General features: G+C 41.3%; 1 protein-coding gene across 1 annotated transcript; it reads left to right on the top strand.

Moving 5' to 3' along the window:
• Positions 1–13,263: 13,263 nt before the first annotated feature.
• Positions 13,264–33,637, top strand: LOC147618043 (uncharacterized protein At1g03900-like). Its single transcript, XM_086775279.1, has 3 exons — positions 13,264–14,057; positions 32,726–33,043; positions 33,127–33,637. Exons 1-3 carry the CDS (start codon positions 13,584–13,586, stop codon positions 33,199–33,201), a joined length of 867 nt encoding a protein of 288 aa, XP_086631405.1. The 5' UTR covers positions 13,264–13,583; the 3' UTR covers positions 33,202–33,637.
• Positions 33,638–60,948: the final 27,311 nt, after the last annotated feature.

The following is a 60,948-nucleotide window of genomic DNA, read 5'->3' as shown; positions in this document are numbered from 1 at the left end:
CGTCGATTTGAGGTAATCTTGAGCTGATTTATGGGCTCCATCCAAAGCTACTTAACATGTACAGACACCCCATGGTAAAAGCCCCTTCAATCTCTTCTTCCTCCAACTCAATTTGAGCCTCTAAATTTGAAACCTATTAATCACTTGTTTAAGCCTCTAATTATCATTACTAAGGTGTGATTAGCAAAATTTAGGTTTACAATGCAAGTTGTAAGAGAAAACACTATTGAGTAGTACTCAATAAGACCCCTTATTAAGCACGGAGAATGTAGAGATTGTCACTAAGTTCAATAGGGATGGTTTTTTTACATGGTAAAGCAAGACCATGTACTTACTTCTATGTACATGGTTTTTTTACATGGTAAAGCAAGAACATGTACTTACTTCTATGTAAGGGCCTTTGGCATCTAACCGAGGATGAACAAGTGGAGGTTAAGCCACTTCAAAACAACAAAGCATTAGTCATTATTACTCAAAACCATAGTGATGATGTGATGAGTCACATTGTTGGCAGCAAAGGATGCCAAATTGGCATGGCGGGAGCAACTTAACAAGATTTTTGACACCGACTCAAAGAGCGCAAAGATCAACCTTCTCATGCAGTTTTACAAGCTTGACAAGAAGGATACCAAAACCATGGCACAACACTCAAAGTTATTAAGCAACAACTTAGTGTTTTGAAGAAGATAAACCTATTATTGCATTGCTAAAGAGTGTTGACAAAGAACCATATGAATCACTGTTTTTGCTACACTAAAAAATGTGCCCAACACTAAAATTAAAGACATTGAATCATCTTTTCTTGAACATGAATTAAAATTCAAGGATAAAGAACTATTCAAATCACATTCAAGTGAGCAAGCACTCTATGAAAAAGGGTGGGAGATTTCAAAGGATAAATTAAACAACGTCTCAACTTCCAAGATGCTATCATTGTGGAAAACTTGGTCACACAAAGAATATATATCACAATAAAGATAAACCAAAGCTTGTTTGTGATTACTGTGGAAAAATTGGTCACCTAGAAGAAGATTGCTATCACAAAAAGAAGCATGTAAACTACATCGAGGTCAAAGATGCGCTCCAACAGAGCAGAAGACACATTCTTCTAGAGAAAGAACCATTGTATTCTTCACCCCTTGTTGTCTTTACAAAAAGTGTGATGTAACTAGCCTCTTAAGGAATATGATGCACTCAAGCTAAAATACATAGCCAAAGTAGCTATAGTGCCAAAGTAGCACAAGGGCCAAAGTAGCCTAGCACAAGGGGAGAGAGAGAGGAAGAGTAAAAGCCTAAAAATTATACCCAATCTAGCATCAAGGGGGGTGTTGTGATGAGTGATGCTAGAGTGCCGTCACCTAGTCAAAGTTATCCCACATGAGCTCTCAAAGCCTTGTTGTACCTCCCTCGTATAAAAGAGGTGTTATGGCTCACCCGAACCCTCCTTGAAACACATCCAATAAGAGATTACCTGGTGAACCACAACTGTCGTGAGGATCTTTCCAATGGTCGAGCTCGTAACCCTTGAGGTCTCCAATCTCTACAACTCCTTGATGAGAAGCAATTCCACCGCGTCTCCCGTGAGCGTTGTCACACTGCCACATTGCACTACAGGTCCTCGTCACTCCTCTCACCTCACTTCACTCACACACACTCACTAGCATGCATTAGGGAGAGAGATTAGCAAGAGCAAGACTCAATTGCACAATGGGAGAGTATGTTGTATTATGAGAGATATTCACTTATATACATGGCCATAAGTGTTTACACTCACTTAAACTATGGCCGGCCGGGAATTTTAGGCTCATAAGAGGCCTAATGCTATTACAATAACTACTCTCATAATATATCCATGAAGTACATCACTTAGGACTTCATCCTATCTTGCTACCACACGTGCTTGAAGCGGGAATCACCATAAATACTCCGTGACACCATCACGGGCGCCCGTCCAAGTTGTAGCTTTGGACACTATGGCTTCATATCTTGAATGTATGACCATTTGGTGTATCTACCAGTGACTCCTTAATGTAAGATAATGGCGGTAGCTCTTGTTAATCCTAGAATTGGATTAACATTCCCCCCTTCCTAATGGTGATCACGTCCGTGATCATGTTGAAGACCTTTGTGTGGGGAGAATGAACAAGCTTTGGCGATGGCGTTGATGTTTAAGTGACGTTCAATACTCTTTGTTCCTCTAGAAGGAATAAGAAAAGCTAGTTAATTAACGACTAAGTTAGTGGTGTATTGGGAATTCCTAACGGGGTGGGGAGTGGGGTTTTGTGCGAATGATTGAATTTTTTTTATTTGTGTGAGCCCTTTTTTTTTGCTCAATTTGTTTTTGGCAAACAATCATTGGCAAGGTTACATGTGATTTTTGTTAGTGGGGACACTAAGAGATATTAATAATGGGAGAGAAGAGAGAGAAGGATCTGGAGGAATGTAGACTTAATCAGAACGAGATGGTAATTCTCAATTCATCATTTGATTCATTGAAGCGACATTCATCATTTGAAGTAATTGGCCTGTGATGATGTCCCTTTGTGTGGCAGGATTCTTGTCAAATATTGTTGAGTAGGACCTGATCCTGTCTTCTTCTGTCTATGTGCTTTTTATGTTTTTATGCATATGTAAGTGCTCTTATGAAGCGGATTTACATGAAGTAAAAGAATTGAGTCATATAGACTCTTATTGAACTGCCCTGTGTTGAAGTAGCCACTTGTTGGTGAGGATTGAAAGAATTACGTTGACTTGCAAGGCTAATATAGATATCTTCACTAAGGATTGAAGATTATTGATTTGTGAAGATGGTGGCGTCTTTTGGAGAGGTTTGTAATTTGAAGGAAAATTTCGGTGATGGGTTGTATCATTGTCCAGGCTTTCGCCAACCATGGCCCCCCCCATCTAGGTGTTCGATTTTGGCAACCATATGATGGAATTACCATCGTAGTATCCTTGTTGTTGAAGTACATGCACAGGCACCCATCTAAACATTGTAATTTGGTGGCCGATGTGCTTGGTGTTGAGGCTTTTCTCTTTGTGCAAGCTTAGGGGACTTTGTGATGCGCTTGGGGACCCAAACTTTGGAATTTCTTTGGTAGTACCCTTGTGCTTGCAGCAGTGTTTTTGGTACCCACACTTGTTGCATTGGTGGAGTTCTTTGAGGAACTTGCATAGGCTTTTGTGGACGGTGTTGTGGAGTACTTTTCTTTTTCCTGGGCTTTCGAGTGATGCGTTGAGGAATAGGTTTTAACTGTCGAGGTACCCAAATTTGATTGGCATCTTCATAGTAGCCTTGAGCTATAAGTAGCTACTTCTCCACCCACATTTTGATACTATTTAAGATACCTTGATTGTGGTTGTCGTGGTGGAGTTTTCTTTTGGGTTGATGTGGAAGGTTTCCCTCCTTGACTTAAGTTGACGCTGAGGCTTGTGGGTTTGAGACTCTTGGGCAGTGTTGATGATAATGAGGCTAGAGTCTCTTGTGGAATGGTTATCAACGAGGCCTTTGAGCATGTGGTTGTCTCCTTTGGTGAGGTTTGTCGATGAAGATGCATAGGCTCCGGGGTCTTTCATTTGATTTCCTTGTTAGAGATAGATTGTTTGGCTCTGGGAACTACTTCAGGAATAGCTGCTGATTGCGAGGTTTTGGCATCGAATTTCGTAGGTGAGGATGGGGTTAAAGGAGTAGATGCTTTATCGGAGTCGGTTGTTGACGCAGATGGTAGATCATTGTGTATAGGGACTTTTGTGGAAGAGGCTTGTATCCTTTTGTGTTCAGCATCATAGATATCCATTAAAGTTGGATCCTTTTCCTTGCAGTATGGTATTGTTAACTTTTTGTAGTTGACCATCATGATGACTCTATCGTTAGTAAAGCACAGTGGTGCTTGGGCATAGTAACAGTCCATTTATGCCCCAAGATCAAATCTACTTCCAACACATACTCGACCACAAAAAACTTGCAAGTGAGGGGGTTAGTTTCAATATACATTGTATGTTCAAAGTACCCCAAACATGGCATGTTCAAGTCTTGTGTAAAGTGTATTCTTTCAGGATGTGCCATGACACCCAAGTGTCTATTGCCAGGATGTTCTGACTAGCTCGATGGCTAATCAATGCGCATTTGCGCTGCATGTAGAGAAATCCAACCATACCATGATAGAATCTTCCAAAGGAACCATGGGTGTTTCGGTTATTGTTTTAGCTTTAGATCCTGTTTTTGTTTCATATTCCCACTCACTTTCATCCTCTGTTTGGGTCTCAACTTTTTCAAGAGTACCCAATGTGTACACTGGCACACTTGGCTCTCTGACAATTCTTAATGAGGTCTATTTGGAAACTTGCGAATCCTCACAATCCTGTATTATGGAGTTCTTTATGTCTTGGTATAACTCAGGTTGAGCCATCAAAGGTGCAAGTGTTGATGTGATGCTGGCTTTATCATGAGAGAAGAGCATTCCTCCAAATGAGGTTTTGAGAGACTGTTTTAATCTCGTAAGGGAATTATTGAATTCCTCACGTGCTCTCAAGCATGTAATTCATACAATCTGTTTCAAATGACTCTTCTGTAAAGAGTATGTCTTCCTCTTGAAAGGGGAAGCGGTACTCCTTTGTGCTTTGTATCTTGGTTACTCTTTTAGGATTGGCATTATGAGGCTCAATCACAACCGGTGACCCTGTATGACATTCAACCAAGCTAAGCATGCTCTCCTGATCTTGCTTTTTGCGTTCCGCATATGTCATGTGATCATTATTATCCATTTGGGGTGGTTGGGTGGGTTCTAGTTTCTTGATTGGTCTATGTGGTGCACTGAGCAAAGAGTAAGAACTTGTTTCATCTTCTCTTAGTGATGTACTAGAACTTGTTTCATTCTTTGACTTTCTTTGGTTTGTCAGTTTTTCATTATGTTTACCCATGCAACGAGATCGAATTTTCTTTTGGGTTTTTGTATCCTGTGTCATATATCATGTGTCGCATATATGGGTGCTAAGGTTTGTGTGGTGGTCTTTGAGGTGGATGCTTCTGCATCATGTATAGCTTTTGGCTCTTTCGTGTTTATGTCCTCTACAGGCTCCCTTTCCCTGTCTTTTAATTCGACCTTGGTTTTGATAGTTTGTTGTTGTTTGTTTTTCTTGGTTTTAGAAGGTTTTATTTTCTCTTTTAGGTTTTGTTTTGAAGCATGTTCTTCTACCCATGTTGAGGTATTGTCTTTTGTGTTCCTTTTAACTGTTTCTCGTGCCTTGCCTTGTAAGTGTGTAAGCACATTCAAGGGCATCGTGGACAATTGCCCATTTTGTACACTTAAGATGTTAAGAGTTGTATTTTGTGAGAAGTTCCATTGAAACAACTCATCTTGGGAAATCTTGGAACATGTGATCAATGCCACATCATTCACACATTGGTCGCTCGCGGCAAGGTGTCAGTGACTATGGGCATGGAAGTATTCCAAACTATGCAGTTTACAACCTTGTGAGGTCCACGACATTAAAAACACTAAAGTGTTTGATTAACTGCCTCTTGAGCAGTTTCTACCCTTTGGACTGTTTCTGTTTGGTGCACGGGAGATGAAGGTTTTGAGTCCATTGTGGATGAAGCAGGACATTTTTTAGTATCTTAGTCAAAGGTTTTACAATATATGCAGTATAGAAGAACAGGTGCCTTGTATGCACAATGAGGATTGGGATGGTCGTAGTGATTGCATTCAACACAAGGCATCTCATTCCTCACTTTTAGAGGCATTAAGGATGTCTAGGTTTGAAGATTTTTATCCTCTCTTAGAGATGTTGGCTGTAAGGTTTCAAGCAAGGCTATATAAAATTTTGGGAATGTCAATTCCGAGATTGATCTTTCTTTTGCCATTGCTTCACTTGGTTTAGATGAGGAACACCTCGTAGCATGCTCATCTTCTAGCATGTTGTCATCTAAACGTATTGCTTCTTTGCAACATTGATCGAATGTTTCCAAATTGGATATAATGATCAAGTTGTGTAAGCTATTATTCTTTAAGCCCATCATGAAACATCTCCTCAATTGAACATCGTTTAATTTTTCCCATGACTCACAACGTGAGTCCAAGAGTTTTATCCTAAGTACAAAATCTCTAATGGATTCATTTGGTTGACACTCAATTGAATAGAGTTTTGTTACTGCACTCCACCGATCACCTTGTCTGGAAAAGCCATGTATAAAGGCTGATTTCAAGGTTTTGAAGTTGGTCCTTGATCGCCGGTATCAATGCGATGAACCATCGACTAGCTTTTCCCTTTAAACATAAGTTCAACGCATGTACCTTAGTGGGGCAGTTGGGATTTCCAAAGGCTTCATATCTTTGTTCAACGCATGTACCTTAGTGGGGCAGTTGGGATTTCCAAAGGCTTCACATCTTTGTTCAAACATTTGAATGAATTGAACAGGGTCTGTTGTTCAAACATTTGAATGAATTGAACAGGGTCTGTTGTTCCGTCATCTTTGTTCAAACATTTGAATGAATTGAACAGGGTCTGTTGTTCCGTCATATTTGCCCATAATTTTGGAAATTTGTACGACCGTATTTTTGTATGAGTCAGTGAGGTCGTATGTGAGTGCTCTTGTTGGAAGAGACTCAGTGAGTCCTTGGGCCACCCCCCTTCCTAGACTAGTCAGTATGTCCAAGGTGTAGGCATTTAGGAAGGGGTTGGTATTATAGGATTTGCGGGAATGTTAGAGAAGGGACCAAAGCCCGGTGGAATCAAAGTAACAGGGGGTGTAAAACCCGATGACACACTTGTTATATGTATGGCCAATGGCATTGGGAGGTGAATTTGTGGCATAGATCTCAATGGCTCAAAGATGTCATTCATTGGGTTCAATGCTTGTGTGATCCCTGGCAATCCCTCTATTGTGGCCATGTCAAATTGCCTAAATGCTCCTTAATGAGCAATTACAGTTTTTTTATAAAGGCTTTTTATACTTTCCCATAGCCCGTTACAGACTCAAGAGGCTTGGCGTACTCTTCGCTGGATCAAACGGGTGTCCATTTGCCCTTATTAACTTAGGTGCTATACGCACGTGAATCTGAGATATTTTTCTGAAAAAAGCATATACTAGGAACTTCCCAGATGGAAGACGAGGTCCTAAAACCTATTTTCCATCATTGTCTCAAGACAGAAAAATTTTATGAGAAATTTTTCCCTGTTTCACAGCATGTTTTTAAGAGTTTCAAAAAGAATTTTGTGAAAAAGTCTTTACAAGGGAGTTATAGTATCTTTGGAGTACTACAACTTTGTTTCCCTGAGTCGTTCGTGATTTTGTCGTTTAGACCCTCTAAAAGTAGCTCTAAAAGTAGCTCTAATATGGCTCGTCATCGTTTTCACACTAATTTTTACGATTTTTCGTGGTTTTTGGGCTGTTTTTTGTCTTGATTTTTGGGTCGAATTTTGAGGCTGCTGGTCGGAGTCCAAAATGGTCGATTTTGACTTCGGACACCCAAATCCAAAGTCGAAGAGCTCAATGTCAGCTTTCCAATGAGCCCTAGAGCGCCTTCATTGGATATACGGTTTAGTAGATATGGGTCTCCAAACAGGAGGTATTTTCTAGAGTTTTTTTTGGGCCAACGGACCCCTTTTCACATCGACGGACATCACGAGTTTTATAAATTTTAATTTTTTACTTAAATTTTATATTTTATATTTTTTTCGTGAACTCTAGTTCCTTGAAATTGTAGAATATTAAATTCATTTTTTTTCATGTCTGACTTTTCACGACCTGAACTTTCACGGTTCACGGCCTGAACTTTCATGGCTCACGGCCTGAACTTTCACGGCTCACACCCTGAACTTTCACGGTTCACGGCCTAAACTTTCACGGAATTTATTTATTATTATTATTATTTATTTTGGAGTTTAGTGAAAAATACGAATTTTTCTTTTTTGGGGGAGGAATATTTTTTGAATTTAAAATGAAAGGGGTATGGGCATTTTTCCAAAAAGGTAAGTGAGAATCAAAAAAGTCAACTTTTTAATGACACCCCTTACACCCCTCACATAAATGACCCCCAAAATGGACAATTTTGACAACTCATGAGCATCTACTCATTGAATGCTCATTAGCCATAATGAGTTATGAGTGATTAAGGATTAATTCAAGATCAATCCTTTCACTGATCCCTCTTTTACACTAATCATATCCCACTAATCCCTAATTAATTCACACAATTGAGCACATCATTGGATAGCAAGGGAATGCTAATCTTTGTGCATCAACAATTGCGTACATTAATCTAAAATAGGAGAATAATTAGACTCTTAATTATGGTCTCCTCTTTTAAGGTAAAACTAAGCAAAAAGAGTCAAATTTCTCCAATTGATGAAAAATTGATGTGATTAGGTATTTTGATGCATCTAGATACTCTCAAAACACTCAAAAACTCCAATTTTGACTACTCGTATGATCAATTTTGACCCCAATTAACACATTTAGATCCCAATTAACACATTTTCTAATTTTTGGGCCTTTTGGACAAGATTAATCACCCTTAATGACAAAAACCAGTCCATTAAGAGAAATTAATCACCCTTAATGACAAAAACCAGTCCATTAAGAGAAATTAATCAAATTCAAGGATTTTTTGATGGTTTTAAGAATTTTTTTGAAAGATTAAGCTAATCCTAATGCTTGCTAACACTCTAATGCAAACAATTTCAACAAAAAACACACAATTAAACTAAAATTAAGATTTATGTTTAAACTAAAGAGAGCTAACATTCACTAAGAAATGCATTCTCTTGCATTGTTTGATGCAATGGATGCAAACTAAGCCTAATACAAACTATGTGCAAGTCCTAAGAACATGAAAAACCATAAAAACAACAACGAAATCAACAAATTAATCTAAAAATTAAACAAAAAGCATTCTTTTCAAAAAACAAAAAAGAGAGCTATTCTACACCAAATCTCACACAAATCACCATCAAATCCACATCTTTTTCATGGGAAACCATTAATCAAGATAATGGGCAATGGGTTATGCGTAGATTAGAGACAAAACGATGGAAAAAGCCAAGGGATGGCTCCTCGACAGCGATGCCAAAAATGTTTTGGCTCACCCTAACCCTCCTTGAAACACATACAAAAAGAGATTACCTGGTGAACTGCAAACTGTCAAGCTTTACAACTCCTTAAGAAACAATTCCACCGTGCCTCCCGACACGACGAGCGGTCACACCACCACGCCGCACTACGGGTCCTCGTCCCTCCTCTCAGTTCACTTCACTCACACACACTCACTAGCATGCATTAGGGAGAGAGATTAGCAAGAGGATTAGCAAGATCAAGACTCAAATGCACAATGGGAGAGTATGTTGTATTATGAGAGAAATTCACTTATATACATGGCCATAAGTGTTCACACTCACTTAAACTATGGCCGACCGGGAACTTTAGGCTCATAAGAGGCCTAATGCTATTACAATGACTACTCTCATAATATATCTATGAAGTACGTCACTTAGGACTTCATCCTATCTTACTACCACACGCTCTTGAAGCGGGAATCACCATAAATACTCCGTGGTGACACCATTTACGGGCGCCCGTCCAAGTTGTAGCTTTGGACACTATGGCTTCATATCTTGAATGCATGACCCTTTGGTGTATCTACTGTGACTCCTCGATGTAAGATAATGGCGGTAGCTCTTGTTAATCCTAGAATTAGATTAACAAGGGGTCACTTTCAAGCAATGAAATCAAGCAAGCCCTCAAGCCTCTTAATTTCAAGCAATGAAATCAAGCAAGCTCTCAAGCCTCTTTATGAGTATAAGTCTTAATCTTCTAACCTAATTGTGCTTGAGTCTAAAGTTTGATTAGTTTAGTTTATTCATCATTATGATTGTTCTTAGGTATCATCCACCCTAGCTTAGCTTAGCACTAATCACATGTACTTAGTATATGATTAATTCATCATTATGAGTGTTCTTAGGTATCATCCACCCTAGCTTAGCTTAGCACTAATCACATGTACTTCCCATCACCATCTCCTTGGGAGCTTGGATCCTTAAGTTCTAACAATGACAATGTAAGAGAGCTGCCACAACACACACCAAATTTTCGTTAGATGGGGGAACCTTTAAATAGGTTGAGGTATATCATCATTAGCCCATGGATTAGCTTAATCCTCACCTATGCATGCCTTAAATCATGTCTCTTGATTATTATAGGTATACCTCCCCTTAATTATCCTAGGTCTACCTTCCCTTGTCATTCAATGTTGATTGAATAAGCCTCCCCTTGATTATTCTAGGTCTACCTCCCCTTTATTATTCTAGGTCTACCTTCCCTTGATTTGAGTCTCATTCAATGTTCAACATTCAATGTTCATTGAAGAATTTTATGCACTCCTCACCTAAACATGCACCCTAAATCATCTCCCTTGATTCTAGCTCTACCTCCCCTTGATTAGGGCACGACACCTTACAAATAGCCATCTTGGCAACAAAATCTTAATCAAACTTTTGGAGGTTAATATAGAGATGGAATGAGTTATTATATTAAAAAAACTACTTGAAAGAGACTAATAATGTTGAGTGCATTGGAATATAAGAAGATCAAAACTAAAATCAGTTACCACAAGTATACCACTCACTGCGGAATAACCTAATTGTTGAGAATATTTCACTAAAAAGATACTAACTTTTGAGTTAACAAGTCTTATAAATTCATTTAATAGATATAGACTTGCATTGTAAATAATACTTAAGAACATTTTTTGCATTTTTATGCTCTCTTTCTATGAAATCCTTCCACACTAAGAGTTTCTCATGATAAATCTTGTGGATAGGATGCAAATGGTTAATAGTATCTCATTTAATAAAAAAAATGGTTGGACCTATCCACAATTCTCAACAAAGTATGTAAAAGAAGTGCATATAGAAAAAGTTCTAAAGAGGAATTTCATGAAGAAAACATCCTAAAGTGTTATCCTTAAGCAAAAAGAGACTTGGAATGCCCTCTGATCCTTTCATCACATCAAGCTCACCTTTGGGTCCTTTTCTTGATTGATCATTTAGGATGCAGCTCTCGTTAAGATAAGTGAGCCCCTTAGCATTTATGAAAGTTGTGTTAGGTACATTAAAAGTGAAAGAGATTTATTTGACAAGTCTACTTTTTAAGGGATTAAAATCACCATGTATGAACACCAAGTGATCATTATTGGATTCAATAAGAATGTGAGAAACTTCTTGCCAACTCAAATATATAATAATTTACAGTGCTTTGGCTTAATCAATGCATACAATTGTGCACCAAAAGTACCATGGGCATGCCATTGTATTAATGAAAGCAACTTATGATCATAGTGTTTCAACCTAATCGATGCATATAATTGTGCACTAAAAGTACCATGGGCATAATGTCATTGTGCTAAAGAAAGTAATTTATGAATCATATGTTCACACATTTTGATAAATATATGCTAAGGATCATAGAAATGTACTATTAAAGCTCCAACTTTTTTATATGTGTTTGAGTTACATAAATGCTTAACTTTAAGAGGTTTCTTATTATTTGAATGATTGTTATTCAAACTAAACAAAAACAAGTACCACCATTGTCCAACCACTAGACAGGATTATCATTTTTTTGGAGCAATGAAAGGCAATAGTGGAAAAGTGGTCATCTTTTTTATTTTATTCGTTTTGGAAGAGAGAGAGAGAGAGAGAGAGAGAGAGAGAGAGAGAGAGAGAGAGAGAGAGAGAGAGAGAGAGAGAGAGAGAGAGAGAGTTGTCTGTCTGACCAAGGAGTCCTCCATTCTTCAGCATCTTCATTTGAACGGATGTGGTAAATTACCAGCAAAATCATATTTAAGCATGGAAATTATTACTAAAACACACATCAATATAGAAGGGTAGCCTCAAATTGCATATGTGAATGCTATGTGTATTTAATAATTCATACTACCTCCTCACACATGAAATTTTGCGACATGAAGAAGATGGATGGGTGAGCTTTACCATGGGCTTGCGAGAAATGGAATTTTAATCTAGCATGGTAGCTGATAGCAAAGGGACCCTCTTTCTCATGTGTTTACATACACTCCTCTCCTCTTCTTTCATCCATGTGGACAATTGATACCTTCAACCCCCTCCCCCCACATTTGTGCATCAGTTACGCACAAATACATGTGATGTATATATGTACATAATTACTCTTATTTATTTTCTTACAATGTGAGTGCATGGGCACGCACACACCCCAACGCACACACACACACACACACACACAACAACAACAACAACAACAACAACGATGACGACGATGACAGATTGGACACTCTTTTGCATGCATGCATGCATGCGTGCGTGTTCACCCACCCACCCACACACTTATGTTACTTGCATGCATGCATGCTCATCCACCCACACACTTATGTTACTTGCATGCATGCATGCTCACCCATCCACACACTTATGTTACTTGCATGTATGTTTATGACAATATATAATTACATGTTTCTAATATGACATGTACTAACAATGGTTGACATAACATGATGGGCTCATTTTTGTTTCATGTCTTTCTCCCTCTAAAATGATTTTTGGACAAACAAGAAGACTAATTAATGGATAAGCAAGGAAGTTGGATCACTACACTTCTTTAAAGGGGAAAGTTTAAGGAATAACGGAGGGGTGATTATGGTTTGTTGACCTCTCTCTCTCTAGCTATGATGTTCAACAATTTCATCATCATCATCATCATCATCATTATTTCTCCCTCTATTCAATTGAGCAAGAAGGTGAAGAGGCCTTACTAAGTGGTGATGGGGAGAGGATAAAGGGGGAAAACTAAGGAAGTTTGATCACTATGCTTTTTGTCTTGCCTTGTGGTCGGCTTTTGGATTACTTCATTAAATCTATAGTTGAATTCTATGGGAAAGATAAGTGCCAATTCTTTAAGAAGGTAAAAAATAAAAGAACCCCTTCTGTATACACATTTTTACATAAGAAATATAAATGATAATGAAATTGTGTAACATCATACTCAAACGAGAGAGAGAGAGAGAGACAGTTCAATGTATCATCGCGATCATGTTTATGCGACTAATTCCTCCCGCTCCTTCTATGTCTCTCTCTAAAATAAGAGGTTTCCTGTTAAATAGTGGGGTGGGAAAAAGCATGGATGATGGGTTCGTGACCTTTGCTCTCACAACAGAGGGAGCATCAGCACTAATGGACCACCTTGAATGAACGTGGGAACAACTCCATCTATATAGAGGTTGTGACTCGTGACCCGTTTTGGGGAGGGCATAGACCTAACATTTATGCCGTGGGCCTTGGGTTGGAGAGGGTGGTGGGCGGAGGAGGTGACAGGTAGATCTGCCTTCCTCATAACAGAGCGTGGCCGAAGAAGACTCATCACCATAGTCGCAAACGTGTAAGCTTTTTGCTCTTTCTTTGCAGCTTTCCCTGCTCTTCCTCGCCACAGCTAGCTTTTCCTGTCTTTTCCCGCCATAGATAGCTTCCTCTCTGCCAGTTTTTCCTGCTTTTTCTCGCCATCGCCACTCTGATCTGTTGTGTGATACTTCTCGGCATCCCGGCGCCGTTCAACGATGTCCTATGACGATGAAGAGTCGCTCGAGCATACGCTGCTGGTGGTGCGGGAGGTGTCTGTGTACAAGATCCCGCCCAGGAGCACGAGCGGGGGTTACAAGTGCGGGGAGTGGCTGCAGTCGGACAAAATCTGGACCGGCAGGCTGCGGGTGGTGTCGGTGGGGGAGCTGTGCGAGATCCGCCTAGAGGACGCCAACACAGGGGAGCTGTTCGCGGCCTGCCATGTCCACCCGGGCAAGCGCGACATTAGTGTGGAACCGGCCACAGACTCCTCGCGCTACTTTGTCCTGCGCATCGACGATGGGCGGGGAAAGCACGCCTTCATCGGGTTAGGGTTCACAGAGCGCAACGAGGCCTTTGATTTCAATGTCGCTCTCTCAGATCACGAGAAGCACGCCCTCCACAAGGACAACGAGGACGCCCAAGAGCACGCCGACCATGAATCTCTCCCTTCTCTTGACCTCCGTCTCAAGGTATGCCCCCATTCACCGTCAGCTTGATATTTCCTACCCTAGAGTCAAAATGCCTCCTTTTGGTGCTTCCTTTTTGGGTTGGATTTTTAACTTGGATCTCATCATAGGGATTACACTGGCCACCATGTTACACCTAAATCTGATAGGAATTGAATAAGGTTTAAATGAACGAAAAGAGACCCCCTGCGCACTTGCATGCATGCACGCATGTGCACACCTGCTCCCTACAAAAAAACAACCATTATAAAGCAATTTCTTCAGAGATCAATATTGACAGGGCGTTGTGCATGATAGGTGCTGTGTTTGGATCTGATGTGGCATGCCATCTAATTGTTTGCCCCTGCTGTTGCCGCCAGCCAGCACTGTCGCTGTCTAAACGCCGCCACTTGCTGGAAAGCACAGCGCTGCCCCCTGCGTGGCTGCGCCACCTGAAGCGCTGCCCCCTGCCTGGCTGCATTGCTCCCTGCCTGGCTGCACCACCTAGAGTGCTGCCTGTGCCACCTGGTTGCACCACCTGAAGTGCTGATCTGGCTGACTGGAACACTGCTTGCCTGGCCACCGCCATTGCCTACTGGTCAGCACCGCCTACCTGTGGGCTGACCGTACCGCTGTGCACCGCTACTGCATGCCGTACTGCCGCTGCTGGATACCTGTACTGCACAGCCATGTGGACTAACCTCGGTTCATACGCCTCTGTACAAGTCTATTGAGGGTTGTTTCTATTCCGGTTTGGGCAACAGAATCTACAGCTGGTCAACATATACTTCGTCATTTACACGCATCTCTTGTGTACCTCGTGTACAAGCTTGGGGTTTGTTGGATCTGAACTTGGCCTTGGACTTGGATTTGGATTTGGATTTTGATATGGTACTAGCCCGGTGAGAGATTCTTGTGGGTCATCCTTGTCATGTGCTTGGCATTAGGATCTTGTGCCTCGACATCAGCATCGACTCCGACTTGGGTTTCTACATTGGCATATTTGTTTGCTTTTGTATTCATTGATGTATTGATCTTGGCTTGCTAAGCCCGTGGATTGTTTCTGAATAAATTCCTGAAAGGGGGCGGGGTGTGTTCCTCGCTCAACGTGTGTGTAGTGTGCAAAGTTCCCTAAACCCTTCTCTCTCTTGGATACGTGGAGGAATCTGTCACGGCACACCCCACTGGGCTTACACCTTATCTTTCCAAAATTTGTACTTGTGGCTCCGATAGCAAGACTACTGTAAAGATGACATGCTGAATGAAGACCCCAAATATCCCTTTTACAGGGCCAGGGTAGGCTGGTCGGCCTTGTCTGATGGCTGTACGGCTAGTCTTGGGCTGCTCGACCCGTTGCCCTATTGCCGGTGTACTTGTGTGCCATTGTGCTGCTGTCCAGCTTGCAGGTTGACCTGTGAAGGTGTGACATTCCCTCCATTAAGATTGCAGTTGTCCTGGTATCCAAATGGGTGCAAAAGCTCCAATCAAATCTCCTTCAAGGTATTGATTGCATAATAATAAGAAATGGCCGTTTCCTAGCCCGGAAACGTTGTTTCCCGAGAGTTGTCGTTTTCGTTTCTGTTTCTTCGTTTCCTATTCTCCAATAAAAAATCACCCATTGATTGTCTCATCTAGTGCTCGCTTAGTGATTTTCTACAACTTTTGCTCACTATTTATTTCAAATTATGATGGTGTACTTCTCAAACTTTTCCCTAGTTATTATTATTGTTTTATATTATGTATCATATGTCCACCGTTTCTTACTTGTTTTCGTTTCCTAGTTTTGAGCCGTTAGAGGCCAGTGTCGGAATGGGCAACGGAAACGAGACAAAACACCTGTGAGAACAGGAATGTAGAACTATAGGAGAGAGACAACTGTATAAACTCTACTATATACAAGAGATCCAGTACAAAATGGTGTGGGGAGATGACATGCAATATATACTAACAGGGGCAGCTAGTCGGCTAGTAGTAACTAGGCCGATAGTCCAGAAAGGGCCCATGACAGTCGGTCAGTATAAAAAAGCAGTTGGCCCCAGCACATGATCAAGTCGGCCATCGGCCAATAGAATATCAGTCGGCCAGTGACATAACAAGTCGACCAGCAAAAACAGCCCCCCCCACAACCAAGAAAAAATAGGGAAAATATGGACAATGAGAAAAAAAAAGAGAAACTCCTAACCGGGCGTGCACACCCACAACAGAGGCTGTCACTCCCTACTGAGTAATATGGTATAGACAGGAGATGACTGCCAACACCCCCCTCTCAGCTCTTGGATGTGGAACTAACCCTAGTGAGCTGGAGGGGTGCTGACAGAGCATTTGTTGAGGTAGAGGCTTTGTGAAGAGGTCTGTCGCATTGTCCTTCGTTGAACAATAGATAAGCAAGATGTCGCCAGCGAAAATCTTCTCACGAACAAAGTGATATTGTATCTTTATATGCTTAGTCCGGGCATGAAAGACCGGGTTCCGAGCAATAGCTATATAACTCTGGTTGTCGCACTGGAGGACTGTAAGTTCCTTTTGTGGAAACCCAATCTCACCAAGTAACCTCCGCAGCCACACCACCTTGCAAGCAGCACCCAAGGCAATAGTTGGCTACATAGTTGTCAGGTACGAAAAGTTCGATTCGGTACGGTACGTTCAAATACGGTCTTGGAACGCATGGCTAAATTTTGAAAATAAAAATACAATGGAGGTATGGTCCACTTAAAAAATACTTAAAAATATAAATAATAAATATATATTGTTATACACACATACACATAGATGCAAAACTTAGAGAAGTTACAACTTACCCAAAACATAGAAATTTAGGAAGAGGGAGAGAGAGGGAGAGGGAGGGGGAGGCTTGAGGAAGAGAGAGATGCTTGAGAGAGCCTAGAAGGGAGAGAGGCTTGAGCCTTGAAGGAAAGCTCGAGGGAGAGGATTGATCTTGAGCAATGAGCATTTGCGAGGGGAGGGTTGAGCATTGAGCACTTGTGAGGATGGGGTTGGGGGAGGGGCTATTATATAGGATGCATGATGCATCATGCACATTGCAAGCAAAGGGCCAAAGGCTTAAGCCTTAAACAGTCCCCAAATTGCCCAAGAAACGGTGAGAAAAATGGTCAAAAAATGCCCCAAAAAAATAGCCCCAAAAAAGGGCCAAAAACGGTCAAAAAAACGATTGAAAAAAATGGTTGCCTGGATTCGACCGAACCAGAATCGAATTGCTTGAATCGAATTCAACCGTTCGTATCGAATTGGACCGCCTGAGCGGTGCGCGAACCAGGCGCCGTTGTGGTTGGCTCTCTTGCTGCTCCAAGAAATAGCTCCTAAGCCAAGGGTAAAGCCGTAGTCTGATGTAGATCTCCCCGTGTTTGGATCTCCTCCCCAATTAGAGTTACTCCAATCTCAGAGACTGACTCGGTTCTTCGTTTCCCTCCAGTGTCATAGAAGAGTCCAAACCTTGTAGATACCGCAAGATCCACAATATTGTGTCCCAATGAGTCTTCAAAGGTGTCTGCATAAATGAGCGCAACAGCCCCATTGGAAAACTCAAGTCCAATCTGGTGTTCAGCAACCAAATCAATGAACCCACAAGCTTTCGATACAAGGAGGCATCAACCTGCTCACAAGGATCATGTACTGTAAGTTTAGTATTTGGGTCCATCGGAGATGAAATAGGCTTGCAGTTCTCCATCCCAAAGGCCTCTAGAAACTCATGAACATACTGTTGCTGAGAAACAAAGAACCCTTTCTAGGTATGCCAAATCTCCAATCCCAAAAGAAATGGAGTAAGCCTAAGTCCGTCATCTCAAACTCCTTTGACAAGGCAGACTTCGTCATAGCTATGTGCTCCACATGACTGCCAGTGAGAATAAGATCATCCACATAGAGGATAATTAAGGTGACCATACCGCGTTCTCGTTGCGGTTCAGAAAACACACCCAGGCCTCCACCATGTCGGGAGAGAAATCGTATAAAAAAGAAAGCCAACATGAAGTTATGGAGGCACAAAGCTTTCAAAGCGATACACCAAAAGAAAGTACGCTTCTGCCAAGCACATAAGAGCTCTTGAGAATAATGATGGAGCAAATAAATTCACTGAAGATGCAACTTACCGTAGAAAAAGAGAAGCCCAAGGAAGGCCTCTTTAGATCCAGCACAAATGTTCTTCGGTTTGGAGGAGCAAAGAAGAAAAGACGACGAAAGACGTGAAGAAGCAAGAAGAAAAGCAAAAGAAGAAAAAATAAAGATGAACAGAGACATGCGGAGGAACAAAGGGATAAGGAAGCCCCACACAAATATGAGGAAGACTAGCGCCGTCGAGAAGCTGCCGATCGAGAGTTTTAGCAAAGACTCAACTGTGGGAGACTATGCGAATCCAGTATAAGCAAACAATGGCATAGATTCTAGCATCCCTCCCTAATATGGTTCATAATACCTCATCCTTCATTGCCCCTACCACCACCGTCATCCAAACTGTCATGTGCACAGTGTGTATCTACCGTGTGCTACAGGCACGCAAGACTAGTTTCGAGGCTTGGGGAAGCTTGGAGCTAGGCAAGCTGATTGATGAGCTGAGTTAGGGATAGACTAATGGACGGGCACCAAGTATGGACGGGCGGGCGTCCAAGTGTGGACGCCCGATGATCGGCCAAGAGCCTATAAAAGGGTGGCCAAGGTTAGTTATTGGGATATAGAGAGTCTCGCGAGTTTGTGAGAGCTCTATGGTCTTGGAGCCTGGATCTAGTGCAGACGTGCACCTGCTTTATGCAGCCGAGGCCGGCAGCAATCTCAAGGCCCACAAGGGCAGCTTCGTGGCGGTATGGGACGTTGCGAGGAGGAGATTGGTCGGTATGTCAACCTAGTTAGCTTAGCTCGTGGCTCGGTGGGGACAGCCAAGATTGTGGGCTTGCCCTGGCTGACATGGTTGGGAGGTGAGTCAGGCCTGCATCCCCTTGTTGTTTGTTTATTCGTTGGTTAGCAGGTTTCGAGTCTCGTACCAAGAACGATCACGAGGAGATCCGTGGGGATTTGACACAAACTTTATTAGGTATGATGGTAAGTGCGATCATGTTGTTGTTACTTAGTTTATTCATCAATTTGAAGCACGTTTTTCATTAGCTAAAATTAGATCCACAAGGCAAAGTTCGTGTAGCAGCACCCCAACTGATTAGGAAAGCTGTTATTTGGTGGTAGCATTGGTCACAACTTCACACAAACCCCATCACAGGCTAATTCCAATTTGATTGGGCTACTTTTGTGGTTGACCTCAAGGCTCATTTTCTTCCACCACAATATATGACCAATCTTGAGGATGAGTTTTACCAACTCACTCAGGATGGTTCCCTTGTTTTGACCTATTCCAACAAGGTCATTACCATGGCCCAACAGTTGGGCATATCAGAAGAAGATAAGCTCAAGCAGTTCATTAGAGGTTTAGACACAAACATTAGGTTACCTAGTTAGGAATTTTAAGGCTTAGACTTACGCATGGGCACAGACCCTTAGAATCAAGAACTGATGCTGAACGGAGGTAAGCACTGTCTAGTCGTAAGTCCCAGCAGCAATCATCTACCTAGGAGTTATCTACTTAGGATAAGGATTCAATGCCACCAATGGTATTTGATGATAAGTAGAGGGTGAGGTTGAGGGACAGACAAAGGCTCTCATCCGTGTCTATGGCACTGCAAGGGGAAAACAATTCATTGTCCTCTTTGACATGGGTAGTTCTGAGGATGCCATCTCTCCATAGTTGGCAAACAAGATGAGCTGTGCTCTCCATCCGTGTCTATGGCACTGCAAGGGGACAACAGTTCATTGTCCTCTTTGACATATTCAGTTCTGAGGATGCCATCTCTCCATAGTTGGCAAACAAGATGAGCTGTATCTTGGTTCCTTATCATTTAGACGTGGACGGGTTTACACTTGGTCTACGTACACACCTCTCTCATAAAGCTCAGCAGTTTGAGTTTTAGGTTCAAAAGGCAACATTCCAGCGGGATTTCATAGTTTCCCCTCTTTTAGGGTGTTACATGATCCTCGGGATCGAGTGTTTTAGACAGTATACACCCATTCTTGATTGACGGTAGGACACTTTCACTATCGTTGAAGGTTTTCTTAAGTCTTGTAACATGCGGAAGCTTCGTAGTCGAATCGGTAACTTCAATGCTCAGAATTCAGCAATCTTTCATGACGAATATAACGCATAAAACTGAACTAGATGTAATGCCAAGAAGAGTGAGTTTGGAGTACTAAAAATCCATTACTTGGGATACATCATCAATTCATCAGGTATTAGCCTTGATCGTGAAAAGGTACATGCCATTCTTAGTTGAGATATTCCCCAGACAACCTAAGAAATCCACTCATTTGTGGGTCTTTGTTAGGCCTACAATACACATATGGACAAGTTTTCTGACCTTGCAGCACCTTTCACTTTCTTGCTCAAGGGCGTGAACACTGAAGACTCTTCGGCAGAGAGTGTCCGTCACGGGCAAGGCCTTAGAGGCATTTCAGACAATGAAGAAAGTTGCCTTTGAGTCACCAGTTTTGAAGTTGGCATCATGGGATGATTTTTTCAAGGTGATTACCAATGTTAGTAACCTAGCCATTGAAGTTGTTTTACAGAAGATGGTAGGCCAGTGGCTTACTATAGCCGCAAGTTAATTAACGTCGAAAAGAATTATTTGGTGTATGGCAAAGAGCTTTGGGGGTGATGACCGTGCTTAAACATTGGAAGCACTTCCTTTACGGAAGAGGATCACTAGGCACTTAAATGGTTGCAAACCATGCCGAGTGCCCAATGGAGTGACAGGCAGTCCATATGAATATTGCATGTACTTGGAATTCGTAGAAGTTTATCTTGCTGGCATTATCATCTCCAGATTAGGCATATATGTGCATATTTCATGCTGTATCTGGCTAGATTTATGAGGCCATGCATTCATCTTATTTTAGATATTTTTTGCTATTTTTGTCTATTTTTTAGACATTATTTTAGTATTTTTTGCATAGTCGGCCAGCCCATTGTTTTTATGCTGGCCGACCAGCTCTTGTCCAACCTATATATAGGTGGCTTGGGTTTGCATCATTAGCACTTCATTTTTCAGCCATTGCTGTTTGTTGTATGCACCTACGGGCAGCCCTCGTGCTCTACTTCAGCAAATAACAAGTTTTCTACTTCAGTTCTTTTGCACATGTGCTTCTTTGCAAGATCTATTTGCTGTTTTTCTGATTTACAGCCATTCTTTCATGGTATCAGAGCCCAGTTTTGCAAAGGGACCTGCGTTTTCTACATCTACTGCTGTAGGCAAAGATCCACTGCATCTATATCTACAAAGGAGCTGCGTTTTCTGCTGTGGAGCTGCGTTTTCTGTTGTGAACCTGCATTTTCCACAAAGGTGCTGCGTTTTCAGCCTGAGATCTGCGTTTTCAGATCTCAACCCCGTATTTTGGTGCTACAACAGGGTTTTAACCGAGGGGAGTCATTTCTTACCTCTCCTTTTGGTTTCCCACCCTCCCATCCCTTCTTCTCCTTCCTTTCTCTTAGCTGCACTCAGCTTTCGAGGAGGAGTTTGCTGATTTTCTGATCAGCTTTGTTGAAGAGGAGGATTTTGTTGCGTTATCGGAGATATGGCTTCTGGTCATAGTCATTCTTCTCACTCAGGGATTCTCTTTTCTTCTCCCCGATCCCAAGCCCCAAATTCAAAGGGATCTTCTTCCCAGCTTCGTGTTTCTCTACCTTATTCCCAGACTCCTGCTTCTTTTCCTTCCATATTCCCCACCACCACCACTTCTCTTGTTTCTCCTATCCCACAAACCCCCATCCCAACCCCTTTCCATGTGCCATCCTATTCACCCCCTCAAGTGAGTGATTCCATGAAGCTGACTGCTACCAACTACCATACTTGGTCGTTTTATACGCAATTGCTTCTTGAAGGAGCAGGTGTGTGGCTCTCTGTCACCACTCCTCACTTGGTGGATGCCGCGTTTCGTGGAGTTCTGGATGCACGGGCCCGTCTCATCATCATCCATTGTATGACACCATCTATCCAGGCACAATTCATATCTTCTCGGAGTGATGCCAGTCAGATGTGGAATGAGATTCAGAGGAGGTTCGGGAGAGTATTTTTCGTGAAGATTGCTAAGTTGGAGGCGGATCTTGAGAAGATTACCATCAGTGACTCAGATAATATCATTGATAAGATTGGGGAATTCACAAGAATCAAGAGGTAGCTTGAGGACTATGGGAGCTTGATCAACAACCCGACCCATAAACTGCTTGTTAAGCTGCCATCATCCTTTGACTCTTTCAAAGATCACATCTGTAGACATATGCTCACTTATGGTAGTGCTATGTGTGAACAGGGCTTAACCAAGGGCACTTTTTCCCGTGTGGTTTTTTCCCTTGGATATCAAGTGTGAAAGGACACACTACCTATAATATTTTGTACTTCTATATTATATGGATGTGACACACATGCAAGAGTTGACTTGCATTTTGTGGATACCACACTTTTGGCTCTCTTTCTCTCTCTCTCTCTCTCTCTCTCTCTCTCTCTCATTTCTGTGTGTGAGCTTCTCTATCCTGCACCTAACCCTAACGTGTAGGTTTGTGTGTGTGAGTGTGTGAGTCCAACACCAACAATTGGTATCAGAGCTGGGAGCTGGCCCTGGAATTCTGCCCCTGGAAAAGCTGCAGCAAACTGTGAGTTTCCGTCCAAGATTGCGAAGTTCCGTCACCTGTAAAATTCCGTCCATCGCCTGGGAACTTCTGTTGCTGCTGCTTCCGTCCGCTAGTTCCGACCGACGGCTCTGTCGCTATTGCTTCCGATCACCAACAGCCGGCGGCTCTAGTGGAGAGCCCACCACCGCCGCTCAGCCCGCAGGTGGCACCTCCCTGTCCAGTCGGCGGCGATAGTGCAGCCAGAACCACCGCCGCCGCCCAGGAGCGCCTCCCATCCGCCATCGTCCGTCGCTGCTCCGTTCCGGCCGCCCATCCGCCGTCGTCCGTCACTGCTCCCTTTCGGCCGCCCAGAGCTGCCGTTGTCACTGCTCCCTTCCGGCCGCCCAGAGCCGGTTTTCGCCTCCAGCACCCAGACATCCGCACGTACCCAGCAGACGACTCTCGCCGGCGCCCTACACATCCATACTACTCCTCCACGTGCAGGTACTTGTGCTCCAGGAAACTTAAATATTCAAATTAAGTAGACAAATTAAAGGGGGAAAAGCTTTGCAGGCACTCTACACCATATTCTCGCCAGGAAAATTTGCAAACTGCAGGTGGTGCAGGGTTCAGGCAATTTGCAGGGTTCAGGCAATTTGGGGGATTTCTCAATTTGAGGCCAAATTGAAAAAATTGGACATGTTGCTTTTCTTGCAATTTGGGGGTTTTCCAAATTAAGGTCAAAATCAGCAAATTGAGCCTCTTTCAGTTGCAGAAATTTGGGGCTTTTGTGAAAATTGGCCAATTAAATTTACATTGGAGCAATTGGAGTGCATAAAAATTGGGGCTTTTCAGATTGGAGTATGTAATTGGACATTACAACTGTGATTTGTCGCGTATGTATACACATTGTGTGTAATTGGACAATTTGGTGCAGGTTTACACTTGCTTCGGTTTGCAGGCATACATTTGCACAGGACATTTGGTTGCCTGGCAGTGCACATTGGTGTTTGGTTTGCTTGCAGGTATATTTTGTTGACATGGCACAAAATGCTACAGATGTATTTGGTGTGCTCACCCAGGAGGACAAGTTGGATGGATCTAACTACTCCCTTTGGAGTTTCATGATCCGTAATTTGTTGGTAGCCAAAGGGCTTTGGGACATCGTGTGTGGTGATGACACACGCCCACTTACCATACAGCCAGCTACGCCTCAAAGGGGAGGTGCTCAAAGAGCTCCTGATGTAGAACCTGCTCCCACATAAGAGCAGAAGAGATGGGACTCTAGAGATGCACAGGCCATGTCATTGATAGCCCTTTCAGTGAAAAGGACTATTATTTTGCACATTCGTTCTTGCAAGACATCGAAGCTTGCATGGGACACATTGGAAGCAATGTATCAGGTACGCAATGAGACAAGAGTTGCCTACTTGAAGAGGCAATTGGATCTTCTTTCTATGGATGAGGGTGACTCCATGGCAGATCATCTCACCAAAGTGAAAGATTTGCAGGAACAATTGCTCAACATTGATGAGGTTATCCCAGACAGAGAGAGGGTCACCAGCCAAGGTTATGTGAATAGTCCAGCTGAAAGCACATTGTATCTGAAGAAAACCGATGCCGATATTCTCATAGTCATCTTGTATGTAGATGACATGCTCATTACAGGTACTAGCAAAGCTCAAATTTCAGATTTCAAAACTGATTTGAAAGCTGAATTTGATATGTCAGATTTGGGGCCTTTACACTACTATCTCGGCATACAGTTTATGCATACAGATGATGGCATTGTTATGCAGTAAACTAAGTACATAAAAAGTTTGCTAAAAAGGTTTCACATGGATGAATGTAAGTCCATTTCTACTCCAGTAGAACCAGGTGTACGGCTTACTATGCATGATACTGGAGAGCCTTTTGAGGCTGGCATTTACAGCCAGGCAGTGGGATGTCTCATTTACTTGTGTAACACGAGGCCAGACATATCTTTTGGGGTGTCTTTGTTGAGCAAATTCATACACAGCCCAGGCACAAAGCATTGGCAAGCAGTCAAACGCATTTTTCGTTATCTTAAGGGTATCCTGGATCTTGGTTTGTTTTATCCCGGGGGGGCAGCTTGCAGTTCTATGCATACAGTGATTCAGATTGGGCTGGTGATTATGATACCAGGCAACCACCAGTGGGAATTGTTTTTTTCTTGGCAGTTCATGCATATCTTGGTTGAGTAAAAAGCAACCCATTGTTGCCACATCTACTTGTGAGGTTGAGTACATGGCAGTCTTCACAGCCACAGTAGATTGTGTATGGTTGAGGAGACTATTGGTTGATCTTCGTGAGTGTCAGCAGACACCCACCACCATTCTCACTGATAGCCAGAGTGCTATGGCCGTGGCATGAAATCCAGTATTTCATGCACGTACCAAGCACATTGAGATTCATTATCACTATGTTAGAGAGAGGCTACATGCAGGGGAGATCAGTTTATCTTACTGCTGTACACAGGATAATGTTGCAGATCTATTCACAAAGGCTTTACCTCGAGAAAAGTTTGAAGCTTTCCGCAAAGCTTTGGGCGTACTCTCATACAGAGAGTGATCTGCTACCTTGTACAGGTTCACACTTCCACTACAGGAGGTATTTGTAGGCATATGCTCACTTATGGTAGTGCTATGTGTGAACAGGGCTCAACCAAGGGCACTTTTTCCTATGTGGTTTTTCCCCTTGGATATCAAGTGTGAAAGGACACACTACCTATAATATTTTGTACTTCTATATTATATGGATGTGACACACATGCAAGAGTTGACTTGCATTTTGTGGATACCACACTTTTGGCTCTCTCTCTCTCTCTCTCATTTCTGCGTGTGAGCTTCTCTATCTTGCACCTAACCCTAATGTGCAGGTTTGTGCGTGTGAGTGTGTGAGTCCAACACCAACAACATCTACTTCCGTGAGCCTCTACCCTCTTTTGAGGAAGTTGTGACTTACTTACATGACAAATGTTTATTGAGAGGCAAAGGGAAGATAGATTTTGCTTTTGTTGCCCAAAGTAAGGGCAAGTTCAAAGGAGGCAAAGGAGGCCGCAACAACAAAAGCGAGAAGGGCAAAAGCAAGGGTTCTAAGGAATCCAAAGGTTCCAAAGAAGAGGAGTGTGCCTATTGTGGTAGGCCTGGCCATACGGAGGCTCGGTGTTTTGCAAAGCGTAATGATTCCAAAGCCGCCAAAGCCAAGTACAAAGCCAAGGACACCTCCAAAGATGTTGACAAAGATTCCAAGGACAAAGGCAAGGATAAGGTTCCAGAGGAGGGCAATGCCAAAGTGGCATACATGGTAGTTACAGATTCTCCCGTTTCTTCACAGGATTCCTTCCTTGTGGTCACAGAGATCACTTCTGATGCAAATGAAGGCAATGAAGGTGTTAGGGTTAGGGTTTGGAGATGCTGCAAATAAGCGTGGAGAGCAACAGAGAGGGAGAACACGACTTCAGTATTATGCTTGATTGAAAAGTGAAGTACAATAGCCACATAATAGTGACCCTAAAGATATGTGTTCACATGTCCGGCCATAAAATGTGTCGGGTGGACCAAAACACCTATAAACTGAATATAAGTGAAACTAGGCTAAATTGGGGGAAAAAACCTCCACTAACTGAAGTAAAAAGTGCCCCAGTAATCTACTGATGATCACTAGCACTCCTCTGGGTGCATACACAGCATAACACCCAACAAACCCCCCTGGAGTGGTATGTGATCACTGTACATCATCCACCAAAAGGAAACAAATTCAAAGCACTGCGGAATGCTTCAAATTTCGGACGTGGTAATGCCTTGGTGAAGATGTCTGCCACATTCTGATCTGTAGGACAGTAGATCAGACTGATATCTCCTGCCTGGAGTCTCTCCCGAACAAAATGATAGTGAATCTCAATGTGTTTCGTGCGAGCATGAAACATAGGATTCCTGGCCACAGCAATGGCACTCTGACTATCAGTATAGATAGGTGTAGGCTCCTCCACTGAAATATCCATATCAGTCATGAGACGACGCAGCCAAACACACTCAACAGTAGTAGTGTAGGCTGCTCTGTACTCTGCCTCACAAGACGAAGTGGCCACTGTGGTCTGTTTCTTGCTTAGCCAAGAAATGCATGAAGAGCCAAGAAAGAAACAATTTCCCCCCTCAGGATAAAGCAATCCAAGAGACAAGGTACCCTGCAAATAACGGAATACACGCTTCACAGCTTGCCAATGTGACAACCGCGGGCTGTGCATGAATCTGCTCAACTGAGAGACTGCATACTGAATATCTGGCCTTGTATTACACAAGTAAATGAGGCACCCAACAGCCTGAGCATATGTAGTGGCATCAAAGGAAATACTGTCATCTTGTAGTGACAGTTTCATCCCAGGCTCCATAGGAGTACTAATAGGTTTGCAATCTTGAAATTTAAACTTCTCCAGAAGTTTAGCAACATACCGTGATTGCAACAACCCAATGCCTTTGTTATCCTGCACAAACTGTATGCCCAAATAGTAATGTACAAGCCCCAAGTCAGACATGTCAAATGTCTGTTGCAGTATCTCCTTAAAAGCTGCAATTTTGTCATCATTTGATCCCATGAGCAAGAGATCATCCACATAAAGACTGATGACCAGCAGATCCGTCTCTTCTTTCTTTACATACAGAGTGGCTTCTGATGGACTGTTCACAAATCCCTGAGTGAGTAGAAAAGCATCTATTTTTGCATACCAAGCTCGTGGAGCTTGTTTCAAACCATACAAGGCCTTTTTCAGCCTGCATACTTTCCCTTCATGACCATGTTCTGCAAAACCCATGGGCTGAAATACATAAACTTCCTCCTCGAGGTCCCCATGTAGGAATGCAGTCTTTATGTCCAACTGGTGAACAACCCAACCACGATGTGCAGCCAATGCAATGACACACCTAAGTGTCGACATACGGGATGTAGTGTGAAGGATGTATTTTGGGAAAAATGCACAGGTTTTCCTTCCCACGTGATCAGGCTCTAAGAGCAACTGCAAAGTTGCAACTTATACACAGTGATCTTTGTGGTCCCATGCAGACGAAGTCATTAGGTGGTTGCTTCTATTTTGCAACATTTATTGATGACTTCTCTCGTATATGCTGGGTCTATCCTTTGACATAGAAATCACAGGTATATGATGCATTTTTGGCCTTTGTAGCACTTGCTGAGACAGAGTCAGGATGCACTCTCCGTTCTGATCGAGGGGGGGAATATATGTCACATATGTTGAATTCCTTTCTTGGGAGTAGAGGTATAAAACATCAGTATACTACTCCTTACACTCCACAGCAGAATGGGGTTGCAGAAAGGAAGAATCGGTCACTCATGGAGATGGCCAGATGTATGCTAAAGGCAAAGAGGCTACCACATATCTTTTGGGTGGAAGCTGTCATGTGTGCTTGTCATATTTTGAATCGATGTCCCACAAAGGCATTGGTTTCTATTACTCCTTTTGAGGCTTGGCATGGCCGCAAGCCTTCTGTATCGCATTTTCGTATCTTTGGGTGTCTTGCATATGCACACATACCCAAAGAGTTGAGGAGGAAGCTGGATGATAAAGCCACAAAATGCATTTTTGTTGGGTATAGCCGTGAGAGCAAGGGCTATCGGTTATATGACCCACTATCCAGGAAGATATTCACTAGTCGGGATGTGATTTTTGATGAAAAATCAAAAATATCCATGGCTGGTTATGAGGTAAATCAGGCTTAAAATGATGTGTTTGAAGGTCTACTACCTATGGAGTTTCATTCCACAGTTGGTGATCCAACTCATGAGGGTACAGGACAGCCAGCAAATGATGTAGGTGGTGCAGAAATTCAGCAGCAAAATGAGCCAGAAGCTGAACCAAATATGGGGCAGCAGGCACCACAGGTCAGACATATACCTAGATGGTATTTGAGGACATTACACGACAGCCATTTAGAGGGTCCTCTTGCTGGTCGTACTCGTAGGGAGACAAGGACCAATGAGCATGCACACATCATGGATTTGAATCTGGTTATGGCAGCCAGTTTACAGGATGATGATGAGCCTGATTCATTTGTGGATGCACGAGATAATGTGCATTGGAACAAAGCCATGCAGGACGAGCTTGATTCTATTAAAAGGAATCAAACATGGGATTTGGTTGATCTGCCCAAAGGCAAGAAAGCAATTGGTACTAAATGGGTCTATAAGTTGAAAAGACATGCAGATGGATCCATTGACAGGTACAAAGCCCGTCTAGTTGCAAAGGGCTATGCACAGAAGAAGGGCATTGATCCATGAGAGGTAGATCTGTAAACATGTTATGTCGCTGCATAAGCATAAGACTACCAAAATTTACATGCCCCATGCGAGCATGCCATAACTCCGCATCAACCATAGCTGGAGTAAGAGTGAATGCATTATAAGCAGACTGATCCACTGGCTGAAATGCATCCAACTGATAAAGTCCATGACATAATGTACCAGTAAGCATCAAGGTCAAGGCATTAGCTTTGTCTCTGACCATGCATTTATCATCATCAAAGTGGACTTGCATACCACAATGTGCTAAAGAAGAAATGGACAACAAATTCTTCTTTATCCCTGGTACATATAAGGCATCTGTAAGGCGGAGAATGGAGCCATCAATGGCTGTGAGCTGAATCTCCCCAATGCCACGAACTGGATATGAAGCATTGTTGGCACACTGAACAGTTTTGCCAACAGGGACAGGGCCAACATGACTAAACAAATCCCTGCGAGATGTGATATGCTTTGAGGCACCACTATCAAAATACCAAGTACATGCATGCTCTGTCAAACTGAGTGCCTGTGAAGACCAAGAGGCATCATAGCTGCATGTATAAAAACAGTAATCCCTGTCCTCAACAAAAGAAGCAGTCTCTGGAGGAGCTTTAGAAGCATCATTAACAGGCATCCTAGCTTCCTTTGTCTTCTCTTTGGCAATCCTCTTCCTACATTCAGTGATGTAGTGACCTGGCTTCTTACAGTAATGACATTTGCCCTTCTTCTTGGGCTGTCCATCACCTTTCTTGGTATCCTGTGAAGAACCACCATCACCTGAATTTTGATTTGAACTCTTTGGCTGAGTTTTTCCTTTCCCCTTTTGACCTGTAGTAAATGCTTGTTCAGCATTTGTGTTCATATTCATATTCTTCCTCATTTGCTCCTCTTGTAGTAAGAGAGCAACAAGTTCCTGATACTTGAGGGGTTCAACAGCATTCCTCATGCTGAGGTTCAAAGAGGTATGAAAAGCCAAGTAAGATCTTGGCAAAGAGTGCAAGATGGTGGACACAAGCTGTGTCTCAGGAATAATCTCATCCACATTGATGAGTTGCTCTCTCAAATCCTGGAGCTTGTTTAAGTGGCTAGACATATCATCTCCTTCATTCATTTTCTGATTTTCCAGCTCTCTTTTCAAAAATGAGATCCTAGTCTCATTACGAGCAGCATACATCTGCTCCAAAGTCACCCATGCATTCTGTGAAGAGCCAGCTGAACGAATATGAGGTATAATGGACCTCTGTACTGACAATGCAATGAGTGACAAAGCTTGTGCATCCCTGGCATCCCATGTCTTTTGAGCATTTGTTCTTTGAACAGGCAATGGCTGCCCTGGAGCCTGTACCTGTTGTCCTCGTCCACGAGCACCCCCTTGGGGAGGAGTCTCTGGAGCCAATGGACCTGGACGTGGTTCATCACCACTAACAAAATCCCAAAGATCTTTTGCCACAAGCACATTTTTCAGCACAAAACTCCACAAGGAGTAGTTCGTGCCATCCAATTTGTCTTCCTTAGACAAATACGTGAATACATCATTTTGCTGTTGATTAGCCAATATGCCTACGCACAATGTTGTACCTGTTTATCAAAAAACCCAATAGCAAAAACCCTGAAAACAACTGTACTCCACTGAATACAGTTCACTCAAGTATGCCTGCATTCTCAATCCTCTGAATGTGCAGCTCAATGCACCAATGACTGAGTAGAGCAGCAAATGGCGTACACAATGCCAAAATGCCCCAAAAATGCCCAAATTTACTGCACCCAAACTATGCAAAAAGACCTGTATAGTTCTTTGCTAGAAAGTCTGCCTGTATTTGCCTGTAGATTTTCACAGAGAAAATAAAAATGCCCAATATTCAAATATGTAATGCTTACCACTACTGTGCTGAGCAGTAGTAGAGTCAACTGTACTGTGCAGGTACACAGCAGCTACAGTCGAGGTGCTGCACGGAAGCAGGTACAGAAGCAGGGCGAGCAGATACAGTTCGGAAGCAGGTACTGAAAACTGGTACTGAACAGGTACGGAACACCAAATGCTGCTGGTCGCCTGTACTGACAGCTGTACAGCTTGTCTGCGCAGGTGTGTACAGAAGCGCTGACTGTGTACGGAGCAGGCAGTGCTGTACGGTGCTGGGCGAGCAGGTACACGTCAGCTGCTGTTGACTGTATGCAGGTACAGTACGGGTACTGAAGGCGGCGCTGACTTGTACGGAAGCACAGATGTACGGAGCAGTACTGTCCTGCGCAGGTGTGTACGCACTGGTGCAGGTACACTGTACGGAGCTGTGCGACTGTACCTTCAGTTGATGGAAACAGGTGATAACATGTACGGAGCAGTGCAGTATGAAAGGTAGTGATACCAAGTACGGGCAGGGCAAGGGCAGACCAACGAAGCTCTGATACCAAATGAAGGCAATGAAGGTGTTAGGGTTAGGGTTTGGAGATGCTGCAAACAAGCGTGGAGAGCAACAGAGAGGGAGAACACGACTTCAGTATTATGCTTGATTGAAAAGTGAAGTACAATAGCCACATAATAGTGACCCTAAAGATATGTGTTCACATGTCCGGCCATAAAATGTGCTGGGTGGACCAAAACACCTATAAACTGAATATAAGTGAAACTAGGCTAAACTGGGGGAAAAAACCTCCACTAACTGAAGTAAAAAGTGCCCCAGTAATCTACTGATGATCACTAGCACTCCTCTGGGTGCATACACAGCATAAAACCCAACAGAGGTGAGTGGCACACATGAAGAAATTGAGTGGATTGGTGATAGCGGCGCTTCGGCACATATGACCAAACTGGGTTTAAAGTTCAGTTTTTTGATCACTATTGCTCATTTTATGACGGTTGAGATGTAGATTCTATTGTCATGTCTGCTACATTGTGCAATGTGGATATGCATGATAGGATACAAGAGTCCCATGATGTTGTGGTTGACTCTACCCCTACAGTTCTACGTGACACTGAGTTGTGGCATGCCCGGTTTGGTCACCTAAATTTCCCCTTTCTTATGCGGTTGCAAAAGCATAACATGGTGGTTCATGAGTTGCCTCCTTTGCAGCTCCGTGTTAAGCATGTATGCAAGGGGGGTTTACTTGGGAAGATGCATTGGCATTCTTTTTCCAAGGATGGCACAGCTTGTGCATAGTGATGTTTGTGGCCCGATGCAGGCTCCATACAAAATGCCTTTCTCAAAGTGGGTGTGTTTCTCGTGGTGTGTGGACCTTAGCATCTTTCTCATGGTGTTTCATGATATTGGAAACGAATGGAGAAGTAGAACCTTGGGGTTTGTGATGAATTTAATAAATTAATTTCACTGAGCCAAGTGAGGCACTTGAATTTCTCCATGTGACACTTTCAGGAGTTTTTTTCTTTTAAAAACGGTGAGTTGGATCCTAGTTGTGAAGAGGAGGTTGAGTTTTCAGTGGGTGCCTAGAGGCAATTCGGTCTGCTATCTTGGCTGTAGTGTGTGAGCATTCGATACTTTTCCTCAGAGCAGCAGATTACCGCCCCTTTTTGTGTTTATTTAGGGTGGCTGATAAAAAAGTCAAAGCAATGCAAGTTTAGCTCATTTGTCTCTTGTGCTTGTAGATTTCTTATGTAATCCATAACGTAGACTTTTTGTGCAGCCTTGCCCTTTGTACTCATAGAGTGCTATCGTTGGAAAATGATCTTTTCTGCCTTTACAAGTAGGATACTTGGCTAATTTTGCAGGAAGGTGAGACTATTAGGATAAATGTGAAGACAAAGCCAGCTTCCAATTCAGGGATGATGTCACATGCAAGTGGGGGAAGTAACGTGGCAAGTACTGGGGGAATGAAAGCATCACTAGCCCCGCCTCCAGGTGGTGGTCGGCTTCGTTCACCCCTCCCTCCTCCCCCTAATGATACGAGGCATCTTCGAGTCACTAGGACAACACCTTGCACACGGGTTTCTGGAGCAGCTGTACCTCATGCCATCATGACACAGGAGGCTTCAAGAGAGAGCGGTAGACCAACCAGTGATCCTTTTGCTGATCTTTCCCAGCTAGAGGTAATGTGCTGTCATTATGTGTAGGTCGGATGCTTGATGTCAACATATTCTGCTATTACTTACTTGGACCCATTGTATGGCAGACTAGTCTTCCATCGTCATTAAAGTCGGGGACAACCTCAAACAAGAGCAGCCATGCAGGTTGGGCAGCTTTTTGAGCTTGCCAAATCTCCATCAGAACGACATTTCTATGGAGTTATGATAATGAGGGAGGAGTGGGCTCTTATCTCTATTGAAGTGATATAATTTGAAGGGTGGCCTTTTTGTAGCTGTAAGCCCAAGGCAAGTCTATGCTTGGAAGACCTTTGATGAATAGAATGTGATTGAACTCTAGTGCCAATGAGAACTCTTTTGTACCTAAGAGGTCTGCAAGATTTCAGCCTTGGAAAAGCAAGGCTTTGTTTTCTTTCCTTTTCCATCCAGCGTAATGAAGTATGCATTGTGGGGCTGTTGCCATGGTCTCGGATTTTAATTTTTTCAACTGCTTTACTTGAAAATGCTGTTGATTCTATAGTTGTAAAGTATGTTCGCGACGATAAGGGGGGAGCTATAATCTATTCAACTTTTTGGCCTTGCTTCTGGCTGCCACTATGATCTCTATGTCTTATATTTAAATTTGAATTCATAGTACCTAGATAAAGTAGCTTGAAGGCAAGGAGGTTCTATGAGAGGAATGTTGACACAAACCAGACAGTCCAAATCCTTTTTTAGGTTTCTTTTATTTGAAGATATGATAACTAACATATATAACTAATGAATTTCACATCAAAAATATCTGTGGATTAGGTTAGAAGGACAACGTTGCATGCCCATGATGAATCTTTGAGCGCATAATTCGTGTGCACACACACTTACAGATTGAATTTAGAGGTTCAAAGAAAGTAGGTATGGTTAATTAACTGGTTTAATCCATTATTAAGTAGGGAATATTCTTGGAGGAGACCAAGGTACCTTTTAAAACAAGTTGCAAATACCTTTTCTTTTTGGTGTGCCCTGCCTTGGTATTTGTGATGTTTGTATTTTGTTTGTTTGTTTATCAAGTATAGCATTGAGTGATCACTATAATACTGATAAGTTGTTTCTGTAAGAGCTGTTTGGTTTTATTAGATTGTCCGCACGTAGGGAGCTCTAAGTACATGATGTGTGTTCAATTATAGTTAACAAAGTGATTGTGTTTGATTGTGGTGGTTTATATGCTGTAATTATAGCTAAGTATTTTGTGTTTCGTAGTGTAAAGTTTGTTGAGGTTTATTTTATTCCTTGATTTGTTTGGGTTTTATAGTTTTGTAAGTTAATAGTGAGGTTTCCATGGCTATTGTAAAAATTTATGGATTTAAACAGAGATTTGTTGCATTATTTGTTTTAGTTTCATGTAGTCCTAAATATGTTGGATTGCATGAGGTATTTTGTGTTGACTACTTGGTGATCTTGTATTTAGACAATGGATTACTATTGATTTTGTGATATCTAGAACATATTTTGAAGGAGGCAGTAATCTAGTATTTTTGATATTACAATGTTGTCTACTTTGAGATTGACAGTTTTTTGATTTTTTGATTTTTTGATTTTTTGAAATTTTTTTTGGGAGGGGGGGGGTGGGTGTGTTCATCTGGTAGTTTAAAGTTTGTTGCAAATTCTTTTGGGAAATAATCAGTAGTTGTTTAGTGTCACTTTTGTTGAATGGAACAAATATCAAAATGTTCTCTATAATAATTCTCAAGATCGTTTTGTTTATTGTAATGTACACAATGAATGATTGTTGCTTTTCATTTTTTTTTCTTGAGGTAATTGAGAAATTAGATGCATACATTGTAGAATTGATTGAAATGTTATGTATATTGATTCTAAATCTAAGATTTACGTTTCAAATGAAAAACTCTAGCCTCAATTGGAGATATATTTATAAATTTAAATTGGAGAAATTTAATTATTGAAGTGTCATTTTTTTCTTTGGTATTTAAGAAGTTTAATTATTGAAGTGTTAATTTTTTTTATGTAAGCATATGGATCCATAATGTATTGCATATCAAATATATTGACCTTGAAATACTAAACTTTATTTTAGGGTTAAATTATTAATGTATATGTGTGCGTGTGTAATTTCTCTTTTAAGAAATACTATAGGCTTGTCTAATGAACTATCTATAGTTTTAGTATGTATTTATCTTTTGACATTGATGAGTAATCGAGTCAATCATTTAAAGAAGTAGCATATTGCAAATGTATATATTTTAATTTTTCTTTCATTCTCTTACATTTGTCCTTAGTCCCCTCGCCCCCCCCCCCCCCCCCCCCCAAAAAAAAAACAACAAATAATTGGTTAATGGCACTAATATCAATGTTTTGTCTAGTGGGGCTTATTCTTGAGTATTGTTTTACCTTGTTTAAAAAGGGTGAAAAATAATTGTAGTTTGAGCATTATAATATTGTGAGCTAGATCTTTTCTTATTAAAAAATTCATTGCTTTGTATTGAGTAATGAAAAAAGTTGGGGGACCAAGTCTTGCATCATTACAAATACATTTAAAAAAAAAAAGTTTAGTTAAAAGTTAGACGTTGTCTTCATTTGAATTTTCAATTACATATTAGCTCTTATTACATCTCTTTGCATGGCACCTAATCCTAATTCAACCCAAATTAAATATATATGTATATTTGGTAGGATATTGTATTTTCTCATTATTTAAATTATTAAAAATAAAGGATTGTTGCCCCAACAAGGGAAGACTAGTTTACATTGATTTTTGCAGTCAACTTCTTATTCAGATCATGTCAAACTATGCACCATTGTGTTAATAACAATTTCTTCGCCTTGACTTTTTTCTTTGTTTTCTTCATCAAATTCTATATTTATATCAATTCTGTAGATATTCCCACTCTAAGTTAATGCAAGAGAAGTCTCCCCATAAATTTTATTGTACATATCAATAGTGTATTTTCGAGTGGAGTTATTTTGCATGCCTTTTTAGTTTTCATTTGCATTCCTTAAGTTTCATAAATCTCTTTTGTATGTTTTTTAATTTGGTTGAACCTAATGAAAGAGAAGCTAGGATTTTCTTCAATACTCACTCTTGAATGTTAGAATATAAAACTCAATTATAAGCTTTTATGGAATAGTTTCAAAAAGAGGTGCGATTAAATCTTGGAAAAGTGGAGACCTATATTACTTTGAATAAGAAACTGTGAACACAGTGGAAGAAGAGTAATTATCTAACTGTCACTAGCCTAAAAGTACTCGTAAAATTGGAAAGGTTTTACATAACTTCCACAAGGATGTTGGGAAAATGGATACATTCCTTGTGATGAGCCAGAAGTGGAGCGTCTCTTGAAAGAGAAGCAATCTCTAAAGGAACCTCGGAAATAGGAGCCTCTAGCGGTTTCCCTGAATTTACCTTTTACAATGTCGAGTGGATAGTGTACCACCAACAGCACCCCCACCTCCTCATGATTCATAGTGCTTGACTCTCTCACTGGAACCTATGATGATGGCTATCTTGGATATGTGCCTTACGGTTATGTTAATACAATTGTTCCACCTATTTTCCATGGGGAACACACCTATGCTCATCCTTTTGTGAGAAGCATGCCAATGCTATCTACAATAGCAACTTCTATTGGCACAATGTACACTACTGGAAGGCCTTAACTAATGGCAGTAGGAGGAGGAACACCTATGGGAGTAGTTACTCCAACACCATTGGAAAGACCCATTCCAGTTGAACTGCTAGTTCATCCTACTCCCTTGATACTATTAGAATGGTAGAAGCCATTGCTAGAGTAGTTGCAATGAGAGAAAGACGAAACTCTCAAGTTTGGAGTGTGTCTAAGGTAATGCAAACTTTTAGTGGGATTGGGGATGCTCACACAAATTTGGAAACCTTTGAACAAGTTTAGTGTGTCAAAGGTCATGCAAAAGTTTAGTGGGATTGGGGATGCTCCACAAACATTTGGAAACCTTTCAGGAAGTTTGTGAATCTTTGGAAATGAATGATGACCCCATCAGGGGTGGAGCATTCATTTTAACCCTAGAGCATGAGGTTGCCAAGTGGTTTAAACTTTAGTTTGATTACTTATGCCAAGATGGGAGCCAAATAGAGTTACCTATTGAACACTCTTAAGCAAAAAGAGATGGAGATGATTAGAGAATGCATTAACAGGGCCAAGTATCTTTATAACAGGTGTGAGCTTGATAAGAAACCTAGACAAACTAGATGGGAGCCAAATAGAGTTACCTATTTAACACTCTTAAGCAAAAAGAGATGGAGATGATTAAAGAATGCATTAACAGGGCCGAGTATCTTTATAACAGGTGTGAGCTTGATAAGAAACCTAGACAAACTAGATTGATCTCTCTTTTAATAGAAGGCTTATAGTTATGTTAGAAGGCACATAACGTGCTCTAGATGCCATTGATTATAGTGACAATTTCATGGGACCACCTAGAGAAATACATGGCTCTCAAGTTTCATTCAAAACTAGATTAGGTAGTGAGAAATCTGTTGGATAGAAGTTCGAAGGGAAAAAGGAGGACCCGGATCTCATTAACATACTGGATGAAGCAATTGAAAGATGAGTTCAAAATCACCTGGAAGGAGGCAAGAAAACCCCACCTCTACCCAAAAAGAGATATGGTCTGGTGTGCATACTATAAATCAAATCATACAACCACAGAGTGTCTGCATGTAAAATTGAGACCTAATCTATGGTGCGACTATTGTACTCGCATGGGCAATCATGACACTAGTCGATGCTATAGGTTCAATCTTGCACTAGCCGATGCTGTGGTGCGGCTATTGTACTTGCATGAGACGATAGGGACAATGGGGGCTCAGGCTCCACTTGCCCCTTAAAGGCCTCTTGCCTTACTGACACCACAAATTGGAACTCATCCATGGGAGGAGAAGCAGATGTAAGACCTACTGAAATGGCTTCACCAGTTTTACCACCTCAACCAGCTCCACCTTGATTCACTCCTATGCATCAAGTAGGAGCGAAAGAGGGAAATACTTGGGAGAATGTTGTGACAGACTACAATTATGAGTCACTAGTGGAAAGTTATGACACACCGAAGTACTTTGTTACACCTACAAGTTTTACTATGGTAGTGTTGATGAATATGTACGTTTGACGAATACACATCTTTGATGAATATTATAGCTTCAAGACATAGTAAGAATATTAACTCCTCGACAAGAAGAGCCCCATTATCTTTCTATGCATGTAGCGGACCTCACATTAAGGCCGAGTGCCTAAATGAAATTTACAAAGATTCCTTATTAGCTACAAACCTTGTTCCTTTAGATATGTGGTGTTGTGGGTGTGGTATGGAGCATTTACTCAAAGATTGTCCCTACTACCGTACTATCAACCTACGAGCAGTGGACCCTTTGGGGACCAACTACGGCTTTGAATATGTTGAGCATCTTGCAAGGTTAAAAGATTGATTCTATCCTTATACCTGTCAATGTTGTATTGAGAGGTATGCAAGCCAAGATGGCTAAAGGGAAGAGTGGCAAAGCCATGGATAGAATCAATCTTAAGATTGATTCTATCCTTATACCTATCAATGTTGTATTGACACAAGTGAAGTCAATATGGCTAAAGGGAAGAGTGGCAAAGCCATGGATAACCTTGAAACTAGCATTTCCAAGACTGTAAAAAGAAGAGAAAAATGTAAGAAAAGAGTATCCAAATTGGAAAAAGTGACGACAAAGTTGAAATCTTGAATGGAACAGACTCCTCTTCTGTACCCTTCATACCAGAAGACGAAACCTTGCATTCACAAGGAAACCAGGTAGTCTTGAGGTGAACCCCTAAGCACTACATAAGAAGCTAGCTCAATATCCTAACCCTATTAAGGAAAAGGAACACCTCTTGGTAGCTCAAGAGATGGTTAGGCAAACATAACAAGAGATAGAGGGAGTGTAAGGACCATTAAAAATACCTATGCCTAATTTGTCACACTTGTCTCTACCATACCCAAGTTTTACAATGAAGTATTGATTATGCTAGACTCGGAGATTGGACCTATTGGCAAGAAAGAATTTGGAAGAATCCTTGTGATTGAACAAAGGTGATATCCACTCCTTTGAAGATCCAAACCCGAAAGGTCGAATTTCTTTCTTTTGATTTCTTTGAACAATTGGAAGATCCAAACCCGAAAGATCCTTGGTAACACATGACTCCTAGATCTCTGCCAAGGTCTAAAGTTACATCTATGATCGATGCTACTTCACTTCTTGGATCTTTGAATAATGGATTTTGAGATTCCTTAGTGGGGTCTATGGGAATTCTTCTACAATATCTGGGAATTGAAAGTGAGAAATTGAATAGGTAAGAGAACCTTGGATGTTTTATAGCAAGATCTATAAGGTTTTCCAAGGTAGCCCACTCTAGGAAAAGGTAAAACAGCCCAGGGATGTGAAGTTATTGTAGACTATTTTGTCAACTCCAGTCACCTTACTCTAGTCACCATCCGCTTGGGACAACTTTTACAGGGCAAGCCTGCAATGTGGAACGATGTACATGATTGGTTAGGAGGGCATCTTAAAGCCAAATACGAAGAGTCTGACAAAGATGAAGGAGGAGATTCTGAAACTGAAACTGGTGAGAGTATTCTAGGAGTTTTTATTATTAACAAGCTAGGAAAATACGAATATTATAAGGTGAAGATATGAATACAACCATTCCCATCTCTTACAAGGGGTATAGAATCTTACCCATCCTTGATGGCTAAGCAGAAATGAGTATTGCAACTAAATCTTGTTGGTTGAAGTGGGGAAAACTTGCTCTTGCAACCATCCCCATCTCTTACAAGGGTATAGAATCTCAGCCATCCTTGATGGTGGAGTGGGAATGAGTATTACAACTAAGCTTGTTCTCTGAAGTGGGGAAAACCTACTCTCTTGAACCCGTTGGAGTCTATGTTAAAATGGTTGATAGTTCTTTAGAAAGACCATTTGGGAAATTCAACAAAATGCACGTGGAAATGTGTGGAATTACCTTTGAGCACACTTTTATAATCATGGATTTCCATAGGCCGACAAACTACCTTGTTATCCTAAACATGCATTTCATGAGACAGTTTTTGATGATTGGGAAACTAACAATTTTTATCTGATAAAGAATGAGAAAATGATCAAAGTCAACTTGGCTAATATAGAGCTCACCCAAGTAACCAGATCTCCCATAGATCTAGAATCTGACATGATTGTCCATTCACAAAAGTCCACTGAAACATGTGCCTGTTTCTTGTATAACGGCAAGATCTCTGACCATGTGGAACGACAAATCCCCTTTTCAAACAATAATAGTGAAATGAAATTCCATAAGGATAAGTGTGCTATGTCTAGTTGTACATGGTTTATTAACTAGATAAAGAAGAGCTTGGTGATTGTTTTGCCAAAGAACACAAACTTGTTTGCCAACAAATAGTGTCTTAGTATTTTCACAACATAAACCATTCCTAGCCCTTCTCTTTCACTCGTGGTATAATTTTTCTCAATGTTACTAAGTTGTTGTCGACTAGCAAAATTGATATGGAAATCCATATTGTGCTCTCTTGGTTGTACTAGTATACACTCTATAGAAAATGCTGAGGTATTAATGTGAACATGAAAGATCATATCCCATGTTGGTGCTCTCAAAATTGTAGATAACACAAGTGTTCTCTGAAGTTTCTCATAGGAATCTTGGCACTCATCACTCCAAACAAAAAAAATTAGAAGTATATGTAGAGGATGGGCATTATTTTCATACATGAAAATGAATTGTCTCTATAGTAATTGACATGCCCCATAAATCTCTACATCCGTTTAGCATTTGTTGGAGGTGGGAATTCCAAAACTACTTTGATTTTTCCTCATCCATGCAAACATCAAAATTTTGACACACTATGTCCTAGGATAACACCGTGCTTCACCATAAACTAACATTTTTTTAGGATTCAAAGAGATTTAATAGAGCCAACACTTGAGAGATACCTTCCTACGACCACCGTTTCTTGGAGCTGGTAGTGATTATCCATGTGCATGGAGATCATTTATTTAGGGTCACCAATGGTGAACCTCTAGTTAGATTTGATGGTGACCTTCGAGATGCTCCTCTTTTTCAAGTAGATTTGATTCCTGAATGAAGCATTGATATTGTACACTTTTGACAAATGGTCTACCCCACTCATCTTGATATGTGCAACGATAAAATTTGAAGGCTTATTTGACTAGCTGCCCCTTTTTAGCTTGTCTCAAGATAACGTAAAGATGAAGTCCTTCATAGATGTGTCTCGGAGTTTGAATATATGGAAGTAATAAAAGAAGATCATAATGGCATAGCTGGAGGACATTTCCAAGCAAAAACCACCATTGCCAAAAAGGTTCTTCAATCTAGGTTATGGTGGCCTACTCTATTTGTCAATGTAGTTGAATTTGTTAAATGATGTGACGAATGCCGACGAATCAATATTACTCATGGCAAGGACCACATGCATCTAACAAGCATAGATCTAACAAGCTAGATCTAACAAGCATAGTGTCCTTACAACTTTTTCAAAAATGGGATTTGGACTTTGTTGGTCCCATCACTCTCGGAAGCGACGTCTACTCACACAAGGTATGATTATTGTAACCACTTACTATTATTCTAAATGGGCAGAGGCAAAAGCTACTTGTCGTAGCCAATGCACGAAGTACACCCAAATTTCTTTATGAGTTTATTATCTCATGATATGGATGCCACTTGAACTTGTGAGTGACATGGGAACCGATTAACCCCATTTTGAGGTTTACTTAGCATCGCTCTGCTACACACTACATATGATAGATAGCATAACAAGTATCATGTAATGGAATTATAAAGGTTGTAATTATGAGAACGGCTGGCCATGGCCAAGCCTAAGTAGCTTTTGTGATCATTTGGTCCATCTCTTTTTAAGTTTTGGGCGTCCAAGTGTGATTAAGGGCCAATTGTATAAATACCAATTTCTCATAATACAAAGACAAAATCCTCCTTTAAGCCAATTGAATCTTGTGCTTATCTCCTTGATCTCTTATGTGTCTATGGTGAGAGAGAGAGAGAGAGAGAGAGAGAGAGAGAGAGAGAGAGAGAGAGTTGAGAGGAGAAAGTGCTCTATCCTTGGTGCATGTTCCTCTTATGCTTGTGTCTATGAGTGAAAGAGTAGAGGAGTGAGAGTCCTTATATGGAGAAAGGAAACCTCTTGGTGATAGAAAGGAGGCAAAGGAGTGGAGCTAGCAACTAGTGTAGCTAAGAGTCTTAATGGGATACGAGCTTGGAGTCAGCAAGTTCCCCATGCAACAAGTTAAGCATTATCCATTGCATTTTAGGAGGGGTAGTGTAGCCATTAATATTTTGGTGCCACTGTCGGGGAGCAACTAGTATCTTTCTACTCTCTTTGTACTCCCGTCATCTTCTTAGGTGAAAGCATGATAAGGTGGTACACTTTCTACCAGTTGCATTGGTTGCTACCACACTTGAAGAAAACCAATATTAATGGACTTAATATCATCATAAGATGTATTTAGCAGTTTATCTAGTGCCTTTTAGATATAATAAATGTGAAACAAGATTAAACAACCATATTTTAATTCTCTAACTGTACATAAAAGTGCTTCACACAACCAGTTGTAAACCGTTGTCGAGATCACAAGTTTTCAGTCTACCTTATCATGCTTTCACCCTCTTACAAGTCCCTTTTCCATAGATATGGCTTCTTGAGGCCGTGTGGATGGTTGAAAAGTGGAAAACAAATGGATAAGGTTATGAGAAAGGAGAAACAATGGTTGTTTCTTTTGTTGTTTTTACATTTAAAATGTTTGTTTACATTAGTAAAGAGTTGAACAAGCTAAAAAAACAAGTGATTTGCATTTGCATTTACATGGTGGGAGCTCATTAATCATGATGTGATTATGTAGTAAACACCCTTTTTTGCATTTTTCTTAATTATGAAAAATTGAAAAAATAAGGAGCCATTGGTACTTTGCTTATTTATCTCATTAATATTCATGCTGCAAAAGACCAAAATGAAAACTTTGGACTGAAAAAAATGAAATTTGCATCCCCAACCATTGATTTTTCATCAATGGTTGGTGGGAGCTCATTAATCACGACATGATTATGCAGTATACACCCTTTTTCTATAATTTTCTTAATCATGAAAAATTAAAAAAATAAGGAGCCATTGTTCTTTTGCTTATTACCACATTAATATTCATGTTACATAAATAGGACCAAAATAAAAAGTTTGGACTGGAAAAATTGAGATTTGCATCCCCAACCATTGATTTTTGATGAAAACCTGCACTCACATCGATGTGATTTTGTAAAGTGTAAAATCATGCCCGTGATTTTCGATCTCATAGTCGTGATTATCTAACATTCTAGCTATCATATTTGACCTTGAGATTACATATTAATTATGTATTAATTTAGATTTGATCTCATCTTACCATATCTTATACGTTGTGATCACGGTTCATGGTTTCATAGTCGTGAAACTCTCGTGGTGGCTGACGCCATTAGTCCATGATGACGCCTTCTATCACGATGACCCATCACCAATCACGGTGATCCAACTTGGCAATCTGATTGGATTTCCAACTAAAATAGTTACTAGGGTTTTCAAGGAACTTAAATGTACCACCACTAAACTTTTAAGGTAAAAATCATCACTTTGATTCTGCAGAGAATCATGGTCGTGATTCTTGACCCTGTAAAATCACGTCAACTAAGACTTTGAGTTTGATCAAATTGAGTGCCTAGGGGTATTCCTAAGGACACCTTAATACTAGGAGTAACTTCAAACAGCTAAAAGTGGCTATTGAGAGAATGTACAGAGAAGACCTACACCGAGGTAAAAGTGGATGTGATGTTGAGGACCCTAGAGTTCCAAGAGTATATGAGTGGAATGTTGTTAACAGGAAGGGAACCTGGGAGAAGCAATTTTTGATGATGATATTAACATAAATGTGGGGCCTATTCCAGTATCACCTAACACAAGGATACATGGAAAAACCAACATGCTGGAGCTTCTAGAGGCCTATGGAGCCACCATAAGAAGGGTGGCACACGAGGTTCCACCAAGGGAGCCAATCAGAGTAACCCCTCACATGGGAGTCGCAACACCTATGGACCTAATAAGAATAGCTAAAGAAATAGGTAGGGGATTGCTAGGGAGTTATCGCGCGCGAGCCCCATAAAGGGAAACACCAGTTAAGCCCAACCATGTGGTGAGACTAATGTAGAAATTCTTAGGTGTGATGGCAACAACACCTTGATATATTTGAATTGGTTTGCAAAACTTAAGGGCCTGTTAGCAACCAAAGGAAAATCTTTGCATTCTCTCATACATTATAAGGGAAAGCACACCAATGGTATCGATTGTGTAAGCTTGATGATAGGATTAACTTTACTTGGCTTAAGAATGTGTTCATACCAAGTTTTTTACAAAGTGGAGATAAGTGGAGCCTTGTAGCTTAACTATACAACATTAAGCAAGAAGAGCACGAATCTATGAGAGATTATATCTCACATCTAAAAAACCTAAATTCAAGGTGTAAACATAGAGAAAGGTTAACAAATGAGAAATTATTGCCTTGCTTCTATAGGAGAGTAAGAGACACAAGGATGTAAAACTATTTTCTATTGGCTACTAAGAGAACATGGCTTGATGATTGTTGTTAATTAGCCATTGACTTCAAGGACAACAACATGCTTAAATTGCCTCAGCCGCATGATGACATCGAATCCGTCACTTCGGTAGTTCCATGTGTCGAGCCAAATACGCATGTCAACCTCGGAGAGACAAATTAAGGATATGACCTTAGATGAGCTAAGTACTACACTTCTAGACAAAATAAAGCTAAGGGATGTTCCCATTAACCAACATATGTATCCCTAACGGAAGTTAATATGGTATTCAATATGGTGACAAGTCACACGAGCACTGAGTGTCCTCAGTTGGTTGAGGCCTCTCCCACTAATGTATTGTGCACATTATATGCTTCTTGGGAACGATGATACTAGCATGTGTAGGTACCCACATCAAAACAACCACCTTAATTACCTTAGTTGCCTCTCCTACATGATGACTTTACCAGTGCCAGCTTGGCAAGTGAATGCTCCAAGGGCAAGTGCGTTAATTGTGCAAAACCAAATAAGGGGAATGCATAGAGTACCTAAAGTGCCTATATTGCCACCTATCTTACCACCACAACAATTGACACCTAGAGTAATGCCAATGAATCATATGACCATTAAAGAGGTGTCAGAAGAAGGAGATTATGTATGGGAACCTCGATAAATCCTAGAGGAGTTATATGACACTTGGTAACCTGGAAAGGAAACACACTAGTACCAGTGTTCCAGACTACAGTGCAATGGAGTGCAATGGAAGGGCAAGGATATTAATTCCACAACAAGGAGAGCTGCGTTGTAGTGTTATCGCTACAGTTTTATCACTAGAGGATATTAATTCCACACAATGAGAGCCTTGCTACTGCAGTGTAGCGGGCCAAGAACCTCACCATGTGGCTAAGTGTCCTCACAAGGTCAATGCAACAAACTCGCAAACTACCTAAGTAAGTACACACCAATGGTTTAGTTGTGTGAAATTCAGAATTGACCACCTAATTAAGGATTGAGGTTGCAGTTGGGGCTAGAGTCAATGGCGTGTGGGCAGTTGGCTGGCCATGGTGATGTAAACTTAAGCTTGGTGTACTAGGAACTCAGAGAGCTAAATAAGCATGTCACCTTGGTCATAAGACTATTTAAGTTCCTTTGCCTTAAGGATTGACATGATCTATTTCTTTGCGTGACTCATTTATAGATATTCTTTTTATTCAATCCTTTGGTTGGCCTGATAAATGGTTCTGCATCTGTGTGCTTATGCTTATCTTGGGTTCTTGTGTCCTTTTGTATGTTGACCAATCTCTTCTAGTGGAACATGATTATTCATTTGGTATGATTCCTCCTATGTAGCTATTGCAATTGCTTCACTACCTTTACCTGTGTGGCCTTGAGCTCTTAGTAACTCTAGTTGAGTACTTCCTCCGAGGGCTAGAGGCAGGAGATGACATATAGTGCTACTGGCAGTATGTCTCCTTGCACCATCCTTGAGTCCCTTTTGCTTGGGACTCACCTCTTTTTAAGTCAACACCTTTTTGGCTCCATAGGTAGTCAATTAATATATTAAATAAGGGTTATCCACTATCCTTTTTTCTTCCCTAAAGTAATCCATGAGAGCTTTGTGCAAGGCATAAGGGCAATCCTCTTTCACTCCATGAATGAGTAAGTAGAAGTGCCTAGGTGAAATCGTGATATCTTCACCTGAGTGAGAAAATTTAAGGCTCCGCATGCCTTCATCCAAAATGTCTTCAACAAGTAGAATCCCTACATTACTTGCTTTCTTTCTTTTAACATGGTTGTGAATGTTCATTCTCTCCACAACTTGTTGGCATGATTCAAGTTGGCCAAACGCTTCTTCCACTAGCTTGCTAGAGAATTATATCATTATGAGTTGATCATAATCAAAGCTCATTGAGACTGCCATTTCTCTTAATCAAATAGCTTGCAACCTATCCCTATCCACCAGAGGCTCCACATCCCTATCTCTTTGCAAATGAATTGAGCTCTACCTCTAGCACTGATCCATGGAGTTTAGCCAATGTGTAGCCAATCATGATTGTCCTGTAGTTACACGATCAAGTGGATCTCTAGATTTGAGGATGCGGGTGATGGTGTTAGTGGACCAAGCGGGTGGAAATCCTTCACAAAGGACTCCATTAAACATGTAGGCTAGTAAGGGCAATGAGGTATCATTGGCATATGAGATGTACTCGGCAATGAGTCTCTTGTGATCGTGGGACCACCCATTATGTAGCCTACCAGAAAATGCTTAAACTATGTTAGACACCACAATGTTTCAAAATTTTGGTACCAATCCTGAGTTAGATTTTCCCCAAGTTGCTGCCCCCACTGACAAGCATGCCAACAACAACAATTTATGAAAATCGAGATGTATCTCATTTATAGTACCATTAGGGACAAAACACATAGTAAGAACACATAATCATACATAGAGCAAGTAGGAATCCTACCTTCTATAGGAGCTCATTATTAAAGTTTCTTCACCATAAAACCAAGTTCCACTTTCTCTTCATTTAGATGAGGAATAGGAAATACGGGGAAGAGTAAAGAGCCAATGATAACTCCCTCAAACACAAGGGTTCCATAAGAACAATCACATAATGTGTCCTCAATTGCAAGATTGCAGCCTTAATGTTGGCAGAAAGCTAACATGTACAGTTATTCATATTAATGTGTTATATATAAAGAACATAAATGAATAACATCACAAACAAAAGTAAACAAAAGACAAGTAATCGACAAACCATCAATATATACATATATTGCTTCTTCGGGGCTTTGAATCATACATATGCTTACACTTTACGCGGTCAGATTCCCAATTTGAAGATTGAACCCACATATATAATAGTGTTATGCCAAAAATGAAATCCCATGAGGTATATGCAATACCATGCTATATCATACAATATGAATATGAAGAAGCATGCATCAATAATGATGTCCACACTCCAAGAGCATGGGGTGGACCATGTAAAATTGACACATAAAAATCTACCCCATGAAGCTCCAGCATTTTCATCATAGGCCAGAAATACCCTATCACCATAAGGATATGTTGATAAAGGACCTCCAACACTTGGTACATATAACAATGTTGATCCTCCAACAACAGTAGGGACACATGCCAAGAAAGGCATACCACCAAAAGAATAAGTTTATGAAGCACATGGTGAAATATCATCACCATAAAACCATACCAAATAGGATCTCAACAACTGCATCAAGCAAGCATGGATAGTCGGATCATCCTCCAAAGAGAATACAATCATATCAAAATGATCCACCAAAGCTACTAGATCAAGAGTATGACCCTCCACTAGAATATCATCTAGAGCATCGTAATACCCTAACTTAGATACATCATAATAGATATCATCATCAAAAGAATGATCTTCATTCATGATCATCATGACTATGATCCACATAAATATCCTCGTGTGTCACCAATCAAAGTGATTATAAATCTTCTCCTTCCTCCCTATGTGTTGCATAAGCACAAGGAGTACCCTCAAGAAACATATGTGCTCAAAACATGAGATCATCCTCACCAAAGAAAATGAACACATAGAACCATAAATGTATGATATCCGCATGCCAATAGCTTAGGAAAATCTATACTCTCCTGCTACAACATATAATCCATAAGCATATACTTGAATAACCATCATATGAAAGAGCATAGAAAAATCTCCATGGATAACTGCATGCCTTGTTGCCCATCATAGGCAATAAGCTGAATATATCTCGTATGAATATTTGTAAATCCGCTCCTATGTGCTCAAAACATGAGATCATCCTCACCAAAGAAAATGAACACATAGAACCATAAATGTATGATATCCGCATGCCAATAGCTTAGGAAAATCTATACTCTCCTGCTACAACATATAATCCATAAGCATATACTTGAATAACCATCATATGAAAGAGCATAGAAAAATCTCCATGGATAATTGCATGCCTTGTTGCCCGTCATAGGCAATAAGTTGAATATATCTCGTATGAATATTTGTAAATCCGCTCCTGAATGGATAGGCAAATCAGCCCCATTATGTCTCACATAATAAAATAAACCCTTCATCACATGGAAAAATCCATCAACATGGATCCCATCATGCATGGAAATATCATGAATATCATCATGGATCACCATAGTATCATCAAGAATAATATCATGAGAAACAACATCATCATGGGAAATATCATCACCATGATGATCAAGAGAAAGAAAAAACTATATAATCACTACATCATCAACATGATTGGCATGAAAAGAAATATCATGTGAACCTGGAGAATCATCAAATAAGATCGCATCAATGTGATCATCACCATCATGCATAATAGATTCAAATGATAGAGCCTCCAAATCTGGATAATGTGTAGTAGAGTTAATGTGAGTCTCCACACCCGCATGGAGAACTGGATCACCATAAATAGAGCTGAAGATACTCATCATATCTATATTAATATTAATACTATCCAAAGATAGCTCCTCTGGATCATCATGAAGAATCTCGATGAGATCATCATCTACCATATCACTATGCATCATCGCATCATGTGTAAAAACATCAGCATCATAAACATGAGAAGAAACTTGGCTACTATCATCAACCATAGAATTTTCCTCCTTCGAAAAATAAAAAATCACACCATCATCATGGACAGCATACTCCATATCATCATGGCATCCATCCTCTACCACATCATCAATGCTCGCAAAATCATGAGGCAATATGACATCATCACAAACATTTGAGTCGTTCTCTAACCCGTGAACTGATTTCTTCAGTTTACTGACATGGAAGCAGGATGGACTTGAGAACTCTCCGGTAACTCAAGTTTATATGCTACGTCCCCAATCTTCTTAAGGATTTTAAAAGGACCACAATATCTCGGAGAAAGTTTATCACACTTTCTCGTTTTCATGGTTTCTGACTGCGCAGGAACCTTGAGGAATACAAAGTCACCTTCTGCAAAGGTCACTCAAGACAGGATGGACTTGAGAACTCTCCGGTAACTCAAGTTTATATGCTACGTCCCCAATCTTCTTAAGGATTTTAAAAGGACCACAATATCTCGGAGAAAGTTTATCACACTTTTCCGTTTTCATGGTTTCTGACTGCGCAGGAACCTTGAGGAATACAAAGTCACCTTTTGCAAAGGTCACCTTTCTACGTCCTTTATCCGCATAAGTTTTAGCGCGATCCTGAGCGCTACAAATGCTCTCACGTGCGGCTCTGAGCATATCATTCATATCTTCAAGGAAATCCTTGACAGATTGAATCTTCTCCTTTTCTAGGCCTACAGCCATCGGAGATCTCGGCTGGAATCCATACATTAACATGAATGGTGTAAATCCAGTCGTCGCTGAGTGTTTGGAGCTGTTATAGGCAAACTCCAATAAGGGCAAGTACTCTTCCCAATTAGATTGCTTCTTACTAACATAAGAATGCAACATATCCTCTAGAATTTGGTTAACTCTTTCAGTTTGACCATCAGACTCCGGATGATCTGTCGTACTCATACTCAGAGTAGTATCCAACTTTTTGAAGACTTCCCTCCAAAAATGACTGTTGAACTTTCTATCTCTATTCGACACTATATCTGCGCGGGCAGGCCATATAGCTTGTAGAGATGTTCAATAAAGAGTTTTGCCAACTCTGGCATTTTAATAGTTTTCTTCATGGCGATAAACTTTGCCATTTTAGTTAACCTGTCCACTACCACCCACACCGAGTCATTCCCTCGACTCGTCTTGGGTAAACCGGTAATGAAATCCATGGAAATGCTTTCCCATTTCCCTTGAGGAATCTCCAGCGGATGGAGTAGTCCTCCAACCTTAAGACGTTCATGTTTATTGACTTGGCACTTACTGCATTTCAGCACATAAGTTTGGACGTCCTTAAACAAACTAGGCCAATAAAACTGTTTTTTTACTAGTGCATAGGTCTTCTGAATCCCGGGATGACCCGCACTTGGACTATCATGACTTTCTTTAAGAATTTGTGTCCGAAAGTCACCAATAGTTGGTACACATACTCTACCCTTGTAGAGTAAGTACCCGTCGTCAATGGAGTAATTAGCATATTTCTCCCCCCGATGAAGTTTATCACTCCCCTTTGAAGCCGTGGCAGTCAAAGGTGATGAAGGGCCTACGTCGGAGCTCTCCAGCTCCAAACTATACCCAGAAGACACGGCTAGTCTCTCCGGACTAACTCTCGCTTCCCTTCCCGTTGCACCTTCGGGCCAGTCTCTCCGGACTAGCAATCCGTGCCAACGAGGGAGGTGGTCGCGTCTGTGAAGAAGTGCGTATGCGTACAGCGCGCCAGACCTCTGTAAAAGATGGATCGTGCTCACATAAACCACGTAGTGACTCCAAGAAATCATTCTTGAATACTGTGAAACTAAGTTCATTTATCTGTGGCATGTGACTAAGTGCATCTGCCACCACATTATACTTACCTCTTTGGTAATGTATCTGAAGGTCAAACTCCTGTAGAATCTCCGCCCACCGAGCTTTTCTACCCTTCCGTTCATTTTGACTTGAAAGCCATTTCAGACTTTCATGGTCCATCCGGACCTCAAAAGTAGCACCATATAAATAGTGTCTCCACTTTTTCAGTGCATGAACTATCGCTAGTAACTCTCGCTCATAAGCTGAGTAGTTACGCTGTGCACGATCTAACTTTTTACTCTCAAATGCGATTGGGCGTCCCCTTTGCATAAGTACGGCCCCAATGGCCTCATTACTAGTGTATGTTTCCAAAACAAACGGCTCATTTGGATCGACAATAGTCAAAACAGGTGCAGCTGCTACGGTCACCTTGAGCTTATCAAAGCTTTTCTGTTGGGCTTCCCCCCAACTAATGTTTTTAGTTTTTGACCGTAATAACTGGTCAGTCAACGGGACTGCGATCTTCGTGTAGTCCTTTACATACTGTCGGTAGAACCCCGACATGCCAAGAAAAATCTGCAATTCCTCGAGATTCTTCGGCGCTGGCCATTTAAGAATAGCCTCTACTTTTTCTGGCTCCATCTGCGTACCATCGGCGAATATGGCCAAGGTAGTCAATTTTTGTTTCAAAAAATTCACATCTTCTCTTCTTTGCAAATAGTTTATGCTTTCGCAACAACTCGAACACTAGACGCAAGTGCTTTATGTGTTCTTTCTGTGTCTTACTGTACACAAGAATATCATCTAGGAAAACTACTATGAATTTTCCCAGATATGGACGTAAAATGCTGTCCATCAGCGTCATAAACGTCACTGGAGCATTGGTTAGTCCAAATGGCATAACCAAAAACTCAAAATGCCCGAAAACAGGTCCTAAATGCTGTCTTCGCAACATCTTCTGCTTTTATTCTAACCTGATGATACCCAGATCTCAGGTCTATTTTTGTAAAGTATCTCGATCCATAGAGTTGATCAAACAACTCATCCATGCATGGCATTGGATACTTGTTCTTAATCATTATCTGATTAAGAGCCCTATAGTCTATGCACATCCGCATAGATCCGTCTTTCTTCTTTACCAGAAGAATAGGCGATGCCCACGGACTTGAACCAGGCTGAATAAAGCCTTTGTTCAAATATTTCGTTAATTGTTTTTCCACCTCCTGTGCCTCGGAGTGGCTTAATCTATAAGCAGGTTTGCTTATAGGTTTTGATCCTGGCATAACTTCGATGCCATGGTCTACTTCTCTAGATGGTGGTAAACCATCCTGCAAATCATCAGAAAAAACATCCTGAAATTCCTCTAATAAATTCATTAAAGTATCTACGTACTTTTTCTTTAATGTCTCATTCACCTTGGATTTTTTCTTGTTTGAATCACATGCATGCTAAACAGGGTTTTCAAACAGTGGGTCTCGTCCAAGGCTATCTTGTTTTCCTTGTTTGTCTATGCAAACATCATTTACAGTTTCATCTACGAAAACAGAATTTAAAAGAAGGTAACAAGCATATACCTTTGCTATCTGGTCTCTGTGGACCGCTGTACACAGCTCCATGGAGGAAATAAGTGGTGTGGCAGGGACAGTACGGTCGCCTTGCAGGGTAATGACTCTACCTCCATGCTCAAAACATAGCGTATTATGTAAGTAAGTTTGAGCTAGACTAGGGCCCAAGCCATACAACCACTCCCTGCCTAGATATACGTCTGCTCTGGCTAAGTGCATGACCTGAAAGTCAAGCGGAGCCTCGTAGTCCTGCATCATGCAATTAAAGCAGCGATTTTCCTTTCGCGCTTTAATATATTGCTCTTTCTTTTGGATTTCGGTGTCTCTTTTCTTCTTGGATGGTCGCGGTTTTTTAGACCAATGACCACCTTGTCCTTTCTCGTCCGTCCTATCCCCTTGTTTATCACTGCGGAACCCTTTTCTTTTAAGACCCAACCTCCTCTTTTCACTACCTTCGGCCCTGCTAGAACCACCACGCGCACTACGGCGCTTGATGTCATCAAATATCTGCGCATACTTAATTGCCTCTGCTAAGTCTTTAGGCTGTAAGGGCTCTACGTACTTAAGGTAATCATCTTTGAGGCCTCTCTTAAAGCCTCGCAATGTCTGGAATGCATCGATTCCCTTTAGCTTGAGTACTATCTCCCTATAGTCTGAGATGTACTGAGTTAGGGATTTGTTCTCCATCGAGCACTTGTCCCATAACTCCCAGCTTCTATCTGCCTCATTAACAGGCAAAAATTCTTTTCGAAACATCGTTTCAAACTCCATCCAAGTGGCAGGACGAGTTGTCAAACTCATCCACCACTTGTACGCTTTGCCGGTTAATGAGAGGCTGTTAATGAGAGGCTAGCCTCTACGGGCTGTATACGGCTAGGCTACTGTCGAAGCGTGTGCAAATCTGACCACTTTGCTAGAAACATATTGACCGAGTCCTTGTTTCTCTCCTTCTCCTCGCCACCAAAGATGGCCCCGCAGGCGCATCGGCCTGTACTCCTGCAACCCCACTGGCGAGGCTACGCTCACCCGTGCCGCAGGAGCTCGGCTACCACCACGAGAAGTCGGAGTACTAGCCGAGGCGGCTGTCGGTGGATCTAACCGTGTGGAGATGCTCTGTAGCATCGTGACTAAATCAGCCTGGACTTTACCCATATTGTTCAGTTTGGCATTAAGATATTTAAACAGTCCACTAGAGAGCTCCGTCTCTGTCAGGACATCAACAGGGTCCAATAGGTCATAATCATCATCGTCATAATCCAAGAGGTCCTCCTCGATCCCCTCGGTGACGTCGGTGTTCATGTCATCTAGCTCGTCAGCCAAAAAGGGGTCATCTTTTACTGCGGCCGCTGTCTGCGGGCTCGCTGGGTCCTAAGGCGGGATCAACAGACGAGGAGGGCGCTGGGGGCGGATCACGCGTGAGCGCACTCCGGACCGGACAATGGTCGGGCATGTACAACCTGACAATTTGATCGGTGTCAAACCCGCGACCGAGGACAAGAGACTTGAAAAACCTAGAGAAGTAGAAGGCGGTGGGGACACACTATGCCTAGCAGACATCTTTAATTCTTGCAAAAAACAATGCGAGAACTCGAAAATTACAAAAAAAAACGCTAATAAAATGAGCAGTGGTGGAGAGAGAATAGTCACCCCCCTTTACGGTCGCCTGTCGATTTGTGTTGCGCTGCGAGCCTCTACAAGCGTCGCTACTCCGGGATGCTCCGATCCAAGAGAAAAAATGCCTGCAACTCATAACAAAAATAAATTTGCTCGGGAGGCTGTGCCTGAAACAGTCGGATTATCCCTTGCCGGGATTATCCCTCCCCAGCCGAGAGAGAGGATCCATTTGAATTTAGTTTCATTTTTAATTTTATTAAAAATGAATAATTAAAATATAAAAAAATAAATATTTTTTTTTCTTCTCTGGTGGCCGCCTGCTGCTGCGCTGGCTCGGCTGGCCGCTGCCTGCTGTGCTGGTTGGCTGGCCGCCGCTGCCTAGCTGGCCGCGCTGGCTACGCTGGCCTGGCTGGCCGCGCAGGCCGCAGCCGCGCTGGCCTGGTTGGTCGGGTATGGCCTGGCCGCCCCGCAGCCGGGTGCTTCACAGCTGAGAGAGAGAAAGAGTTTCTACACAACGTAGGCTTTCCTCATGGCCGTTGTGCTGTTGTTTCTGCACAACGTAGGCCAGCATCGTTCTCTCTCTTCGCCTCTCACACGACCTCTCTCTACACCAAAACGTCTCTCTCTACACCAAAACAAAAACGTCTTTCGCAGACAAGCTTCAACGCAAAAAAATAAAAATTGCTTACCTGCTAGCAGATTCGCTTTGGTGTGTGCTACCGAGAGAGAGAGAGAGAGAGAGAGAGAGAGAGAGAGAGAGAGAGAGAGAGAGAGAGAGAGAGAGAGAGAGAGAGAGAGAGAGAGAGAGAGAGAGAGAGAGTTCTTCCTTTCAATTCTGGTCGCCTCCCTCCACACACTCCATTGGAGATAAGGATGAGATTTTGGATGGTTGAAAACCATTCAATGGGCTCTGGTCCCTCGGTCACGCGCACAGACCTTGACGACCCAATCAAACCGATGCTCTGATACCAGTGTTAGATACCTGTAACGCTGCTACGGGCGCTTCCACAGGAGGGGACGGCCTCTGGCTCACCACCCAACCATAGAGGAAGAATGAGGATTGCCCCTCATCCCCCAGGCTATATAGTGTGTGGCCTGCCGTCCACACTAGCCTGGCCGGCCATGACTCCACATGGGCGTCCTCTCCCACTGAACCCCGGGATGGCCACGTCCTTGGCCTTCTGGTCTGATACCAGTGGCCGTTAATATCCCTTCGCCATGGCCAACAACATATAAAGAAGGATCACCAAAGTGTTGGCGGAAAACCAATGTGTACAGTTATTCATATTAACGTGTTACATATAAAGAACATAAATGAATAATAGCACAAACAGAAGTAAACAAAAGACAAGCAATCGACAAACCATAAGTATCTACGTATATTGCTTCTTCTACTCTAAATCATACATATGATTTCGCCACACACTTCTAGTATGCCGGTTGAATAAGGAATAAGAATAAAATGTATAACTATTTGGTGAATAACTATAACTAAGGGTAACTATTGGTTAACACTTAAAGCCAAGTCAGCATAGTACAAGTGCCATAAAAAACTGCACATCCCAACTTCATGGGGTAATAAAAACCTGGGAATAGGAGAGCTATGAGTCTTATGAATAGTAAAACCCATACAAGTAGAAATATGATGTAATCCCAAACATGATTTAGCCATAGACTATGCCTCCTTGTTCAAAGCCACGGTGTAATAAAGAGAAAGATAATATACGGTATGTAGGACACCACCAATGTAATGATTTTAATGAAAAGGCCCACATGGTATTATGAAGTTTCCTCACAAGAACCTTTACACCACAAATCCTTGGGTGCTCCAAGTACTCTAATCTTGTGCCAAATCCGAATGTCATTCCTTCTGAAGACATGCTACAAGTGTAGATTCAACCATGAGTATAAGGGTTATTCCAATAGAGTGATAATTTCCCTAGTGGAGCTAAAGCATCCATAGCCATTTCAGCAAGCCTTAACTTGTTGAGTGTATAAGGAGAAATTATTCATATACAGCCCCTCTTAATGCAATCACAAACTTTGATCCAAGGTGAGAGCAATAACAAAGGGAACATCCAAAGTTGCAAAATAAGTAGAAATCTTAAGATTCAACCTCAAATCAAGAAGCTAAAGATCTTGAGGTGCAAGCCCCAAAGGCTACAATAGCCCCCTAAAAAGGCTAATAAGAACAAGAACCATGGGTCCAAAAGGAGAAGACCTCAAAGAGAATGCAAAAATGTAACACAATTAAATATCAGGACAATGACATTGTGAATATTGAAAATGGTTTGGATGAGAGCTCTAAAGCTTGCATCCCTTGTGGAGATAGCAACAAGTGATATTCAACTCAAACCAACTCTTCACAGTGTAAATAAGCCCATTCACTATGTAAACCTTCTCAAGAAACTCAAAGAGTATCCCAAACCTATGTTGAAGGAGTAAATGAAACAAGATTAGGAGCTTATAAAGAAGGTGTAGGATTAATTAGAACCTATTCTTGAGCAAGTGTGGGGTTATGTTTGAGTACAAATCACTAACCCTACTTGAGCATATCCCAAACCCCATCATAATAGATCAAAGAAAATGTAGAAGATCCAATTTCAAAGCCTCTATCTCGGGAATAATTCATTCAGACCCTACATAACTAGATGCCGTGAAGATGACTCAGTAGTAGTAGGAGGTAAAAGTTAGCTTTCCCAAGTGAGTGCGAATATCACTCGACGTGGGAGATAGTAAGCCTCATATTCTTCTTATCCTCAAAAGCTTAAGTTTTGATAAGTTCTATTTTGCAAGGAAATTCTGAACTTTGGAGAGACTTATCCGACTAGATGAATGTGAGCCTAAAATCCTACATGGATGAACCTAAAGAGGAGGAGTCACTAAACCATGCTACATTGAGCACTCTCCTTGTATACCCAAAACTAAAGGATAGCAAAAAGTTCCCATGAACAAGAGAGAACACTACTTTGAAATTGATAAAGTGAATGTTGTGTTACCTTTTGTGTATAAAAGAATGATAGTCTTCACAATCTCTTGGATGGTGATATTGGTGTCTGTATAATCACCAAGGATTTTTAGGAGGCATGGGGAAGACTTCTTATGGTCAAGCTTGTTTGACAACAAGAACAGAACTAAACCATTAGTTTTCCTACAAGATATGAAGATTAAGACCTTCAAAATAAGCGTCCACTATTCATTTCATGGTGGTGGTTTTTTCAAGAAGAAGATTATACACCATGATTTTTAAATAGCCTTACATATCAGCTCGATGCAAGGCTAGTGCACTTGATTGGGAAACTAATCATATTTCCATTTGTAAGGATATCCAATCCTTGAAAATCGATTTAAAAATAGGTAAGACTCATCCCATGGAGCGAGGAATTCTTGGTAATGAGTCTAACACAATTATCCTAACTACTTTGATCATTAAAATGTGTAAATGTTGCAACAAGTTATTGGATAGTGAACATAGGATTATGAGCCTCTTTCACAGCTTCATGACTTTGACAATTGGATTTATGTCTTGGTAAACCATGGACACTCTTCAGTAAATTCTTGGAACAAGGTTTGCAAGACTGGGATGGACTGAAAATAGCCCGAGGCTCATACTTAGAGAAGCATCCCCTTTTGGGAGCTAGCAGGCAGTGACTTTAAACCAGGGATAGCTAGTGAGATTTATCTAGCAAGGTCTCCTCCCTCTGCCATTTCATGGACCACATAGGAAGCCTCAGAAGTATCTTCTCCCCATGGAGATGGATCTTCATTGGCTTTCCTTTGTTGAGGTTGTGGATTCATATGAGACATATACTAACTAGTGGGAAGCTAACCTAAGCAAGATCACCCTTTAAAGCCAAGGTAATGGCCAATCGAGGTAATAAGGAGCCCACAAGTTTTAATCAAGGCAAGCTCTATCAAGTCACTAAAAGCAAGCTCAACAACATCAAGGTTGAGGCACAGAAGGAAGCCAAACCAAAGAGCTCACTGAGCCTCAAGAGGAAGATTTAAGGTACGTACTTGGGTACTTTAATTCCTATAACATTAGAGAAATAGTGATACATGGAAAGATAGCCTGAGCATAGAGCCTCATGCCCCTTGTACAGCCTCTTATGAGACGATGGCCCACCAAGGTCAAAGACCTAAATCTCGTTAGCCATGGTGAAGAACCTAAGCCAATATTAATAAGCAAAGAACTAAATCTCTTTGGCCTTGGTGAAGAACGTAAGAAAATATTTATCATAACAAAGACCTTACCCCTAAGAAAGAAGGAGGATTTGTAGCCTTGCTCAAGGAATTTCTTCTTTTTTTTTCACTCAAGAAAGTGACATGAAGGGAATTCCTCTAGAAGTGGTAAAACACATTATCCTCTCCATGAATGTGCAAAATCATCCAAATTGAGAGCTTACCACATGAGTCATCCAAACTGAGAGCTTATCACACGAATCCCAAGTATGGAAAAATGGTCAAAGAAGAGCTAGACAAGCTCATCAACGTGGGATTTGTGTGTGAGATTGCAAAAACTGATAGTGATTGTTCCCAAGAAGAATAGAAAGCTTAGAGTGTGTATTAACCTCAAAAAGGTCAATGCCACCATAGATTGCAACCATTATACCCTACCTTACATGGACCACATGTTGGAAAAAGTTACTAGAGCATAAGCTTTTAGCTTCTTAAATGGCTTCTTAGGCTATAGGTGGTGATTGACCCAACTGATTAATACAAGATAGCATTCACACTTACGAAGTGGAGAGTACATGCTTCTTGTATCATGCCATATAACTTGACCTATCTTCAACCCCACCTTATAATAGTTGATGTGTACATTCCAAGATCTCCTTCAAAATATCCTAGAGATATTTATTGATGACTTTTGTTTGCACTCAAAATGGAAAGAGCATCTTAATTATCTCAGGATTTTTTTAAAGAGATATTCATTGATGAATTTTGTTTGCACTCAAAATGGAAGGAGAATCTTACTTATCTCATGATTTTTTAAAAGAGATGTAGACTCTACCGCATATCGTACTTATCTCAGGCTTGTTTTTGAGAGATGCAAACTCTACACTATCGTTATTATACCCACTCAAATTCTTATTATGGGTTAAACATAGTGTCATCCTTGGACACATTATCTCCAAGAATAGCATCTTTATAGACCACAAGAACAAGATCTGCATGATCTTGGAATTGCCACCACCCATGAACTATAAGGAGGTGTAGAGATTCATGGAGCACATAGGGTATTATACAAGATTCATCTTCTTGTATGCCATGTATGTTACAGGTATATATTAATTCATCAAAAATATGAATAAATATATACATGTAACAGACATAAAATAGCAACATCATCAAAGGTTATGATAGAGAGTACCACACAAAGAAGAACAGCAGACTGGGTGTGCAATCTCCCCCCGGACGTGTGGCTCCACTCCCACACGCGGTATTTTAATAATATTCATAAATTTAGCCCTTGGAGCCATTAATAGCATAACTTTTCTAAAAAAGGGCTATTTAGAAATTTGAACCTTAGTCCAATGCTTTTAAAGCATTTCATCAAAAATAAATAAACCTTGCCCAACTAAAATTGCTAGTGGGTCTTTTTACATAAAATGATTATGTGCACAATGTTGAAATTTGAGCTAAATGATGAGCTATGGTGGATCATACACTAGAATCAACATGATTAACAAAGTGATTAAGAAATGATTAAGACGTAATTAGTGAATAATTAGCATATAGATTAATGTAGGCATGGATACTCAAAAACCAGCAAATTCTCATTAGGGCTATGCCTCAATTTATAGAGTTTACATCAAGCATCAAATCCCATTGATTTCTCCATGATTCACTCCCAAAATATCTCCACCTTTTGCCTGATTCTCTCCACCTCTTCTCTTTTCCCTGAATATCTCCCAGAATATCTCCACACTCCTAAATTCCCTCATGCTACCCATTATTCTCTCCCAGTAGATTCTTCTAACCTTTTCACAGGTTCTTTCACAATTACATCTCCTCTTTTACAGCCTCTATCCAAGAGCTTGTTCCCACACACACCCTATTCACTTGTATATTTCAACACCTCCCCTCAAGTGAATAATCCTAGTACACCTAGACCCTATACCAAGTTTGCCTCCCCTTACTTGGAAGTCCGCGACCAGTGTCTACTCCTCCCCTCAAGTTATCTCAGCACACCTGGACCCTGTATCAAGTTTCTTTCTTACTTGACAATCCGCGACCAGTGCCTCAAGTCCCTAAACTCCATAGTCCTTGACACTCTCTCTCTCTATGTGTCCAAGGCTACTATAAGTGCCCGTGACCTTGACTAAAGTGCTCACACATACATCTACCACGTGGCCTACATCATCGGTGGCTCAGAGGTGGTTTTACTTTATTGGGGCAGGTTACATTGGGTTGTGGGCTCTCTCTCTCTCTCTCTCTCTCAGAGATTTTCACATGGCTCCTCACTCTTTGGAGCCTCACATCTTCTCTTCTCTTCAGTCTTCTTCTCGTGGCAGCATCTCTCCACGCGTCCGTCTCTTCTTTCAGTCTTCTCGGGGCAGCTTCTCTTCTTGTGGCAGCTTCTCTTCTCGTGTCCATGTCTTCCTTCAGATCTTCTTGGTGTGGATCCTCTTCTTGGGAAGAGATATTCTTCTTCTTTCATGG

The sequence above is a fragment of the Cibotium barometz genome, chromosome 35, assembly GCF_041138505.1.
Source record: "Cibotium barometz isolate CiBa-2024 chromosome 35, ASM4113850v1, whole genome shotgun sequence".
Lineage (NCBI taxonomy): Eukaryota > Viridiplantae > Streptophyta > Polypodiopsida > Cyatheales > Cibotiaceae > Cibotium > Cibotium barometz.
The sequence above is the reverse complement of the archived record's forward strand: the minus strand, read 5'-3'. Positions and strand labels throughout refer to the sequence as shown.

What these genes read in the sequence shown, in the direction of transcription:
- LOC147618043 (XM_086775279.1), top strand. Translation starts at nt 13,584, where the DNA reads ATGTCCTATGACGATGAAGAGTCGCTCGAGCATACGCTGCTGGTGGTG. An exon ending in CTCTTGACCTCCGTCTCAAG is followed by an intron (nt 14,058 to 32,725) that starts GTATGCCCCCAT and finishes CTAATTTTGCAG; the next exon opens with GAAGGTGAGACTATTAGGAT. An exon ending in CTGATCTTTCCCAGCTAGAG is followed by an intron (nt 33,044 to 33,126) that starts GTAATGTGCTGT and finishes ATTGTATGGCAG; the next exon opens with ACTAGTCTTCCATCGTCATT.